Source organism: Apteryx mantelli, chromosome 23 (genome assembly GCF_036417845.1).
Source record: "Apteryx mantelli isolate bAptMan1 chromosome 23, bAptMan1.hap1, whole genome shotgun sequence".
NCBI lineage: Eukaryota > Metazoa > Chordata > Aves > Apterygiformes > Apterygidae > Apteryx > Apteryx mantelli.
Window position 1 is genome coordinate 11,220,801 of NC_090000.1, and position 70,507 is coordinate 11,291,307.

A 70,507-nucleotide genomic window follows, 5' to 3' on the forward strand; every position below is an offset into this window, starting at 1 on the left:
GCTGGCCAGGTAAGCCCCTCCTCCCTTCTCGACCCCCCAGCCTGGCCTGGGGGCCCCACAGGGTCCTGACATGGTGTGCCCGCCCTGCTCAGCCCCCGTGGTGCCTCTCCCTCCCACCAGAATGATGAAAGACATCCCCCTAGCAGAGTGAGCCAAGATCTTCCGGCACTTGGTTGTGGCCCTCAGCATCAAGCACAAGTGCCAGAAGATGATTTCCATGACCTTCTTCATCGAGGTGGGAGCTGGGGCACTGGCATGAGTGGGAAGGGGTGGGCCCTGTGAGCTCCATGTCCTCTGAAAGGTCAGGGGAATCCAGACTGGGAGGGGACAAGGGGATAGGGATGAGGGAATTGGGTTCGAGGGCACAGGGACAGGGAGACAAGGGGCTGCTGATGGGGATGGGAATGAAGGGCTGTGGCCTGGGCTGGGGATGGAGGAATGGGGACAAGGACAATGACCAGGGCAAAGGCAGGAGATGAGGGGCCGTGGAAAAGGTGAGGGGCAGGGACGAGCGGGAGGTGACAGTGAGGATGCCATGCCACATGCCCTGGTCCTGGCCCTGGGGAGCCACCAGGCCCTTTGACACCCCAGCCACATGCCATTGCAGCTCCTGCACTGCCCTGAGCTGTGTGTGGTGGCCAATGAGATGGCACTGAGTCTCTGCCAGGCGTGGCTGGACAGCGAGCACCCAGTCACGCACTGGCTGATGCTCCATGGCCTCCTCGTCCTCTCCAAGAGTCTCACCATGGTGAGCGAGCATCCACCAGCGGTGCTGGCATCCAGAGCAGTGCCTGTCCTAATGGTGCCAGCTCGTAGCCTAGTGGTGCCAATGCCTGTCCTGCATGTGCCAGCTCTGTCCTGGCTGTTCCAGTGCCTGTCCCAGGGAGGGGGATGGGTCTCCCAGGCAGGGGAATGGGCCTGACAGTGCCAAAGCCCTAACTGGGATCCCTGCAGCTGTGAGAGGCCAGACCAGCAGCCAGTGAGTACCTGAGGCACAGCTGCCAGTACCTGGAGGACTCCCAGGACCCCTGCATGAGCAGGCCATGCACTTCATTGGTGAGACACCCCCACCCCCTGCCAATGCCCACCGACTCTCCCCAACACCCATGCTTCCCTTCCCATCCCCTGGGACCAACGCCCCAATGCCACAGAGCCTCTCCCCAATGCCTGGGGCCCTCTGCCCTTTCCCCAGGGCCCTCTCTCCAGTCCCCCTCCCCAATGCCTGCATTTGTCTCCCAAGTCCCTCTACCCAGACCCATCTTTCTGTCCCAAAATCCTGGGTCCCTTTCCCAAATGCCCTTGTCCCTTTCCCCAGGCCTGGGATGCTCTCCACAATCCCAGGCCCCTGTCCCCAGCCTTGGGACCCTCTCCCCAGCCCCAGGTCCCTTCCCCCAATTCCCAGGTCCCACTCGGTGATGGGCTGTGTGTCCCTACAGCTTTCTGGACAGCTCATGGACTTGCATGAGGAGCAGCTGGAGCAGATCTGCAGCCACAGATGGGGCATGCAGGTTATGTGGGGAGGGGGACAGGCCCAGGCAGAGTGTACCTGTGCCCTGTCCTGGGCTGGACAGCTCTGACAAACTTGCCCAGAGGGAATTTTGGGGGTGTTTGCAGCATTAGTGAGCAGGGACCAGTCCCCCTGTGCCTTTCTCCCTCTTGTCCCTCTCTGGAGAGGCTTTCTGAGATCTCTACCGATCTGGGGCTCAATTGTTGCTCTCTCTCCTACCCTTTCAGTCCTTCAGTGCTTGGAGAATGAGAGTAGCCCCACAGTCTGCTTCCTGGGGATGCAGACAATCCTCATTCTCCAAGCACCAAGGAAAACGCCCCCACCAGGCTTCTCCTTCCGAGCTCTGTGTGCCTGCCTGCAGAGAGCCTGGCAGTGGTGGCACCCAGGCCCTGAGACAGTGAGCATCCCCAAATTCGGCTTCTCCAGATTGCTGATCCACCAGCTGTGCAGAGGATGTTTATAAAAGCAGGTGGCTCCAGGCTATGTCGCGCTGGGCTTGCACGAGGATGGAGATGCTGCAGTCTGCCTGGGAACCTTGCTCCCATGTCCACCTACCCCCATAATAATTTTTTTTTCCTCTCTCCAGTTTTACTAGAAGGCTGGGACAGATGGGGCTGGCAATGGTTGCAGGGTGAGCATATGAGTGGGCCAGTTCAGCTTTGCTATACTGTTAGTTTTGCTATAACCTCTTAACTCTAATAAATTCTCACACTTGACAAATGATGATCTCTCAAGTTCAGTACAACTAACCCCAGAATCGGAAAGAATCGTAGACACCCCTCTAGTGGCACGTCACAAGGTCTCAGCTGTGTGGGATAACAGCTCAGTCTCACCAGCTCCAGCTTGGAGCAGCTGCAGGAGGATTTTGTTCCCAATGGTAGTGTTATAGGTAAACGTGACAAATTGACAACCGCTCGGGCCGGGTTGCATAAATTCCAATTTAATAATTGAGCAAGTCACAAGTAAGCAAAACAGCGCTGGGCGGCCGGGGGGGAGTCTCCTGCTCCACCAACGGCGCGCACAACCCCCCCTCACAGTCTCCTTATATGCGATTCCAGTTCCGGGTATACGGGGCACCTCCTGTAACTTCTGCGGTTGCGCCGGCTGTTGCTAGGGGGTCTTCTTCAGCCCTCTGGTGGTCGTGGGGATGAAGGCTGGAGTCTTCCTCTGCATTGTGTGCCATATTAGGCTATCTAAACTAACATTGCCGCTTCGCTAGCTCAACTCAATTTTCTCAGGCGGAGTACATGCCCCCCACCACAGGCTGTAGGATGTTCCCACAGATGTTCCCAAGGCTGTTTCTCGCTGATGTAACAAATTAGTACATACCACAATACAAGATGTTCCCAAGGCTGTTTCTCACTTTGATGCAACAAATTAGCACATATCACAGTAGTGTGACTGGAATCAGCAGCTGCAATGGGAATTGCTGGAAGGAGCCAGGAGTGGAGCTGGCACAAGGGCTGTGATGCTGGCCCAAAGTTCCTGCTCCCCTAAACACCCCGAAACCTGGACCCAAAGGTCCCCCCCGACCACAAACACCCCAAAACCCAGACCTGAAGGTCCCCCGACCCCAAAACTGCCCAAACTTGCTCCAGGGCCCAACAGCCCTGAGCCCTTCCCCAGACCCCACAGAAGCCAGCCTTCTGGGTGGCCATGTTTTCCACAGAGCATGCTGGGAGCTGTAGTCTGCCTGCAGGCAGCTGTTGGGCAGCCATGTTGCCCACAGGGCATGCTGGGAGCTGTAGACCTCTGGTGCGGGGCTGCCAGGCAGCCATGTTCCTGTGGGACATGCTCGGAGCTGTAGTCTGCTGGCAGGGGGCTCCTGGGCGGCCATGTTGCCCGCGGGGTATGCCGGGATGGGGCTGACTGCCCCGGGACTGGGCCGGGCAGCGGCTGCGAGGAGCAGCAGCCCAGGAGAGGACGGTGCGGGGATGTCCTGTCGTGGCAGCACCCAGGACAGTCCCCAGAGAAATGTGAAGGGTGCTGCAGCTGCCCAGGGATCCCCAAAATGGCCCTGAGACCCTGGAACAGCCCTGGGATGGCAGGAAGAGGGCGATGAGGGAGGTGTGTTGTAAGAGGCAGTGCAGTGGAGAGGAGACGTTGCCCCTGTAATGTGATGGGAACAAACTGCGTAGAGGCTGTGCTGAGGGAAGACTTTCACTTTCTTACTCCGTCCACTGCCTACTGCACCCCAGAACCCTGGGTCTGCCTGCTGGCCTTGAGGATCACCCGTTTCCCCCACGCCCTTCAGGACCATCTGTTTCCCCCAGTCCCCTCAGGACCTTCTCTTTCCCCCCAGTCCCCTCAGGACCCATCCGTCTACCCCCAGTCCCTTCATAGAATCACAGAATCACAGAACGGCTGAGGTTGGAAGGGACCTCTGGAGATCATCTAAGTCCAACCCCCCCCCGCTCAAGCAGGGTTACCTACAGCACATTGCACAGGATCACATCCTGGCAGGTTTTGAATATCTCCAGAGAAGGAGACTCCACAACTTCTCTGGGCAACCTGTGCCAGTGCTCTGAAACCCTCACAGTGAAGAAGGTTTTCCTCATATTCCGATGGAACTTCCTGTGTTTCAGTTTGTGCCCGTTGCATCACGTCCTGTCACTGGGCACCACTGAAAAGAGTCTGACCAAATCCTCTCTACCCCCTCCCTTAAGATATTTGTATACATTAATAAGATCTCCTCTCAGTCTTCTCTTCTCCAGGCTGAACAGGCCCACCTCTCTCAGCCTTTCCTCATAGGAGGGATACTCCAGTCCCCTAATCATCTTTGCAGCCCTACGTTGGACTCTCTCCAGTAGTGCCATGTCTCTCTTGTAGTGGGGAGGCCAGAAGTGGACACAGTACTCCAGGTGTGGCCTCACCAGGGCGGAGTAGAGGGGAAGGATCACCTCCCTCGACCTGTTGCCAACACTCTTCCTGATGCAACCCAGGATACCATTGGTCTTCTTGGCCACAAGGGCACATTGCTGGCTCATGCTTAACTTCGTGTCCACCAGCACTCCCAGGTGCTTCTCCGCAGAGCTGCTTTCCAGCAGGTCAGCCCCCAGCCTGTGCTGGTGCATGGGCTTATTCTTCCCTAGGTGCAGGACCCTGCACTTGCCTTTGTTGAACTTCATGAGGTTCCTCTCCGCCCACCTCTCCAGCCTTTCCAGCTCCCTCTGAATGGCAGCACAGCCCTCTGGGGTATCAGCCCCTCCTCCCAGTTTGGTATCATCAGCAAACTTGCTGAGGGTGCACTCTGTCCCTTAATGCAGGTCACTGATGAATACACTGAACAAGACTGGACCCAGTACTGACCCCTGGGGGACACCATTAGTTACAGGCCTCCAACTAGACTCTGCGCCAGTGAGCACAATCCTCTGAGCTCCGCCTTTCAGCCAGTTTTCAATCCACCTCACTCTCCACTCATCTAGCCCATACTTCCTGAGCTTGCCTATGAGGATGTTATGGGAGACAGTGTCAAAAGCCTTGCTGAAGTCAATGGAGACAACATCCACTGCTTTCCCCTCATCTGCGCATATGGTCATCCCATCAGAGGAGCCTTACAGGTTCGGTGAGTATTATTTGCCCTTGGTGAATTCATGCTGACTACTCCTGATCACCTTCTTTTCCTCCACGTGCTTGGAGATGGCATCCTGCATGAGCTGCTCCATCACCTTTCCAGGGATGGAGGTGAGGCTGACTGGCCTGTAGTTTCCTGGGTCCTCCTTCTTGCCCTTTTTGAAGACTGCAGTGACATTGGCTTTCTTCCAGTCTTCAGGCACCTCTCCTGCTCTCCATGACCTTTCAAAGAGGATGGAGAGTGGCCTAGCAATAACATCTGCCATCTCCCTCAGCACTTGTGGGTGCATCCCATTGGGGCCCATGGATTTGTGGGTATCAAGTTTGCCTAAATGATCTCTAACCCAATCCTCCTCAAACAAGGGAAAGTCTTCCTTTCTCCAGACTTTTTCTCTTGCCTCCAGGGTCTGGGATTCCTGAGGGCTGGCCTGAGCAGTAAAGACTGAAGCAAAGGCAGCATTCAGTAACTCTGCCTTCTCTGCGTCCTTCGTCACCAGGGCACCCACCCCATTCAGCACTGGGCCCACATTTTCCTTAGTCTTCCTTTTGCTACTGATGTATTTGAAGAAGCCCTTCTTGTTGTCGTTGACATCTCTCGCCAGATTTAATTCCAAAAGGGCATTAGCCTTCCTTTTCACATCCCTGCATACTCTGACAACGTTCCTATATTCCTCCCACGTGGCCCGTCCCCCTTTCCACATTCTGTATACTTCCTTCTTCTGGTTGAGTTTTGCCAGGAGCTCCCTGTTCATCCATGCAGGTCTCCTGCCTCCTTTGCTTGACTTCTTGCTCATTGGGATGCTCCTATCTTGAGCTTGGAGGAAGTGCTTTTTGAGTATCAACCAGCTCTCTTGAACGCCCCTTCCTTCTAGGGCCCTAACCCATGGGATTCCTCCAGGCAGGTCCCTGAAGACGCCAAAGTTTGCTCTCCTGAAGTCCAGGGTTGCGATCCTACTTAGTGCCCTGCTGCCTCCTCGCAGCATCCTGAACTCCACCATCTCGTGGTCACTGCAGCCAAGGCTGCCCCCGACCTTCACATCTTCAACCAGTCCTTCTTTGTTGTTAGTACGAGGTCCAGCAGCACACCTCTCCTTTTTGGCTCCTCCACCACCTGTGTCAAAAAGTTTTCATCACTGCTCTGCAGGAACCTCCAGGACTGTTTGTGCCTAGCTGTGTTGTCTTTCCAGCAGATATCAGGGTGGTTGAAGTCCCCCATGAGAACCAGGGCCTGGGATGGTGAGGCTACTTCCAGCTGTCTGTAGAAGGCCTCATCCACTTCCTCTTCCTGATCAGATGGCCTGCAGTAAACACCCACAACAGGGTCACCCACCCATGCTAGCCTGCCCTTTAATCCTTACCCATAAGCTCTCGACTTGCTCTTCAGCCACCCCTAGGCAGAGCTCCATACAGTCCAGTTGCTCTCTCACAGAAAGAGCAACTCCACCACCTCGCTTTCCTGGCCTGTCTTTCCTTAAAAGCACATAGCCATGCATGACAGCACTCCAGTCATGCGAGCTATCCCACCATGTCTCTGTAATGGCAATGAGATCATGGCCCTGAGACCGCACACAGATCTCTAGTTCTTCCTGTTTGTTCCCCATGCTGCGTGCATTGTTGTACAGGCATTTGAGAGAGGTGATGGAGCATGCAGGTTTCCCAGGAGGGATACAAGAGGATCCTCCATAGCCATGTCCTGTGCGCACTTCCCTGGCTGCATGCACCTACCTGCTGGAGGCATCCCGACTTGAGCTGTCTTTTGCCAGCTACCCTGGCAGTATAACTCTCCCCTTCCCCCATCTTTCCTAGTTTAGAGCCCTCCTTACCAGGTTGGTCAACCTGTTGGCAAAGAAAGACACGCGTGCCCCGCCTCGTGAGGTGGATCCCATCTCTCCCCATCAGTTGTCGATCTTCCAACAGGGTCCCATAGTCATAAAAACCAAACCCCTGTTGCCAGCACCAGCGGCGCAGCCAGTTGTTAACTTGGAAAGTCCGTCTCCTCCTCCTCCCATCCATCCCCTTCCCTGGCAGGATTGAGAAGATGACCTGGGCTCCCAGACCCTTTACCACCATCCCCAGAGCTCTGAAATCCTGTCTGATGGTTTCCAATTTGCCCTTGGTATCATTAGTGCCCACATGGAAGAGCAGCAGAGGGTAATAGTGTGACGAGTGGACAAGCCTTGGCAGTCTTTCCATGACATCTCCTATTTGAGCCCCTGGCAGGCCACAAACCTCTCTAGACAAGAGGCCAGGTTGGCAGATATGTGCCTCCATCCCCAGCAGCAGGGAGTCTCCCACAACAATCACCCGCTGCTTCTTCCAGGTATTCCCACAAGGCACAGGGTCTGTTGTCTCAGTTACTTCCCTTGCAGCCATGTCCAGCTCCTCCTCATCCTGGAGGGCACTAAACTTGTTCCTTAAGTTCCTTAAGGCCACAAAGATGATTAGGGGACTGGAGCATCTCTCTTATGAGGAAAGGCTGAGAGAGCTTGGCCTGTTTAGCTTGGAGAATAGAAGGCTGAGAGGAGACCTTATCAGTGTGTACAAGTATCTGAAGGGAGGGTGTCGAGAGGATGGGGCCAGACTCTTTCCAGTGGTGCCGAGCGACAGGACGCGAGGCAATGGGCACAAACTGAAACACAGACACTTCCATCTAAACATGAGGAAAAACTTTTTCACTGTGAGGGTGACAGAGCACTGGAACAAGTTGCCCCGAGAGGTGGTGGAGTCTCCTTCTCTGGAGATATTCAAAACGCGCCTAGATGCAATCCTGTGTAATGTGCTCTAGGTGACCCTGCTGAGCAGGGGGGTTAGACTAGATGATCTCCAGAGGTCCCTTCCAACCTCAGTGATTCTGTGATTCTGTGATTCTTAACTGCAAGTCTTCAGGAGGAGTAGGAGCCTTTTTCTTCTTACGAGAAGTGACCAGTTTCCAGCCGCCTTCTACAGTGTTATGATGTACCATTTCACGTGGCACAGAGCCCTCCAGCAACTCCACTGCTGGGAGGGACTGAGACTTCTGGAGCTGTACAGTCTCTGAGAATACCCTGTCTATCTTCTGCTCATCCTCTTGGATGCTACGCAGCCGACTGACTTCCTCTCGTAACTCCCTTACCTGACAACACAACTCGTCAACAGCAGCACACCTCCTGCAGGAGAGCTGACTGTCAGCCCAGGCCTCCTGGAGAGGCCCCAAGCACTCCCTGCAGCCGGAGACCTGTAGAGCTGCATCTGCTGTCAGAGGGTTTGTCTGGGTCCAAGCCTCTGACACAGCCAACGCAGCAACTGCAATGACTACTGGGGAATGTGCTCTGCGGTGTGTCATGACCATACTTGAGGAAGTGTTCACTGGAGGGATCGGAAACGAAGGTGCCTTTTTGCGCCCTTCTGTGTGAACTGCTGCACAAACTGCTGCGTCTTTTCACTGCGTCTGTTTGCTGCGTCTGTTTGCTGCGTCAGGACCATCCGTTTCCCCTAGTTCCCTCAGCACCCATCCGTTTGCCCCCAGTCCCCTCAGGACCCATCTGTTTCCCCTCAGTTCCCTCAGGACCATCCGTCTCCCCCCAGTCCCCTCAGGACTCATCTCTTTGGCTTTGGTTGTGCCCCAGGGTGCTCTGTTTGCACTTCAGTCCCCTCACAACACTGATATTTGTCCCCATGTCTCCTCAGCAGCCTTTGTTTCACTCTGGTTCCTGCAAGGTTACTGTTTGTCTCCTGGTATCTGTGGGCCCTCTGGTAACATTAAGACTCCTGGGTCTGCCCTCTTGTCCCATTAATCCCCTCTGTTTTCCCTCTGGTCCTCTCAAAACACTTCATTTTGCTTTTGTTTCATCCCAGAGCCCTCATCTTTTCCTCTAGTTTCCTCAGGACACCTCTGATTGCTACCCACTCCCCTCAGGACACCTGTGTTTGTCTTTTGAGGCACCCTAGAGCCCCATGTTTTTTTTCCTTCTCTTCAACCCAGAGCCCTCTGTGTGCATTCCAGTCCTCTGAAGATCCCTTTATCTGCTTGTAGTACACCCCAGAGCCCTCTGCTTTTGCTGCGATCCAGAGCCCCCCATGTGCCCTCTACTTGCAGCAGGACTCCTCTGCTTGTCTTTCAATGTACCTTGGAGCCCTCTTTTTGCCCTCGTTGCAGCACAGAGCCCGCGGCACCCCTCTGTGTGCCCTTAACCCCTCAAGTCCATGTTCTTTCCAAACCCCTCAGGATCCCTCTATTTTTTCCCTTTTGTTGTACCCCAGAGCCGTCTGTATGCCCTCTAGTCCACTCAGGATCAATCCGTGTGCCCTGTAGCCTCCTGAAACCTGCTGGCCTTCCCTGTGCTCCAGCACCTCCAGTTGGGAGTTCTCTGCTTCCATCAAATCCCCTTACAGCTGTTTGGTTTTTTTCAAACAAGTAAGCTCACAACCAAACATTTAGGGGAGTCAGGACACCTTTGGGAGAAACTCACAGCAGTGGGGGTGTCAGGGCAATCTTGGGGGAAACTCATGGCAGTGGAGAGACAGAGCACTGTTGGCACAGCAGGGCAGGGGGAGGAGAGCAGCACAGAGTTGCTGTAGTCTGGTTTAATAAAGTAGCTGTTAGACTTTCTTTATAGCTACTTACAGCATAGTTAGTGCAGAGCTGGTTGTATTTTATTTACGGTACATCGACTCTGTAGACAAAATACTTCCTGTATAGTTACTCTGTCGTTAGTTATTGTCGAGTTACTTATTTCCATTCAGCTGGAAAGGAACAGGGACGGGAAAATTTGGTGCAATCACAGAAATTTGTGCCATGCTAAAAAGCTTCCCAGTAGCTGACGCAACACTGCTGGGCCACTGTGCTTGGAAACACATGTCTTCGCTTTCTGGGAATTCAGGAGCCTTGACAAGGTTGAGGAAGTCTTCACTGCAGCGGGCTCTTTTCCAGCTGAGGGAAGACTGTGTTCTCATGGAGATGGGGCCTTTTGCTCTGGAGCAGCCTCAGCTAGAGCACTCTGTTTGGAGCCCATTCTCCCAATGTTTTGACAGTATTTCAGAGCATTTTGGGGGGAAATGAAAGTGACAGAGGTGGTGAACAGATGCAACAGTCGGCACAAAAGGGTGTGCAGAAGGGGCCAGCAGCTCTGCCCAGAGCACCGTACACATCCTTATCAATGATGGTGATGTGCCTAGAGTTGCACCCCAACCTCAGGGCCACTGTCTGGCACCTGCATCCCAGTGCAGTCCCTCTCCCTGCCATGTAACACAGCCGCAGGGGAAAACTCTGCGCAGAGCCTGCAGCGCTTTCCTGAGGGGCAACAGCCATCGCCTGGGAGCTGGGGCATCCAGGAGGGCAGCAATGGCTGTGGGGAGAAGGAGAGCTGTGAGCGAGAACCTGTGCAGGCTTGATCCCTGCCCTTGCTGAAGCCAGAGTGACCGTGGCTGGGGCACAGCAATGCTCTCTAGTGCCTCTGTGGGAGGCAAGGCCGCACACCGCTGGGCTCATTGGGGTTCACATTATCCCCAGGAAATTCTCAGCTCAGCCATGCTGGGGACCTCTGGCATCTCTGTGGAGGACAGGCCTGGACTTCCAGCATCTCTGTACTCAGAAGCAATCTGCATGGAGAAAGAAATCCAGTCTGTCTGTGTGCAGTCAAGCTTGCAACGACTGGAGTAATGCTGCCAAAAGCCTTGTCTCCCAGGGGAGGGGACCTGCAGCTGACATGCCAATGGGCAACACTTGTTTTGTGGCCATCGCAGCGGTGCTGGGCTGCAGGCTATGACAGGCAAATGGAGCCAGCTGGGTGCACGGCACAAGGGTGCTTGCTTGCTGGTTATGTGATGTGGCTGCTGCTGCTAAGGCTGCCCCTTCCCTCCTCACTCTGCACCCGTGCCCAGGGCGGACCCCAGGGCAGGGAATGGAGGGGACGGGGTATAGTCACCTCTGGCAGGCTGAAAGGGAGAGGCCTGGCCGTCTGCTCTGTGGGAGAAAACGCAGGGGGCAAAGGGCTGAGGGTGACAGCTTGGCACCATGGGCAGGCAGGGTTGGTGGCCCATGGGAGGGGGCAGCTCTCTGCACCCACTGCACACACCCCAGGCTCACGCATCTGGCTGTTTGGTCGTCAGTGCTGAATTTGTGCCCCTGGCTCACCTGGTGCCGAGGGCCTCCAGCCAAGGGAGAAGACCCTGGGCTGGCTCCCAGGGGCACTGGTGGGGTGAGAGGCATGCTGCTGGGGTCGCTGGCTACCTCTCCAGCAGCTGCTCTGCAAGTGCTGGGGAGCGAGCAGGGCCTGAACATAAATTAGTATTATTTATATTAAATATGAATTATTGTATGCTTTTATTTGTCCTAGATCAAGGAATTCAACCAACCATGAGAACACTTCCTTGCAAGATTTGGGCAGGAGGAGAATTGTTGCAAAAATGCAAGGAAGAGAGCTGCAGCCTCAGATCCTTGCAGGTGCTCCATGTCTGTTCCTGAGCTCTTTCCAAGAGCACAGTAGAGGGGCTGTTAGCAGCCTGCCACTTTTGGTGTTGATGGGCGAGGGAAGAGTTAACAGGACTGAAGTTTGTCAGTTGATATGCAAAAGAACTGATAGGCACATCTTGTGTGCAAAGCTGTTGAACAGAGGAGTCAACAGGACTAAAGAAGTCTACCAACCGATATGCGCAAGAATTGATGTGTGCAAGGCTGCGGAATGATTAACAAGACTGAAGAAGTCTGCCACCTGGAATCTGCACGGACCCCCGGGGAGGGAGGAAACAATGTGGAGGTGTTGTGGTCTTGCCTCGCTAGCAGGGTCCTCCCAAGCAGACAAACAAACAGTCCTGTGATTGTGAAACTCGCAAAAAGTCAGCAAAAGCAGTGTTTGCCCAGAGCCCCAGCCATATAAAAAGAGACTTGGGAGCTAGGAGAGTTTGAGCAGGGCCGGGAACGTGACCTGATCATCCTCTCCGGCTGGACTGTGAGTATTCCCCCCCCCCTCCCCTTTTCCTGGGACGCTGGGTTAAGGTAACTCCTCGAGGTTGAGAGCCCTCTCACTAGGAGAGTGAACAAGCTAGCTTTCAAGTAGGGATAAGCAGTCCTTCCAATTAATAGTGCAGTAATAGACGGTTTCAGGTTATCCTTTCTAAATTAGTAACTGATGGTTTTGTGTTATCCTTTCTAAATTAGTAATCACATTATTTTAATGGATGTTACTAATCCAAGAACTTGTGTGAGGAAATAAACATTTTATTATTATTATTATTATATTACTGTTTCAGTCATTGCTATCGAACCTTCATAGCGTGACAGGTGTGAATTCAGTGCATCTGTGCCAGACACTCTGAACCATCTGTTGCATAAGTGCAAGCAACAGGAAGGCGGTTTAGGCACCTGGGATAATGATGGTATTTGATAGAAGCTCCCGACTCTTCCTCCTTGCTTGCCACAACATCTCGTTGGCTCCTATAAATGCAGGAGGTCTCCACTTTTAAAACCTCTTCTTCCTGTGTTTCTTCATCGTTCAGGTCCACCTCCTTGCTCTGCATCCCTTCTGAGACTCTCCTCCCTGCTCCCTGCTCCCTGCTCCCTGCTCCCTGCTCCCTGCTCTGGCTCCTTCTTGAGGACATGGGCTATCAGCCGCTCCAGCAGGTCCTTTTCTGTGCTCACGTCCTTGAAGAGCTCAAGGCACGTCATATCAGGTTTTTGCAAGACAGGGAATGAGCCTCTGCTTAAGACCTGCAATGAGAGAGGGAGTGGTGTGAAGGGACAGTCTTTTACAGAGTCATCTGGGGCCACCTTCCTGCAGCCTGGTGCCACACGAGGGAGGGCAGCAGACAGTGAGTTTCGTGCTTGAGTCTCCCACACGGTCTGCCAGTAATGCTGCTCTCCCTCTCCCTGGGGCCTGGGACGGCCACTGGACACCAAGAAGACTTTCAAGCATGTGTGCAGGCTTTAGCAGTCGGCATTGTGCTTCTCCCTTTTGCTCTTGGCACTCTCGCACTATCCCCATTTGCAGGCAGACTCAGCCCCAAAGGCAACACTGTGAATGCAATGATGGCCTGGGCGTGAGAATGCCCATTTGCCAAGGTGCTTGTGCCCAAATTGAAGCAGATGCCTGTGGCTTTGCATGTCCTTCAGGGTTCATGCGCACCATGGGAATCCCCAATAAGCTGCGTGTGTGTTTGGGGCCATTGGTATTCAGGCAGCTGACATGCTCCCATGGTATCTCAGTGCATCCCTGCTCTGGGCTCAGCTACTGTAAGTGCTGCTTTAGTCAAGTCTCACCAGCCATCCCACGCTGGCCTGTCCCCATTCGGGGTGTTGCCCCTGGCCTCTGCAATAGGACCTGTTGGCTCAGGAGCTGAGCAGTGCTGAGCAGAGCTGGGGTGGGAAGGTTGAGCCTGTCGCAGGAGCTGGGAGCTGGGGAGTCATGTAGCACCACTGGGAAATGCCTCCCGGGGACCCTGCAGCAATGGATGCTGGGCACAGGAACATGTGTGACATGGGAGCTACCCCAGCATGGCCCCGGGCACAGGGGAGGTGACAAGGAAAAAGGGCCCCTGAAACCAATGCTGGGAGATGCCACCCTTTCCTCCCCCACCCTGCCCCACACCCTGACCGTCCTTCACACTCACCTCCTTTGGCGTGGCAGTGAGTTGCCCAGATGTGGCAAGGGAGAAACACTTCCTCTTGTTCACACGTCCCTCAGACCTGCTTTCTGATGGGCTGTCCCCCTTCCCCAGAAGAGGGGCTTTTCGGAGCTGGAGGAAGCTCAGCTCAATGTGAACCATCCATCTTTTGCTGAGCTCCTCCAGAGATTCTGTATTTCCCAAGAGAACTCCCAGATGCTCTGAGACAAGATGGGGGTTTATCCACAGAGGCTGGCTTTGAATGTGAAGGATGATGTTCAAACCTAGTGTTTGTGAGCTCTTCCCTACCTGGGGCCCCAGCCCGGCCCTCATGCCTGGGGAAGCTAGGGCAACGGCCCCACTGGCAGTGCTGGGGCCCCCGGGTGTGTCAGGCACTGCTGCAGGGCGGTCACTAGCAGGCCCTGCTCACTGGCACTTGGAGAGCTCCTCAGCGAGCACTGCTGGCTCAGGCACATGTCTCTTGGGGCATGTTTCATCCCTGCCAAGGCCTTGCTGGGATTTACTCTGTGGCCAGACATCCCCATCCGTGGTGTCAGCCACAGGGCATGTGGTTTGGTCCGGCTCTGTAGTCTGCTCCTGGGCTCTGCTTGCTGATGCAGCTGGGCTGACTGTGTGTGCTGACGGCCCCTATGCCACAGCTGCGCTGAACTCCAAAGCAGCTTCACGTGCATCTGGCTGACACAGCCACGCACCAGGTCCTAGGCTCACACCCCCAGCATGGCTCAAGGCTGCCGCCAGCAGCCGCCAGACTGTGTGCTGCAGCAGGCAGTGCGGGGCCATGTGGGACAGACCACTAGCTCTCAGCCCTCCCTGCCATGCCCAGTCTGTGGAGGATGCCCTGAGAAAAGCCCACGCCCATTTCACTGTTGTCCCTTCCAATGTTGGCAATATCTTTCCAATTATATCCCTCACCAAGGGAACAGTCTCAGCATTGAAATCACTGGTGGGAAAAAGGGACACAAATCCAGAAACAAGTTTCTGTGAAAGCATTTTGATGAGGAGGGAGGAGAAGGAGAGGTTGATGGTGTTGGGCAGGGAAGACTTGGAGGGGCTGCAGGGCTCTGCAAGGTCCTGGTGCATTTCCTCCACCACACTGTCTGCTGCAGTGCGCAGCTGGGGTGATGTTTCTGCAAGTGTGCAGGTCTGGAGCCAGGCCCCAGAGATCCCCCTCCACACCAGCCTGGCTGCAGCCTCACAGAGAGTTCTGCACTCCCTTTGTAAGCACAGCTGCTCTGTTAGCTGGGACCCAAACTCTGCCAGGAGCTGGGCACACACCGACTGCACCATGCTCCGAGGAAGAGCATCACTGTCTGCACCCAAGCGCTCCTCACAGTGAGGAGCAGCACCTTGCCCTTGAGACAGCTCCATCATGATGGTGCTTATGAATTTCTCAGTGGGGGACACTTGCCATTCAGGAGGCTGCCGGTCTCTGCTTTGGGATGCTGAGAAGTCGCTTAGCAGAGAGTCATTGCTGTGTGCCCTTGTGTCCAAGGGCTGTGCCTCAGCCTGTTGGGCACAGGTGTCTCTGGAAGCTGGGAGCAACCTGCTCCTTAGCTCATTGCATATTTCCTTGAAAGCTTCATACAAATCAACTCCAGCTGGAGCCTGTGGCAGCCTTGGCACTGTTGGGCAGGTTGCCCAGCATTTGCCCTGCTCCTTGTATGCTGGCCCACCTTGGTTCTCCCCTTTCACACCCTCTGGGCTCCTGGGGAGGAGCAGGAGTGCCCGGAAAGGTGCTGGTTAATCAGGGGAAGAGTTCTCCTCTTTACAGGTCCTTGCAACATCCATGGCCTTCACAGTGCTTGTCTGGAAGACTGAGGCCTGACTGCAGGCGTGGAGCAGACACGCTCCTCAATTCCCCTGGTCAGGGCACAAATGTCCCGCCTGGCTAGTTGAAGGGAAGTTGAGGCAAGAAGAGAGGGCTTTTGTTCTTCCACTTCCAAACCACAAGATGGAATCTCTGCAGCAACTAACCCCCTTTTCCTCAGAGGATCTGCCTGGAATTGCTTAGGGGACCATGCTCTTGAAAAAGCCCTGCAGGACAGTTTCTCCCTGAGCTCTGGAGGATCCTTCTTTATAATGCAGACGGAGGCTCCCAGACCTTCCACCCTCACCAGAAGGTTTCGGACAGCGTCCTCTGCCAACTGGGTGACCACTGCATTGTCAGTGGTGAGGTCATCTGGGAGGCCTTGGTGTTTCAGGGCCTTTAGAGGCACGCCTTCTCTAGGAGCAGGGTTTCTGAAGCGTGGAAAAGCTTTCCTTGCCAGCCAGATGTGGGTTTGATTTGACATCTGCTGTTGATGTGCATTTATAAGAGGCTTGGCTGAAAGGACATGTCTCTGCTCTGGAGTGCTCCATGTGAAAATCTGGCTTGAGTCCTGCATTCACACCTCCCTGCCACAAAATGGGGGCAAAAGTGTCTGTGGGGCAAAAGTGTGGGGCCAGTGCGGCTTCTCCCATGTGCATCCTCCATGTGGGTCACTGGATTGGGGCTGTAAGGATGACCCTGTGGGTACTTTGTGAGGGGAATCTTCCAGGCTCCTCACAGCTGCTGAAGACAGGTGTTGAGCATGCCGATGCTTGTGCACTCGCTCTCAAGATCTCTGTGTACTCACAGGGAACTGGGTGTGTAAGATCCCTATGACCTGCTTCAAAAGCTCTGTCATGATGCGCTCGATTTCCCTGTTCCGTTCTTCCACCCTGTCCTTCTGCAAGAGAAGCAAACAAGAAAGGCCAAGTGAGCCTGATCCTTCCCTCCCTGCGCTCCAATCTCCCACCTGGCAAATGTGCTGTACCCCTGACGCCAGCCCCAATGGCCACACTCTCCCATGAAGGTGGCTGCTGCCCTGCTCTGAACAGCCAGGCAGGGAGAGGGCTCATTATTGCAGGGCAAGCGATGGGCACAGGAGGCTCTCTCGGAGGCCCCAAGGGATACCCTGGCACACTGCTGGGCCTCGCTGTGGTCCCTATGGGCCAAGCGCAGATTTCTGCCCAGGAACCTGGAGGTGCTGCCTGTTGGTTTGCATGGGGCAGGGGAAGAGGTGAATGGGGCTGACAGGACAATCCCAAGGGCATGCAAGTGTGTTTCAGAGGCCAGGACTGGGCCCTGATGCTGGGTGCAGGCTGATGGGAGGAGAGGCAGACCAGGGGTTGTCTGACTGTGGTCTTTGGGGGCCTTCTTTGGGGGAAAGGGACTGCAAAGAAGCAGAAGGATTTGGGGAAGTGGAGAAGCACCTGGGGAGCCTTGGAGAAGCCAAGCAAGAAGCAGCTGTGGGAATACTGTGCTCTTCAAGGCCAGTTCACGCTGGCAGCAGAGCCTGGGGAACAGTCTCCGTATTGCCGAGCCAGAGGCCAGAGATCCAGGAGCCACGGGACTGTCCTGACGGCACTGGGAGCTGCAGGTGCTCCCAGCCGCTGGGAGCTGTTCCTGCTCGTTGCCTGCTGAGGGATGGGAAACCAAACCTGGGCTCAGAGGGTTGCATGCTCTGGTGCCCTTGTGTGTTTGAAGAGGGGGCAAATGATTTTCAGGCGAGTCACACATCTGAGGTGTGAACTCTCTGTGCAGAGCAGGCAGGCAGCCTGCAAGGGTGCAGGGGACATCCTGGTCTCTGCAGGCACCTCCTGTGTTGTTATCGGCAGGTTTGAGGAGGCTGGAGGAAGCTTTGCCACTGTCTGTTCAACCATGTACCTTTTGTCTCCTCTTCTCAGAGGCCCGTGAGCTCCTTGGGCTGGGGAGAAAAGGTAGCCCATCCTGGTGGGATGAAACCCGGGCCTGGCTGTGCTGCATCACTGCAAGCATCTGCCTGTGACCCGCTATGGGGAAAAAGACAGCTGGGATGCAGGCAGGTGTGTTTGCACAAGCAGCCCCTTAAGGGCAGGAATCCTGGCTCTGTTTCTAAGGCAAGTGCATGGCCGGTCATGGCTGGGCTGAGCTCAGCTCAGAGCTGCCCTCTGCTTCTCAGTGCTGAGCTCACCATGTCTGTGGGGCCTGGGAGCATCTGCATGCCCCAGCTCTGCCCTGGGGACCAGGAGTAAAAAAACACTTGCTGCTGGAGGACTTCAGGGTTGGCTGTCCTACCCCAGATCCCCCTCCCCACATCCTCGCCCGCTCCATGTGGGTCCCATCCCCACTGCCAACCTCTCTCTCTAGCCCTGTTGCTCACCCCTCTGTGCTCCTGCGCACCCAGGAGCCTGTCCATGGACTGGGAGCATCTGTCCGCCTCCTGCTCCTTGGCCTTTTCCAGGATCCTCTGCCATAGAACTGCTGTTCTGGCACTGAGGGGAGCTGCTGCCTCCTGCCTCAGCCACTCTGCTCAAAGTGGGGACTCAGTGGCCCTGGCCAGGACAAGGACACGGTCACCGTGACGACCCCAACCATCACAGTGGCCTTCAGGGCATGATGTCACTCCCATCACAAAGCCCTTGCAGTTGCCATGGGGACCCGCATGACCATGTCCTGGCAGAACCCCATTGGGGGAGCTGCAGTCAGCAGTGTGCCTGGGCAGCAAGGCTCACCAGCTGTGTTAACAGAGTGCAGGTGGCAGGGTGAGGGAAGGCATTCCTCCCCTTGGCTCGGCACAGGAGAGACCATGTCTGGGCATGAGGTCCATTTGGGCTCCCCAGCCCCAGACAGAGTTGGATGCACTGGTGCAAGCCCAGTGGAGCTCCCTGAGCTGGTTGGCAGCTGGAGCACAGGATGTATGAGGCAAGGCCAAGGGCGCTGGCTATGTTCAGCCAGGAGAAGAGAAGGCAAGAAGCTTCCCAGACTTTATTCAAAGCAAAGGATTGCTGAGGGCACAGAAGAGAAGAGCCCAGGTTGTTCCCTGTGTTGCATGGGCACGCTGGGGAAGCTGTGACAGAGTCGTCGTCCCAGACCAGCCCCTCACATCACCCCTTTCCAGCGCTGGCTGCTCACCCCATCTGTGGGATGGTAAATGGCCTGCTCTGTCCTCCTGCAGGTCTCTGTATCCCAATGGAGGGGAAAAGGCCAGCCTTGCATGGCCTCTCTTCTGCACCAGACCCTGGCAGATCCTGCAGTACAGCTGTCTGCTAACACTTGTGTGGGGCCCAGCCCGGGCTGGGCAGGTGTCAGGTGCTCGGATCCTCCAGACTCTGCATGTCCACAGCAGAACTCTGGGAAGGCCCAAGGACAAGGGGAGCAGCTCCCTGACAAAGGGGAGGAGGCACCACAATGATGCCAGTCACTCTGTGTCTCCCCTGCTCTTGTGCCCAGGAGATCCCCCTCCCTGTCTGCCTGCAGCCACTCCATGCCCACCCAGCTCCCCAGGACAGCATGAGAGCCCTGGCCCTGCAGCCCCTCCAGCACCTCCTGCTGCCCCAGCCTGACTCAAGCTGATGCTCAGAGAAGCCTGCTTCTCATTCTCATTCTCCCTCTCCGAATGTGGCCCTGCTGTTTTCCTGGGGCATCCCTGCTCCCCAGAGAGCCCTTCCCCAGGTGAGTCTGTCCATGCTGGCCTGCACGGCCATTCCTACACCCCTCCCCCGTGCTCCCCACAAGGCCCCGGGCTGCCAGTGCTGCTCTGCAGAGTGAGTGGGCTGTTGGGCCACATAGTGACTCCTGACTTTGCCCTGGCTGTGCTGGCTGGGGCGGGAAGCAGGCCCAGCCAGGCATGGCGCAACACCACTGATACTGCAGACACTTGTCTGTGCTTATGCGTGGTGCTCAGAGTGACCTCAGGCCATTTACAATGGCAGGAGATGTGTTTTGGTGTGCACTAGCTCCAGCCTGTGGTGTTTCGCAAAGGGTGCATGAATCACTCTGCAGTCTCCCTTCCCCGGGCCTCCTGGGCCCCCACTGCCTCTCCAGGGATTGCAGAGACCTCGTTTTCCTATGCATACATGCAACTAGTCCTTTACCTTCTGGTGACTCCACCACGGATTGTCCCTCACTTTGTGAGGCTCCACTCACTGCCCACTCCCAGGCACATGCTGTCCCCGGAGATCCTCTGAGCTCTCCTGGGGGCTCAGATTCCCCTCCAGCAGGATGGGCATCCGTCATCAGCACTGTCACCTGTGGGACACCCCTGGGGCAGGCATTTCAGAGACCATTCACCATCTCCACTGGCACTGGTCACTGAGAAATGAGCCCTGGATCCAGCCTGTAGTCTCTAACAGATCACACTGGGACTTTGAGCTCATCCTCTGGAGTCCATGGAGTTCACAGGCAGAGCAGCAGGCCTTTTTATGGTGTAATCCCTTGGGCATATTTTTGACTCCATCTTCTGAAGAAAAGCCAGACTTCAGGCATGCCTCTGAGGAGATCCCCTTGTGTTTTAAAGGTGCCCATTACCTGCTCCTGCCTGTACTGTACTCACAGGAATGCACATGGAACCACAACCCTAACACCACCAGGCTGTGAGAACTCTTGGGCTGTATGCACACACCAGAGCACAACAGGACAGTGTGGAAATGAGGAGAACAGCCCTGAAAAGAGAAAGTCCTGCTGCTGTGAGTGGAAGTGTCTCCAGGAAAGCTGCAGCCCCCATGCGAAGGCTGCAGCCAGGAAATGCCTGCTGTAGCAATGAGGGGATGGTCCTGAAGAGCAGAGGGTCTGTCCCCACAGGCTGCATCCAGACTCTCCTCCCCTCCACTCCCACTCCCCTGTGAGCCTGGAGCACTGTAGAGGGAAGGGAGCAGCCCATAGTGACACCTGGCTGCCACCCTCGCAGGAGATGAGTGTGAGATCACAGCCTGACTGTGGCCAGGGGAGCTTAATTTTCCTAGTGGACATGGGACCCATGGTCTCACCCCATCTTTACTCATCTCAGTCTGACTGTGTACCCCTGAACTCCCTTGGTGTCATTGCCAAAAGAGACACTGCAGAGGGAATCTCTCCGCATTGCCCTGAGGGCATCTGAATGAGCTCAGACTAGCAGGTTATGAGGTGCCCCCATCTCTGCTGATGAAGGGAGAAGCCTGCCTTCCTGCTTCAACAAGGTCTCTGGGTCAGATTCAAATGAGAGATTCCTGAGGACAAGTGGCATGAACCAGAACATTTTTTCTTTTAACGCGAATGTAACAGAGAAAAGCAAGCAAGCAAGAAATGAACACCACCTAGCCTTGATGACAGCTACCCTGGGAAGGAGGAGTAGATGCACACAGGACAGTTACTGGTGCTGACATTGTACCCGCTGAACCAGTTTTCTCAGTGCATCCTTGAGCTCCTTGTTCCTCAAGCTGTAGATGAGGGGGTTCGCTGCTGGAGGCACCACTGTGTACAGAACAGCCACCACCAGATCCAGAACTGGGGAGGAGATGGAGGGGGGTTTCAGGTAGGCAGTCATGACAGTGCTGACAGAAAGGGAGACCACAGCCAGGTGAGGGAGGCACATGGAAAAGGCTTTATGCCATCCCTGCTCAGAGGGCATCCTCAGCACAGCAGTGAAGATCTGCACATAGGACAGCACACCAAAAATGAAACACCCAGAGGCTAAACAAAGACCAACTACAATAAGGGCAGCTTCCCTGAGGTAGGCATCTGAGCAGGAGAGCTTGAGGAGCTGGGGAAGTTCACAGAAAAACTGTTCCACAACATTGCCTTTGCAGAATGGTATTGAAAATGTGTTTCCAGTGTTCAGGATAGCATCGAGAAAACCACTGGCCCAGGCAGCTGCTGCCATTTTGACACAAGCTCTGCTGCTCATGAGGGTCTCATAGTGCAGGGGCTTGCAGATGGCAACAAAGCGGTCATAGGCCATGACAGTGAGAAGAGTACATTCTGCTGAAAGAGAGAAAATGAGGAAAAGGACCTGGGCAGCACATCCTGAGTAAGAAATGACCCTGGTGTCCCTCAGGGAATTGGCCATGGATTTGGGGACAGTAGTGGAGATGAAGCCAAGGTCCAGGACAGAGAGATTGAGGAGGAAGAAGTACATGGGGGTGTGGAGGTGGCGGTCGCAGACAACGGCAGTGATGATGAGGCCGTTACCCAGGAGGGCAGCCAGGTAGATGCCCAGGAAGAGCGCAAAGTGCAAGAGCTGCAGATCCCGCGTGTCTGTGAAAGCCAGGAGGAGGAACTCAGTGGGGGAGCTGCTGTTGGACATTTGCTCTCTTGGGGCACGGGGGGACTGTCCAAGGAAGAAGAGATGTAGACAAGTTAGGACACACTGCTGTCAACTAAACTTTCTCATAACCCCCTCTCCCGCAACAAACACTTTCTCTCTCCCCATCTCAGCAGAACGGTCACTGAGCTCCATGACTTGAGCTCTGTTTTGTGCTGGCTGAGCTTGCTGTGAGGAGACAGAAATCCTCAGCATTGCTCCTGCATTCCGAATGAACCACTGTGATTCCTGAGAGGCAAAAGGATTCACTATGGCTTTAGTGCAGAGGGAGGAGAGCTGCCTTGTCCATCCACCCTGTTCACAGCTGCCCTGTGCTCACACCTCTGAGATGCAGGACAATTGCACTCATGTTACCCTAGAAAGAAATGACACCACTGAGAGCAGAGGAATCTAGTTTCAAAGCATAGATCAACACCCATTCTCAGAGCATCTGAGGGGGGGTCTCAGCACTCCCCTTCTAGCCAGGAACACATCGGGCTCATTCCAGCTGCCCACACCCAGCCACCCAGCAGCATTTCCGTGGCCTCAGTATCTAGGTGGCTTCTTCATGGGGCACCCAGATAATGCCGCAAAGCAATGGGAGAGCTGTGCCCTTCTGGAGGACAGCTTGCAGCCCAGCCAGACATCCCAGAGAAATGGTTGAATGTTTTAAGGATGGGATGTCCTGAAGAGAGAGTTGGCTCATTCCCAGTCCCCCCCACTGCATTGCTCAGAGCTGCACAGGTTAGAGGGGGACTTGGGCACCTCAGTATCAAGGACACATTTGCATGGCAGGATCCACAGGGTCAGTGTCTGAACTGCATCTGAACCCCCCCTGCCCAGAGAGTCCCAGGGCAAGAACAAGAGCAGCACGGACAAGTGGGAAACACAGAGCAATACCATGATATTTCTGCTGAAGGAGGAAGGGACAGGGAGAGACAGGGGGCACTGCGGAGTTTCTCCTCTCCTGGAAGTCCAGCTGCCAAGGAAACGACTCATGCCACAGACCCACAGCCTGGAGGGCAGAGGGTTGTGCTGGGTGGGAGAGGAGAGGAGGCATTGGATTTTGTAGTTTCCTCTCACGCTTTGACCATGACTCTGCTGCCTGCAGCTGTCCCTGCAGGGAGCTGTTTCTCTGTCCCCACGTCTCTCCCCTGTCAGTGCTCACAGACCCCATCCCACCCGCTGTCTGTGCAGCTCTGCCCTGCAGAATTCTCCCAGCAGCAGGGCGCTGCCCAGGGACCCCTCTGAGTTTGCAGGGGCTAAGGAGCAGGTGAGACAAACCTTGCTGAGGCTGGGAAGGTGATGCTGCTTCTGTCTGTAGGCTGAAGGGTGATTGAAGGGATTTCCTGAGTTCCAGCCACAACTGTTGCTCTCTCAGTGTTGCTGTTTTGGAGTCTCAGTTCCCTGTCTAAACCTGACCAATCAATAACACTGCACCCCACCCAAAGAGAACAAAACTGAAAGCATAGACTCAATAAAGCTCCATCGCTTTCAGGTATCTCTGGCCTTGACCTTCCTTTTGAAAGGGCCCCTCCAGAAATGTCCTGGAAGTGAGCAGGAGCTGTGACAACCCTGACCCATGCAGCACCCTCTCAAATGGAGAATGAACCTGCCCTGCAGGGGCTCTCTCCTTCCAGCCACAGCTTCTCCTCACAGTGCCAAGGGGAGTTATCCAGGCAGGCTGAGTGCTGACCCTCGCAGGTGGCAGAGTCACTGCCCCAGGCACACAGCACCCTGGGGTGAAGGGACACTGCTCTGAATTACAAGCCTGGGCAGATCTGTATGCAAATGCCAGCCGCACTCCCCTGCAGCATCCCTCTGCCTGTGACGGTGTGGCAGGGAATCACTGCTCTAAAGCACCTCCTGCTCCACACAAGGGAAATGGGGAGAGCCATCCTGACAGATCCTATTGGCCATGGGATGTGGTAGCTTTGGGAGACTCCTCCGGGTACCTCGTGGGCATTGTGCTCTAGGGAGAGACTTACTGTGTTAGGGGCTATGAAGATTTCTCCACCACTGAGCTCTCAGCCATCCTCCCAGCCCTGAACATCTTTAACTTCTTTCTGTCTCACTTGTCTCGCTCATCTTGCTTGTCTCATGTTGGCACCTGTAGGAAGTGCCCGGAGCCCTGCTGCCTTGTGCGGAGGAGCTGCTCCTGCACACAGCTGTCTCTTGGCAGTGCTGCCAGGTTGCCAGGAGCTGCCTCCATCCCAGGAGCCTGGCCCTGCTCGGGAAGAGTGGCACAGCTGGAGGCGTGCCTTTATTTGTCCTTTTGCTCCCTCCTCCTGCGAAATATTCATTGAAGCAGGCTAAAATAATCACCTATGGTCTCTCTCTGAAAAACAAGGACAGCCTGACTGCAGCATTAGAATTTGTCTCATCAGAGGATGGTTATCTAAGAAAGGTGGGAATATCCCACTCTGGCAGCCACTATTCCCATCTCTTAACTGTGTAGGAAACCTAGATGAGGACAAGGAGGGAGTTGGTTTGCCCATTCTTCAGGTATTACTTCAGATGAGTCAATCTGGGCATCTCATGCCAGGTTAGAAGCCCCTGGGGTGGAGGGGGATTCAGATCCCTCTTGTGCACTCCACCAACTCACAGCAAGTAGCATTCCTCTTGCCAAAGCTGAAGTGTGTGCAATAATTGTCTATATGTGACCTCGTTGCCTACGGTCCCATTATAATCACTGGAGATGGAAGGTGGGAGCCAGTTGCCCACACACACACACAGAATCACTCACAGAATGGCAAAATGGTTGAGGTTGGAAGGGACCCCTGGAGATCATCTAGTCCAACACCCATGCTCAAGCAGTGTCACCTACAGCTCATTGCCCAGGACTGTGTCCAGAGGGCTTTTGAATATCTCCAAGGAAGGATACTCCACAATCTCTGTGGGAATCTGTGCCACTGCTCTGTCACCCTCACAGTGAAGAAGTTTTTCCTCGTGTTCAGATGGAACTTCCTGTGTTTCAGTTTGGGCCCATTGCCTCTTGGCCTGTTGCTGGGCACCACTGAAAAAAGTCTGGCCCCATCCTCTCTACACCCTGCCTTCAGATACTTATACAGATTGATAAAATCCCCTCTCAATCATCTCTTCTCCGGGCTAATCATGCCCACCTCTCTCAGCCTTTCCTCATAAGAGAGATGCTACAGGCCCTTAATTATCTTTGTAGCCCTTCGCTGGACTGACTCCGCTAGCTCCATGTCTCTCTTGTAGTGGGGAGCCCAGAAGTGGACACAGTACTCCAGGTGTGGCCTCACCAGGGCTGAGTAGAGGGGAAGGATCACCTCCCTTGACCTGCTGCCAACATTCTGACTAATGCACCCCAGGATACCATTGGCCTTCTTGGCCACAAGGGCACATTGCTGACTCATGGTAAACTTGGTGTCCACCAGTATCCCCAGGTCCTTCTCCGCAGAGCTGCTTTCCAGCAGGTCAACCCCCAGTCTGTCCTGGTGCATGGGGTTATTCCTCCCTAGGTGCAAGACCCTGCACTTGCCTTTTTTGAACTTCATGAGGTTCCTCTCTGCCCACCTCTCCAGACTTTCCAGGTTATTCTGAATGGCAGCACAGCCCTCTGGTGTATCAGCCCCTCCTCCCAGCCTGGTATCATCAGCAAACTTGCTGAGGGTGCACTCTGTCCCTTAATGCAGGTCACTGATGAATACACTGAACAAGACTGGACCCAGTACTGACCCCTGGGGGACACCGCTAGCTACTGGCACCACTGATCAGCACCCTCTGAGCTCTGCCATTCAGCCAGTTCTCAATACACCAATCCACTGTCCACTCATCTAAACCACACTTCCCGAGCTTGCCTTTGAGGATGTTATGGGAGACAGTATCGAAAGCCTTGCTGAAGTCAATGGAGACAACATCCACTGCTCTCCCCTCATCTGCCCAGATGGTCATCCCATCAGAGGAGGCTATCAGGTTCGGTGAGTATTATTTGCCCTTGGTGAATCCATGCTGACTACTCCTGATTACCTTCTTCAGTCCTTCGTGTGCCTTGAAATGGCATCCAGGATTTGCTCTTCCATAAATGTCCATGACGTCCGCTGAGGAGCTAGATCACAGGCTCAGGGACTTTTCAGTGGCAACTTGTCCTTCCAGGAGAGTAGTTCACCTCCATTGCCAGCCCCAAGGTGCTGCAGTGTCAGCTCAGGCAGCAAACACCTCTCCTGTCAGGACTGCACGGGCCAGCTCTGTTTCTCCCTGGCCTTGGGTGCTGCACAGTATGCTCCCTTAGCAGGAACCTCATTTCTCCATTACATTGGCACCTGCTAGCTACACCAGCATCTCTCTGCTCTGAAGCGGGGCCATTGCACACATGGTGTCCTTGGCTTTTGCCAACAGGTTTCACCATGACCAGTCTGCACTCTGCACCACAGCTGATGCTCTGCAGCCCAAATATACACAAGTGCATGCAGCCTGGGGCACAGACAGGAGGTGATGGAGACGCACCAGCTGTCTCAGGACTGCCACATTGTTGGAATACCTGAGAAGTGATGGTATCACTCGCATGATTGCAGGGCTGCAATGGGAGGCTACAAACTCATCAGAAAAAAAGAGCAAGGATGATGCTAGGGAGTAGGGGGATGGCCTTTGTGTGAAGGGGCATCTGGGATGTAAAGAACTCTTCCTTGGGATATACAAGGGGCTGAGTGAGAGCTTGTGGGAGGGCATCAGAGGAAGGGTGACTTTGTGATGGGACTTACAGACCACCCAGTCAGGGTGAGGAGGTTGACACAATCTTCTTTAAGCAACCTGAGGAAGTCTATGCATCACAGTCCCTGGTTCTTATGGGGAGGACTTTAATTTCTTTGGCTTTCAGTGAAATGCAGTAAGGAGGTTTGTGGAGGGCATTGCGGAGAACTTCTTAGTACCCCTGGCAGATGGGACAACAAGGGTGATGCTCATCTGGATCTGGTACTCACAAGCCAGGAAGAACTGATCAGGAATGTGATCATCAGTGGAAACCTTGGCTGCAAAGACCATGAAATAGTGGACTGCCAGACCCCGAATGGATTGAGGAAGGACAGTAGCAGACTACAGACCTTGGCCTTCAGAGGAGCAGACTTGGGCCTCTTCAGGGGACTGGTGGGGGACTGCATGGGAAGGAAGCTCTGAAGGGCAAAGGGGCTCAGGAAAGTCGTCAGGCCTTTAAGGACAGCACCCACCAAGCACAAGAATGCTCCATACCGATACTCAGTAAAACCAGCAGACATCTGGGGAGGCCAGCTTGGCTAAACAGGGAAGTCAGGCTGAGGTCCAATAGAAAAAGTCAGCATACAGGAGGTGCAAGCAGGGGCAGGCTGCAGAGGAGGAATTTAGAAATACTGTGTGGTGAAGCGGGATTGGTGTAAGGGAAGCCAAAGCTCCTCTAGGATCTACACTTGCAGGGGATTTCAAGGGCATGAAGAAGAGCTGCCACGACTCCACTAACAGTGAAAGAATAAAGAAGGAACACATGGGCTCACTGCTGAATGGGGCAGGGGCTCTAGTAAGAGCAGATGCAGATAGGTCTAAGGAATGCAAGTCCTTCTTAGCTTCAGTCTTCACCAGCAAGGTCCCCTGGGCTATTCTGCCTATAGACTCAGGACTCCAGATGAGAAAATACTGCCACCTGTCTGGGGTAACAGGTTCCTTAGTGACCTGGAGGATGCAGTTGTCATCACATTTGTAAATTACACCTAATTGGGCAGAACAGTCATAGACCTGAGGGCTGCCACCCAGACCGAGCTCAGCAGGAGGGAGGAATGGGTTGTCAGGATCCTCATGGAGTTCAACAAGGAAGCAAATGCCAGGTCCTGCACCTGGGACAGACCAAACAAATGCCAGGTCCTGCACCTGGGACAGACCAACACCCAGCAGTGATATGGGCTGGGGAGTGCCTGGCTTGGCAGCAGCTCTGCAGAAAAGGGCCTGGGAGTTTCTGTGGGCAGTGAGCTGAACATGAGGCAGCAGCGTGCCCTGCAATCAATGGATGCCACAGCGTCCTGAGCTGCAGGAACAGGAGCACATTCAGGAGATAGAAGGAAGTGATTATCCCCCTCCACTCAGCACTCATCAGAGCACATCCAGACACTACATCTAGTTTGGGCCCACTGCTCATGAAAGGTGTTGATCCCTCAGAGTGAGTTCAGTGGCAGGCCGCCAGGGTGGCTGGAGCACTTGCCCTGTGAAGAGAGGCTGAGGGAGTGGGGCTTGTCCAGCCCAGAGAAGGAGAGGCATTTGAGGGGACTCCTAGCAGTTTCCCAGCTGAAGGTTACCACCAATACAGAACCAGGCTTTTTACAGAGATTCATGGCAGGAGAATGGGAGGCGATGCTTATGAGCTGACACAAATGCAGTGAAGATTGGAAGAAAGACAGAAAAGTCAGTGAGGATAATGAAGCGTTGGAAGCGGGGTCCAGAGAGGTTATGGACTCTCTGTTCTTGGAGGCTTTCAGGACGCCGTTGGACAAAGCCTTGAAGAACTTGGTGAGAATTCAGTGTTCATCCTGATGTGAGCAGCAGGCTGGACTAGAGACCTCCCAAGGTGCCTGTCAGCCTGAATGGTTGGGTCATTCTGTCATCTCTGGCAATAGCCACTGTGATTCTTGCAGTCATGAATTCCAAACACGGCATCCCCAGAGCCAGCTTCTCCTAGTGGTGTGAGGTTGCCTCTTGGGACTGAAAGGTATTAAGTTCAGGCTTCAATTAGGAATGATTGCTTGTCCAGAAGGGGCTCTCCTCACAGCCTGTAACACCTCTGCATAACTACACGATGCCGAATGAGTGTGATGCATGCAGTAAGTCATGGCAAATCCAGAAGGACTGGAGGAGCCTTAAACATCCTAGGCACACATTTGTGAGCTTGACCTTTTCACTATGGGAGGGCGAAGGAGCTGGGTTCATTCAGCCTGCAGAAGAGAAGGCTTTGGAAAGGCTTAATAACAGCCTTCCCATAGCTACCAGGGGGTCGTCAAGAAGATGGAGGCAGGTTCTTCACTGTTGTGCATGATGGGAGGGTGAGGGCCAATGGGCATTAGCTGAACCTAGAGAGCTTCAGGCTGGTTGCAAGGATAAGCTTTTTGTCCATCCGGAGAGTGCAGCATTGGAGCAGGTTTCCCAAAGAGGCTGGGCCTTCTTCTTCCTCAGAGGTTTTCAAAACCTGGCTGCATCAAGGCCTGATCAACATGGTCAGACCTGATAGCTGACCCTGCTGTGAGAAGGATGTTAGCCTAGAGTCCTCCCAAGGTCCTTTCCAGGCTGAATGATTCTGTTTCCTTCCACCCTTGCTGCTGGTAGGGAAAGTCCTCAGGTGCCCTTTGACTGCAGAACTCAGTCAGACCTAAGTATGCTCGGATCAGTTGCAGCTGTCTTGTCCCACTCCAGGCAGTGTTGCTCAGGCAAAGGACAGCTTCACAGGTACCCCCAAACAGCCCTGGTCGTATCCTTTACTTCACCTTTTATTTTCTGTTTTCCTCTTTCCCCGCTTCCAAGCTCTTCCCTTTTATCATCCCCATGCCCTCCCACACAAACAGCCCACCTTTGTTTACCGAATCCCCATTGGCCCTCATTTTGCTTGTTTTGTGCACTCATCTGGCTTCTCTGAGATTTTTACCATGCTAATTCCTACCTTGGCCAGCAATTCCATTCAACTAGTACCTCCTTTAAATATCCCTAGTGTCCTGCAATACATCATGCTGTTATCTTGTTGGAGTCACCACCAGTCAGGGTGAGTCATCTGCAATGAACATCAACAGCTGACACAGTGGAGCTTCAGTCCAGAGGGACCTTGAGAAACTTGAGGATTTGGCCAACAGAAACTCCATGAAGTTGTACAAGGAGCAATGTCAAGTCCTGCATGGGGGGGGGAGGGGGGGAGTGGAGAGGTGGCAGAACAACCCCATACATCAGGACAAGCTGGGACATGACCAGCAGAGGAGTGACCTGAGGAGAAAGGCATAGACATTACAATGGATGCCAGATGAGTCTGTGGTGCGCGCTCACCACGAATCAGCCTGGCTGCATATGGGCTGCATTAGGAAGAATGTGGCCAGCCAGACAAGAGCAGTTCTTTGGCCCCTCGACTCAGCACTGGTGTGACCATATCCAGAAGAGTGTGTCCCAGCAGGGGATGCCCCATGCTGAAGGAAGGGGCAGGAACTGGAGAGGGTCCCGAGGAGGTCTTCCAAGATGGGGTTAGATGCCTATGACCTGCATGGAGCTGTTGAGGGACCTGGGCTTCTTTAGCCTGGTGGAGGGGAGACTAAGGGCAGTAGAGTAGGAGCCTGTGACTGCTCAAAAGGTGGTTTTCGGAGAAGATGATGGAGCTTTTCTTGGTAGTGGGAAGAGCCTGAGAAGAGGAGGCAGCCACAAAGTGCAGCTTGAGAGGTTCAGAAATGATATTAGGCAATTGAAATGACACTTGAAGGGTAGTGCTCTGGTGCTACAGATCACCCAGGAGGAGTATATGATCACCCTGGCTTTATGTTTCAAGGAAGAGCCAGTGAGAATGGAGAGACATGAGTAGAGGTAGGAAGATCCCAGGGTGAGACATTTCTGTTAAAATTGGGCCTCCACCATTAAAAGGGATATTTTTGTGTCTCGCACAGAGCCCAGTACCCCCCAAACTACTCCCTGTCCATGCCACTCCTCACTCCTTGCAGAGAGCAGGTCGTATTGTGAGGGGTGGAGCTCTCTCAACTGGTAGAGGAAAGCAGGGTGAGCAGCTTCAGGGAAATGCTCTATTTTTGGATGGCCAAATTTGCACAAGTTTCAGCATGCCTGCATTACTGTGACGTCGTAAAGGAGTCCCAATAAATCTAACCGCATCCCCTTTTCATTCCCTGCACAGTAAATGAAGTGCAACTCCATTGGAGGCGACAACAGGGATGAGAATGATCTCACCTGATGGCAGACCCCTTCAGTGCAGATGTCTCTGTCTAATCCAGTTGTCTGGACTTGCCTTTCTTGTCAAGGGAGAGAAATAAAGTGTCTTGCTGGGAGGTCTTGAGAGACTTCTCCTGGTGACCGGCTAATGCTCCAGAAAGGTTTCCGTAGGTCCTGGGTCACATTTCCCAGCACCACATGGGAACACTGCTACCCCGGGCCATCTCAAGCAGCCTCTCTATGTGGGCAAATGAACATAGGCCTGAATGCAAACTTTTTTGCATAAGTTGAAACCTATTCCAAAATCAATTATGTAAAAAGCTAAAGAATTCTTCTTTTCCAGAACTTCAAGGTTTTTCTTTTATCAATTCTAATGAATTTTTTTCTTTCTTTCTTATTGGCAGCACGAGGTACATGCACTACAGTAATTCCTCTCTCAATGTCAGTGTCTGTATGTTTACAGCTATTCATGACATTTCCTACCAGTGCTCTGAATGGAGAAACTTTGTTCTGAGGAACTACTATGTTTAAAATGACATATTTCCTCTCTCTTCTTCTGCCTCTCTGTCCTTTCTTCTTCCTCTGCCTATCCTGTCTCTACTGAGCTCTACAGGGAAACATTCACAGAATCACAGAATCACAGCATGGTTGTGGTTGGCAGGGACCTCTGGAGATCCTCTAGTCCAGCCCCCTTGCTCAAGGAGGCTTGCCTCGAGCACGTTGCCCAGGCTCGTGTCCAGACGGCTTTTGAATATCTCCAAGGATGGAGACTGCACAGCCTTGCTCTTTTACAAGAGAAACAAAAAGGAAAAGGTTGGATTTTGCAGCAGAAGCGGCCAGTGCTGCTGGGAGGACAGAGACAGCGTGAGCATGCGCTGCTGCTGCTGCCACACAGCTCCAGCTGCCCTGGGAGCCTGGGCAGCTGCAAGGGGACTGGGAGAGGACACCAACCCCTCCGTGGGCAGAGCCGGCAGAGGCAGCTGGGGAAATGAGCAGGAGGCTTTAAGGAAGGATAAAACAGTGGAGCTAGGCCAGGCTGTGATACTCACCAGCTGCAACAGGCCAGAAGCAGCCTGGGCTGTAATATCTGCTAGCAACGTTGTGCAGCAGTGGGACTGAGAAAGAGCCATAGGGATGAAGCGCTGTGTGAGAAAGATACTAGGAGTCCCAGGCCTGATGTGAGCCCTGCATATGGAAAAGCAGGGAGAAAAGAGAGAAGCATCTTCTGTGTGGCTCCTTTCACATGCTTTCCTGACAGGTTTGGAAGTAAAAAGAGCCACCTACACAGGAATACCTGTCCTTATCAGAAGTAAAGCAGCTCGATCAAGAGATTCAAGCAAAGCCAATTCTAAAGATATCAACATAAAAGAAGCAGTTTACACTCAGTGTTAATATAGTTAAATGTAGTGCTGTGTTCTCAAGTAAGCCTACAGGAATCTATGCCTGAAAGAAATTTTGGAGGAGTATCAAAAAATGGCAACAAGAGCTTCTGTCCTTTCTATGACTCAGCCATGGTTGCATACTTAAAATGCCGACCAAGAGGCTCTTCAGACATTGACAATACTTTGCCTTGGTTTACACAGTCGTCACCCCCATGGTTAACCCTGCCACCTGTAGCCTCAGGAATAAGAAAGTGAGAATGGCCCTCAAGAGATTCCTATGGAGAAAGCGATACTGAAAACTACGCATAATCGACCCAAATACTACTAAAAGTCCCAGTGAGGTATTTGGTTGCCTGAGCAACCAATTGCCTGAGCAACCTGAACATCCCATTTTAACCTCAGTAAAACCACGTGTGCTGCCTGGCTTTGATCCTCCTCTAGATGGGCACAGGTCTGTTCAGTCATTCCTGCCATGTCTGAGAGCCCCACCAAGGTATCTTCATACCTAGAGCAGCTTCAATGCCCCATGATGCTTGTATGCAGATAGCTAGTTCAAGCTGTGTCTGCCCAAGGTGCCACTACTGTTAAAGGAAGACAGTCACAGAAGTCAATGGGGTCTAGAGGGTGTCACATCCAACAAGAAGGAGGTGACTACCCTGAGGTTTGAGAAATCACTGGTTAGACCCCATTGACCATCCACAGTGTCCTTGGGTGGAAGCAACTTAGAAAAGCTAAAAGACATGAAAGTCACCTTCCCCTGCTCTGAGGTCTTGCACTGAGTTGTGTAACACTTGACTAATTTGACACAAACTAAAAAAAAAAAATCACCAAGGGGACAATCCAGCACTGGGACAGCAGCTCAGAAACCTTGGAAATGGCCAAAGGCCAGAGGCCCAAATAAACCGGCCTGAGTTCAGTGTGCACCCTGCTTCAAGCAGGAAGGTGGACTGCAGACCTCCCAAGGTCCATCTGCATCTGCACAACATCTTTACTAAACTGACTTGCTGATCACTGGCAGAAAAGAGAGGCAGACTGATTTCCCGGGATCATTTCAGTGATCTCATCCTCATCCTCAGAAGGAGATGGATCATCTTCCAGATTCTCCCTGTGTTTCTCTGATGATGGTAAAGTGAGCCTAGGCCACAATCTGAGATGTTTGCTATCTGGTGTGATATGACACTAATTCCACCCTCTGGAGGACCGCTCTACTGTGATTGCAGCACACCACACTGGAGAGTATCCAAAACACCCTCCAGATGACTGGATGCATCTAAAGAGTCCCTAGGCATCCTTCAGATGATGTACAGGAAGATTCTTCAGATGTCTTTAACCTCAGTGTATAATTGTTGCTTGACATGTTTGTTTTGGTTTAAATTCTGAAATGGTGCTATTGTCTGCCTGGCTTGCATTGCTGTCACTTTAATTCCTTTTAAATCCTAGATCTTGAATGTGTGACACATCCTTTTGTGGGGGAAAGACAGACAGGACTGGAGAGAACTTGCTGGGTCATCAAGACAGATGTACGGATGCTATGGCCCATATCTGTTATGATCATTGCAAGGAAATGCTTTGTGGAGTCGATGTCCTCAGAATCTAGTCGTGGCCAGGTGGGATGCACTTGGCCTGCTCTGTTTCACACATACCCAATATAGGCATTTTAATCTGATCTAAAGCCACACACTTCCCTAAGAAAGAAAGTTGAAGAACTGGCGTTTCTGGGACATGAATCACCCTGTTTTCAGAGAAACAATTAAAAACTCCAGGGGAGAAATATTCAATCAGAGACAGGTCCAGCTTATCCATGTGAGAGACTCACCCAGATGGGTCAACGGGAGGGCCTCCCAGGATGGCATTGCACACTGCAGATGGGGTTTACTGCCTCTGGGCATGTAGGACTTATTCTGGGATGCTGGGAAGAACATTTTGGGATTATGCAAGACTTACTATGGGGTGTTTAGAGAAGAAGGAAAGGCGGGAAAAGGGAAGGGTTAAGGTGGTTTGGGGAGATAGATGCATGAGAAAATCGAGGAAAAATGGGATAAAAGGAACTGATGACATGTAAACAGGTTGCTGGTCAGTACACACGTCGGGCCATTTTCCAGGGTGAGGGGGCTCTTTATTCTGTGTGCACGTGTGTGTAAGAAGGTCCCAGTGACAGCCATGGGGGACTGGGAGTCATAGGGCTGATGTGCCTGGGATGCCAGCAGCTGGAGAGACTGGAGTGTGTGCATATTGTGTGGGTGTGTATGTCAGTGCGTGTAAGCACCACTGACCATCAAGCCAGACTAGCCAGTGAGTAGGGTAGGAGGCGTGGGTCAACACAGCACGGCACAAGCAATCCAGGAGGCTTCTGGAGCGCATTGAGGATAACTTCCTGACATAGGTGAAAACAAATCAACGTGAAGGATTCTAGCCCTGTGGCCCTTCTTCCAGGTGGTAGTGTTTAGGATTGCTGTTGCTTCTTGCTTCTAGTGGTCTCCCTATATTTTTAGCAGAAGACTCTTTCAGGCAAAATGCAGTAGTATCTGGAACAGGGATAAAAGCCCAGAACATGTCCTCTTCCTTTACTTTCATTTGCTTACAATGAAAGCACCTGGGTGAAGTGCAGTTCCTGGTCATCTTGCATGCGCATCTACTTTTGGTGTGCCTTTGATGTGCCCCTTCCCAGAGCTGCTCCTGCAGCTGGCTTCCTGGACGGAACACAGACACAATAAGGTGCGTTAAAGGTCTTCTCCACCTGCTGCTCTACCTCACCATCATCACTGTTTTCTACAGCACCCCTAGCATTGTCTACATGGTGCCCAGAGCTCCCAGTCTGAGACATCTCAACAAAGTGGTCTCCTTTTTCCACACCATCCTCACACCCCTGGTCAGTGCTCTCATCTACAGGCTGCGGAACAGGGAGGTCAGGGAGGCCCTGAGGAAAGTGCTCAGGAAAGCCCTGCCCTGCACCCAGAGCTCACAGTATGTCAGGGCTCTGAGTTCATAATTATGCCCTAACGGCCCTGATCAGCCCCACACCCTCTGTCCATGGGCCCAGGAAACCCATCTCAGCTCAGCCCTGGACTTAAGTCCATCTCTGAGCTATGTTGTAGTAGTGCTGGTCTTCAGTGCAGCCCCAGCCACGTCTGTGCTTGGCCATGGACCCCACTGATCTGGACCCAGACTCATGCTGACTTCCTGGCTTCACCCCAGAATTGTCTCATCACTATGGACCTGTCTTGTAATCTGTGTCTGACCCTGCTTACCATCACTGGACCCGATCCTGACCCTGACCTTTGGTTTGACATCCTGGCTTGTCCTTGGACCTGCCTCATCACCACAAATGTGGCTAGTGATCTGGACTCTCGGTTGACCCCAGCTTCCACCCATGTCTGCCCTGATCCCTCGTTCAGGCGCTGTGGGACGGGTCCTGGCTGGCGAGGCCCCTGCCCTGCTGGCCATGATACCCAGCTGGGGTCCTGGCACACCATCCCTTAGGGGGCAGCTGGCCCTCGCTGCTCCATGGCACAGTAGATTTTGACCTGACAGACAAAATTGGTTTTGCTTTTGTTTTGAACTGGCACAGAGGACCTGGACAGGCATATGCCGTACACCTGACATGCCTTGTAGATGTGTGGAATACTGAATTTCTTGAATGGGAAGAGTCAGTGGGGAAACATGTCCTAATACAGAAGAGACATCACTGCCTTACTTCTTTTTTTCCTAAGTAAACAAAACGATGGTCCTGCCTTTGGGGGCTATAAAAATGTCATAGATTTCTTTGGATGGGAACAGAAGAAAGGAATTTCAGGTGAAAAGTGAGCTTGTTCCGTAGGCTGTTATGACCACATTTTTCTGACTGTGGGTTCCTGGGATTGGAGCCCTCTCCCTCAGGTTTGCACATGTCCAAGGTACATTTCTGCATCTTGGCCCATTACCCTGGCTCCTCTGCTTTCCTGTGATTATATCCAGGCGAGCAGAGTGGCCCAAACCTATGCAGGTGCCTCCTGGGGTTGCAGGTGCCTCGGGGTATGCCAGGCATGCATGTATGCTGGGCACACGAAACGGGGACCTTGGGAAGAGGTCAGCTGGGGACTGAGAGAAGAGAGGAAATAGAGGCCATAGGGAAACATGAAGGCATCTGAGAAGGCCTTCATTGCCCATGTGTGGCTAAGAGCACTTACTTACTCCTGCAGGCAGGGACTTCAGTGCCAGCATGTCGGCAATTCAGCCTGCTGAGGCCAATGCCAGCACAGCCCGCAGGCAGTGTGCCTGCAGAGCCCCTCATGGCCTCCAAGCCTTTCCAGGGAGCCTGGGGATGAAAGCAAGTGGGGAAGCCTGGCTCAGCCTGCTGCTATAGGCAAGAGGAGCTGTCCCTGAAGCCCTTCTCCAGGGCTGCCTGGAGCCCTCCTCTCACCTGGCTCTGGCTACCTGGGGTGGCCACTGGAGGAAACATAGCTGTCTCCAGTGGGGACATTTGTCCACGTGAGTTCATCAGCAGAGGCTCCCTTTCCATCCCCTGGCCAGCAGAGTAAGCCAAGCCAGAGCCATATTTCGTCTGGCCTCTCCTCATGACCACTTTGGTAGCCGTTTGCTGGACCCACTCCAATTTGTCCTTGTCTTTCTGGTACTGGCAAGCCCTCAAAAGAATACAGGACTCCACATGTGGTCTCATACCTTCCAAACGGAAGGGTAATAACCCCTTCCTTTGGCCTGCTGGCTGCATTCCTAGGAACACAGCCCCGCAGGCTGTTGCCTTTTGCCACTGATGCACAGGGCTGACTCCTCATCAGCTTCTTCACCAAGATGCCCAGGTCCTCTTCTGCAAAGCTGCTCTCTTACCACTTGGCCCCAGCCAGACTTTTGCAAGGGGCTATTGGGCTCAGTGCACCCCGGGTGCAGGACACTGCACTTGCCTTGGCTGAATTTCAGGAGGCTTCTGTCAGCCCAAATGCTGCAGCATGTTGAGGTCCCTCTGAAGAGCAAGCCAGCCCTCCAGGCTATTGAGTGCTCCCTGCAATTTGGAGTCATCCACAAATGTGCTAACACTGTGCTCTGTTCTATTGTCCCAATGTTCACAAAAATATTACACAGCATTTGTATGGCTATCTGGAAGGTAAGAACATGTGGTCTGTAAGGATAGGTGGTGAATGGCTACTGACGTCAAAGGCAAAGACAAGAGACTGCAAAAGTAAAAAAAAAAAAAAAAACCCCACAAACACAACAAGCAAACACTAATGCAACTCAAACACTAATGAGCAGTGTATAACAGAGACAGTGAGAGAGAGCAGGGCTCTTGGATCACTGCTGAATGGGCACTGCAGGCACCTCCCCGGTGTAACCTTGGAGAAGGTCAAGGAGGACTCTGTGACAAAATTATTCCTGGTTTCTTGGGAAAAGGCAAAACTCTTGTAAAATATTGGAAAGGGTTTTGGAAACTGTGTAGAATGTCTCTTGGGATGTAGTAAGGAGTCTGTGGGAATGTGACAGTTTATTCTGTGATGTTCAGGGGAAGGGCCAAAGGCAGGAAGAGGAGGGATCCCGGTGAATCAGAGAGGAAGAAGCTTGGGAAAATGGAGCGGAAGGGTGATGAAAGGGAGCAGTCCTGGGCCAACAAGCTGCTGGTGGGTATGCCTGTGTGGCTGAGCCCTGCACTCAATTACTGTCCTGCCTAAGAGGGGTGTAAGGTGGGATCCTGCCACACAGAGCCTTGAACAAGCCAAAATCTGCTCTCTGGATGTCCAGGGCTGTAGTGGTGCTCTTTGCCTTTCTCCTTGCTCTCCAGGTTTGGATCTCCACCATCCCACAGCCACTGCAGCCAAGACTCTCTCAACCTTCACATCCCTAGTCCATTTTTCCTGGTTTGCCTGGGAATAACAAGTCAGGCAGAGCATCTCCCCTAGGAGTGTCAGGGCTCTGGATGCACTAATAGGCTTCAATTGCCCTGACCAGCCCCACAGGGGACTTGCCCTCACGCACCCTCTGCCCCTTGCTCCAAGGCCTCCACTTAAGCTCTGGCTGGGGTCCTCAGCCTTGTCCAGGGCTATGTTGTAGGTGTACCTGTCTCCAGTCCTGTCTTTGTCTTTGTTTTATGCTGCTCTGGATGGGCTCCTCTGGATGCACCCTGGACCTGGTTGGTCCCCTCACCACCCCGGAGGCTCTTGATGGAGCCTGTCACCAGTACCCTGTTCTGTTTGCCCAGTTCAGGTGCAGTGGGACTGCACCTGTCTCTGAGGGCAGTGGCTTCCTGGCAGGAGTGCAGAGCACTTCCAGCTGAGAAAATGGGAGTCTTTACTTTTGCCTGAGTTGAATTGCTCGTTGGACACCACAACCTGTGCAGACCATATCTAGGGGTGGATGGAGAGGAACGCTGTTGCCTAATCAGAGGGTGTGGAAATCGCTTTTGATATCAAAGGTACCCCATGCAGCCTCTAGCTGCCACTCCAGAAGAGTGATTTTTTTTCCTATGCCATATCTTGCAGGGCTGAGAAGATGCCTTGGACACATCCCGTCCTTGTGAATGGCCCTAGACATTTGGCAAATGAAACTCCTCATGCCACATCAAAAAAACCTCTTGCAGACCCCTGATGTGATGGGTGTGAAACTTCAGCTTAACTTGACCCACTGACATGTTTTGAGAACAGGGAATTTTTTTCAAGAGTCATGTTCTCTCTGTCTATACATAAATTATCCACTTCTCCAACTGACCTGTGGCTCCCTGGACAATTGGTGCCAAGTGGGTCACATCTGTAGGGCTTTGGGAATGTCTTTGCTGGACCGTTTGGCCCTCTCCACTCCACACACCCTTCATGCCAGGTCTTCTCTGGCCTATTCCTCGCCAGCAAGCAAGCGGGCCTGCGATGATTAGCTGAGACGTGACAGCTGCCCTGAGCACAGGGATGCTCAGGGGAGATTAATCCCACCCATCATGTGGCTGCACCCTAAAAGTCTGCCATCAAGAAGGGAGCAAGGAGAACAAGATTTCCCCTCTTCTTTCTCTAGATTAGCTACATTAGCTTGGCAGGGACCACAAGAAGGGCCTTATTGCTAGCAATCAAACTTAGCAACTAAGAAATCTGACTCCTGCTGCTCACTACCTGTGCCCACGAATGAACAAAAGAGAACAGATAATTTTATCAGTTTGGCAACTCTGGTGGGGCACTGAGGGCTTCCAGTCCGGTGAGTACTGGAACTGCATTTGACACAGCTGGCACAGGGTGAGTTCACCTGACAGTCTTTGTGGTGGCAACGCTCACTACAGAGGTAGTAAAACCAGGCCAGCACGAGTTGTGGGGGGGTTGGTAGCAAAGGTAAAATGGGGTTCACTGCTAGCATAAATTCTGCAAAACTGGAAGATACCTCAGGTCTCAGTAAGGGTAGAACAACTACCCTCTGTCAGGAGGAATGGCCACTACAGACTCGAGAAGGGGACGCCCTCTGAACTATGGTCTCTGGAGGGTTCATTTGACTGCTTGGAGGGCTGGAAACCTCAGCAAATGAACTACTGGTATATTTGGGATAACTGGGCGTTTAAATATCCAGGGAGGTTTGGAGATTCAAGTAAGGTAAGCTGTATGCTTGTGCAACAAATGCTGGGAGACTCAAGGAACGGCCTTGCCCCTCCTCCTCCTTCCTCTGCTTCAGCACCTGAATCCACTTCTGCTCAAACTTCTAACCTATACCCATTGCTTCCCTCAGGAAACTAATCTGTCACTTTGCAAGCTCCTATGGTTGGAGCTGTGATGCCTAACCCAGCTGCGGGGGCAGCAGTGGCACTGGGCCAGCAGCCCCCTCCAGTCGTCTGGCATGTCCATCTTTATCGGCTGTGGGCTCTGGGAGATCTAGTTCAATGGGGACAGCAAATGCCCCGGGTGTGGCGAGAGCCGGAGAAGGCAGCTCGACTGTTTTCTACAATAGTAGAGGGACATTGCCCTTGTTGGGGGGGATGTTCAAGTATTGTTACAACAGATATTTCAGCCAGGGGATAGAGAACGGATACTGGAAAAGGACAGGGAGTTATCAGATCAAATGGAAACCGACAACCTTGGCCACAAGTAAATCTGAACTGGGATTATAATAATAAAAATGATTGGGCAGCATGCGAAATGGCATGCCAAAATCCAGCTTTAAAAACAAGAGCTGCAGAGCAAATAGGCATTAACTGGGAAAGCATCTGGGAAGAAAGGCAAAAGTCTGAGGGACACCCAAGCAATTCTGTTTGCGCAGCAGTTTGCGCAGCAGTTTGCGCAGCAGTTTGTGCAGAAGGGCGCGCGAAGGGACGTGCGAAGGGACCTTCATTTCTGTTCCCTGTGGTGTACACTTCCTCAAGTATGGTCGTGACACGCCGCACAGCGCGTTCCCCAGCGGCTGTTGGAGTTGCTGTGTCAGAGGCTTGGACCCAGACTGGCCCTCTGACAGTAGATGCAGCTCTACAGGTCTCAGGCTGCAGGGAGTGCTTGGGGCCTCTCCGGGAGGCCTGGGCTGGCAGTCAGCTCTCCTGCAGGAGGTGTGCTGCTGTTGACGAGTTGTGTCGTCAGGTAAGGGAGTTACGGGAGGAGGTCAGTAGGCTGCGCAGCATCCGAGAAGCAGAGCAAGAGATAGACAGGGTATTCTCGGAGACTGTACAGCTCCAGGAGTCCCAACCCCCTGCAGCAGTGGAGTTGCCAGAGGGCTCTGTGCCGTGTGAAACGGTACAACATAACATCATAGAAGAAGGCTGGAAACTGGTCACTGCTCGTGGGAGGAGAAAGGCTCCTACTCCTCCTGAAGACCTGAAGCTGAAGAACAGGTTTAGTGCCCTCCAGGATGAGGAGGAGATGGGCATGGCTGCCAGGGAAGTAACCGGGACAACAGACCCTGTGCCCTACCGGAACACCCGGAAAAAGCGGCGGGTGATTGTTGTGGGGGACTCCCTGCTACAGGGGACGGAGGCATCTATCTGCCGACCTGACCTCTTGTCTAGAGAGGTTTGTGGCCTGCCGGGGGCTCGTGTGAGAGATGTCATGCAAAGACTGCCAAGGCTCGTCCATTCTTCGGACTGTTACCCACTGCTGCTCTTCCATGTGGGCGCCAATGACACCAAGGGCAAACTGCAGACCATCAAGCAGGATTTCAGAGCTCTGGGGATGGTGGTAAAGGGTCTGGGAGCCCAGGTCATCTTCTCCTCAATCCTGCCAGTGAGGGGGATGGATGAGAGGAGGAGGAGACGGACTTTCCAGGTTAACGACTGGCTGCGCCACTGGTGTTGGCAACAGGGTTTTGGTTTCTACGACCATGGGACCCTGTTTGAAGATCGACAACTGATGGCGAGAGATGGGATCCACCTCACGAGGCGGGGCATGCGGGTCTTTGCCAACAGGTTGGCCAACCTGGTAAGGAGGGCTTTAAACTAGGAAAGATGGGGGAAGGGGAGAGTTATAGTGACAGGGTAGTTGGCAAAAGACTGCTCAAGTCAGGATGCCTCCAGCAGGTGAATGCAGCCAGGGAAGTGCGCATGGGATGTGGCTATGGAGGATCCTCTTGTATCCCTCCTGGGAAACCTGCATGCTCGATCACCTCCCTGAAATGCCTGTACACCAATGCACGCAGCTTGGGGAACAAACAGGAAGAACTAGAGATGTGTGTGCGGTCGCAGGGCCATGATCTCATTGCCATTACAGAGACATGGTGGGATAGCTCGCATGACTGGAGTGCTGTCATGGATGGCTACGTACTTTTTAGGAAAGACAGGCCAGGAAAGCGAGGTGGTGGAGTTGCTCTTTATGTGAGAGAGCAACTGGAATGTATTGAGCTGTGCCTAGGGGTGGATGAAGAGCGAGTCGAGAGCTTATGGGTAAGGATCAAAGGGCAGGCTAATAGAGGTGACACTGTTGTGGGTGTTTACTACAGGCCACCTGATCAGGAAGAGGAAGTCGATGAGGCCTTCTACAGACAGCTGGAAGTAGCCTCACAATCCCAGGCCCTGGTTCTCATGGGGGACTTCAACCACCCCGATATCTGCTGGAAAGACAACACAGCTAGGCACAAACAGTCCTGGAGATTCCTGCAGAGCATTGGTGACAACTTCTTGACCCAGGTGGTGGAGGAGCCAACAAGGAGAGGTGTGCTGCTGGACCTCGTACTAACAAACAAAGAAGGACTGGTGGAAGATGTGAAGGTTGGGGGCTGCCTTGGCTGCAGTGACCATGAGATGGTGGAGTTCAGGATCCTGCAAGGAGGCAGCAGGGCACCAAGTAGGATCGCAACCCTGGACTTCAGGAGAGCAAACTTTGGCCTCTTCAGGGACCTACTTGGAGGAATCCCATGGGTGAGGGCCCTGGAAGGAAGGAGTGTTCAAGAGAGTTGGTTAATATTCAAACATCACTTCCTCCAGGCTCAAGAGCGGTGCATCCCTATGAGTAGGAAGTCAAGCAAAGGAGGTAGGAGACCTGCATGGATGAGCAAGGAGCTCCTGGCAAAACTCAACCAGAAGAAGGAAGTATACAGAAAGTGGAAAGGGAGACAGGCCACTTGGGAGGAATATAGGAATGTTGTCAGAGTATGCAGGGATGCGACGAGGAAGGCTAAGGCCCTTTTGGAATTAAATCTGGCGAGAGATGTCAAGGACAACAAGAAGGGCTTCTTCAAATACATCAGCAGCAAGAAGAAGACTAGGGAAAATGTGGGCCCTTTGCTGAATGGGGTGGGTGCCCTGGTGACGAAGGATGCAGAGAAGGCAGAGTTACTGAATGCCTTCTTTGCTTCAGTCTTTACTGGTCAGGCCAGCCCTCAGGAACCCCAGACCCTGAAGGCAAGAGAGAAAGTCTGGAGAAAGGAAGACTTTCCCTTGGTGGAGGAGGAGTGGGTTAGAGATCATTTAAGCAAACTTGACACCCACAAATCCATGGGCCCTGATGGGATGCACCCACGAGTGCTGAGGGAGCTGGCGGACATTATTGCTAAGCCACTCTCCATCATCTTTGAAAGGTCATGGAGAACAGGAGAGGTGCCCGAGGACTGGAAGAAAGCCAATGTCACCCCAGTCTTCAAAAAGGGCAAGAAGGAGGACCCAGGGAACTACAGGCCAGTCAGCCTCACCTCCATCCCTGGAAAGGTGATGGAGCAGCTCATCCTGGAAGCCATCTCCACGCATGTGGAGGAAAAGAAGGTGATCAGGAGTAGTCAGCATGGCTTCACCAAGGGGAAATCATGCCTAACCAATCTGATAGCCTTCTATGCTGGAATGACTGGCTGGGTAGATGAGGGGAGAGCAGTGGATGTTGTCTACCTAGACTTCAGCAAGGCTTTTGACACTCTCTCCCATAGCATCCTCATAGACAAGCTCAGGAAGTGTGGGTTAGATGAGTGGACAGTGAGGTGGATTGAGACCTGGCTGAATGGCAGAGCTCAGAGAGTTGTGATCAGTGGCACAGAGTCTAGTTGGAGGCCTGTAGCTAGCGGTGTCCCCCAGGGTTCAGTACTGGGTCCAGTCTTGTTCAACTTCTTCATCAATGACCTGGATGAAGGCACAGAGTGCACACTCAGCAAGTTTGCTGATGATACAAAACTGGGAGGAGTGGCCGATACACCAGAGGGCTGTGCTGCCATTCAAAGAGACTTGGACAGGCTGGAGAGGTGGGCAGAGAGGAACCTCATGAAATTCAACAAAGGGAAGTGCAGGGTCCTGCACCTGGGGAGGAATAACCCCATGCACCAGTACAGGCTGGGGGTTGACCTGCTGGAAAGCAGCTCTGCGGAGAAGGACCTGGGAGTGCTGGTGGACACCAAGTTAAGTATGAGGCAGCAATGTGCCCTTGTGGCCAAGAAGGCCAATGGTATCCTGGGCTGCATCAGGAAGAGTGTTGCCAGCAGGTCGAGGGAAGTGATTCTCCCCCTCTACTCAGCCCTGGTGAGGCCACATCTGGAGTACTGCGTCCAGTTCTGGGCTCCCCAGTACAAGAGGGATGTGGCACTACTGGAGCAAGTCCAGCGAAGGGCCACAAAGATGATTAGGGGACTGGAGCATCTCTCGTATGAGGAAAGGCTGAGAGAGCTGGGCCTGTTTAGCTTGGAGAAGAGAAGGCTGAGAGGAGATCTTATCAATGTGTACAAGTATCTGAAGGGAGGGTGTCGAGAGGATGGGGCCAGACTCTTTCCAGTGGTGCCGAGCGACAGGACGCGAGGCAATGGGCACAAACTGAAACACAGACACTTCCATCTTAACATGAGGAAAAACTTTTTCACTGTGAGGGTGACAGAGCACTGGAACAGGTTGCCCCGAGAGGTGGTGGAGTCTCCTTCTCTGGAGATATTCAAAACGCGCCTGGATGCAATCCTGTGCAATGTGCTCTAGGTGACCCTGCTTGAGCAGGGGGGTTGGACTAGATGATCTCCAGAGGTCCCTTCCAACCTCAGTGATTCTGTGATTCTGTGATTCTTGGAATCACTTGTGGCAAGGCCTATTACACTATGCAGGGATATCTGTGGAAAATTTTAATGAAAGGCTGGCAGTGAGCATATCTGCCCAGCAAGCGGCACCCGATATCCATGAGTATTTTAGAAAACATGCTCCAGGATGGCAGGCAGAGAATTTACAAAGATACTATCATTATCAACTTACATATATGACGGAAAGTCAGAAAGAGAAAGGAAGGAGATGGAAAGACAAAAGCGGAAGTGAGTGTGTTGGCAGCAGCGTTGGGAGGAATTCCAAAGGTGAAAGGAAGGGGAATGAATGCGAGAGGTCAAGGTCAAAAGGGAAGAGGGACCAGAGGAGCAGGAATGGTGGGGGACAGCTGGACCCAAATTGCTGTGCATATTGTATGAAAAGGGGGCATTGGAAAGGAGATAGTCCCATTCGGCCCCAGAGGAGGGGAGATTCGGAAACCCTCCCATTTGGAGATCACAGGATTATAAAGGTGCAGAAGAGATGGAGGAATTTCTGCAGCATGATCCCCAGCAATGGCAGAAGGAAGGGGAACCTGAATCACTAGCAGCATGCAAATTAGTGGTAGGAGACAGAGCTGGGACCCTAATAAGAATTAATGGCCACCACCTTGAGTTTTTAGTAGCTACCAGGGCAACTTACTCCATGTTAACAGCCTATTCAGGAGAATTAAGTCCAGAAGAAACACAAGTACAAGGCACTGAAGAGCACCTTAAAATTCTGAGGACTACTGTCCCTTTATTAGTAGCAATTGGTACCCGTTGTTTATATCATCTATTTGCTGTAATGGAAAGCAGCCCAGTCAAACCATTTGGGAAGAGATATACTGGAAAAATTGCAGGCGAGAATTGTATTTGACGGTGCAAGTATAATAGTAGAACTGCCAGAAATAATAGGCCAGATGATGGCAGTGGTGGAAGCACAGTTAATCCCGAGGGAGCTAAAAGATATTCCTGAACATGTTTGGGCAAAGTCTGGAAACGAAGCAGGGCTGCTGAATGCATCAGTGCCTCTGAAAATTTCGGTAAAACAGTGTGAGTGGCTTGCCATAAAACAGTACCCCCTTTCCCAGGAGGCTGAACAGGGAATTGAGCTTGTGATTGCTGATTTGATGAAGAATGGAACTGTAGTTCAATGTACTTCCCCCTGTAATACCCCTGTATTGCCTGTCAAGAAATCAAAACTGGACCCAAATGGGAAACTGGTATACCGCTTTGTACAAGATTTGCGAGCAATTAATAAAATAGTGGATCTACCACACCCTGTGGTCCATCATCCGATCCAAGTCCTTACAGAAATTCCCGCAGATGCAAGCTGTTTTACTGTTTTGGATCTAACGGCAGCTTTCTGTAGTACACCAGAACATAAAGACTCTCAGTTCCTTTTTGCCTTTACTTGGGAAGGGATAGCAGGATGCATGGAGCAAACTACCACCAGGATATGCAGATTCCCCCTCATTGTTTCCAAGAATATTGAAAAGAGATTTACAAACGATTGCGCTGTGAAAAAGAGCACTAAACTGATACAATATGTAGATGACTTGTTGATTGCAAGTACTGATTGTAATATTTGGTTGCAAGATACTAAAACACTGTTGTGTGCCCTGGCAGAAAAGGGACATAAAGTCTCTCTTGCCAAAATGCACTTGTGCCAGTAGCAAGTTAATTATTTGGGAATGATAATTTGGTCAGGAGAGAGATTGATATCATTGGAGCGAATACAAGCAATCCAAGAAGTACCAGTCCCTCAGGGGAAAAGGCAGGTTAGGGCCTTTTCAGGTGCGATAGGATTTAATAGGTATTGGATACCTGGGTTTAGTGAAAAAGCAAAGGTATTAAAACAGTTAACTGAGGATGGTGAACCAGATTTAGATGTGCGGATTCTGGAGGCAGAAAAAGCATTTAAAGAGTTAAGGCAGGCAGTTATGGAAGCTCCCTCTCTAACTTTACTGGACTATGGAAAGCCCTTTGTGTTATATTTGCATGAATGAAAGGGAATCGCAAGCGGTGTTCTAGGTCAGAAAACTGCCCAGCACTGGCGTGCAATAGTTTATTATTCAGCACAGCTGGCTCTGGTAATTCAAGGAATGATTGCATGGGTAGGACTGTAGCGGCAACAGTAATCTCTGATCTCCAGTCTTTACACGCTGTAGAAATTCTGTCCTATGAAAACATCAGGAGGCTTGTGAGATTTTTCTCTAAGATTTGAACGATCTCTCTGTTCTTTGTTTCCTGGAGGTGGAAAGTGAGCAGGCGCTGGGCTGTGCCTGGCTGTTGAGAGGAAGTGCCTGTTGCAAGGCCTTGGAGGACTAGGAGGGAATGGAAGGGATGGAGAGTTGGCCTTTGTGTGTTTTGTGGCCCTTGGGGGTGCCCTGGCTGCTGCCATGTGTGGTGCTGTGCTTTGTGTATCCCTGATGCACACTGAGTGTTGGCTAGCAACCCTCTGTGAGGGGAGGAGTGGTGGGTGCGGTGTGCCACAGTGCAGGGGTGCCCTGTGGTGGGGCTGGGTGGTGGCCCCAGTGTTTTGCTGCTCGGCATAGAAGGAGGCGGCTGGAGAGAGCAGTACTGTGCATGGGGAGTGTTGCCAGGATGGGGAGCTGGGGAGTGCTGGGATGTGAGGAGGTGACTTTGCTTGCAGGACTCAGGCTGCTGTGGCGGTGTGAGCCAGGGATGCTTGGCACCTGCTGCCTTTTCTGTGCTGTGGTTCAGGCCTTGAGTTTCCGAAGAACTTGCCAGGATCTGCAGCCAGGGTGCTGCCTAAAGGCCAGGGCATATTTCTCGTTGCTCTGAGATGTGAACCAAACCTGCTTTTTGCCTCCATCCTTCCCAGGATCTCCAGCCACATCTGCCATTCCGACTGTGAAATACATATAAATACGCAGCTTGGTGTATTTGCAGTAGAAGAGATCATCTTCCAGAAAGGCTTCCTTTTGGAGATTCTTGAATTTTAGCACTTGTGAGATCTGTCCAACCACAAGTTTTGTTAGGCTAGGGGCATAGTAGTTGCCTCTCTCTCCAATTAGCAAGGGCTAACTGGGGATACTACCCATACACATAATTGATGGAGACACTCATTTCTTCTGATGTGGCAGGACCCTAGAAACGCTTGGCTAATAATGCAGTAGTATCCCCCAATTAGCCCTTTAATGAGCTATCCAGTTAACCCCCCTCCAGTCGGGTGAAAGATAGCAGGGGTGGGGGAGTGTCTTGAGCTCTGTCTGCCAAAAGGCTCGCTTCTTTGGGGCTCTCTCCTGCAACCTGCAACCTGCAACCTGCAGCCTGCACACTGCACACTGCCCTGGACTCTGCAACAAGAAATCCAGGGGCTGACATCCAGGAGGAGGCTGCAGAGAGCAGTTTAGATAACGTGGGTCTTTTTTCACCCACACAATTGACAAGGAAATGGATTTGCCATGACGGAGCGCTCAGGAGTACTCTTTCGAGCAGCAGTGCCACAGTCATTCCCTTTCAAAATGGGCAAATAAGGAGAACTTCCAAAGACAAAGTATTTCCTCAGAAAATAATTGGCCTCTTACAACCACTGCTACCAGATGCGCATACTACAGTGAGTGATGTTTCAAGGGCTCAGAGCTTATTGTTTGTGCTGAAAATGGCACAAATCACAACATTGCTTTTGGACCCTGAAAACTGTAGCCTGATGCTCAAGCACTTTCCGGCAAGTCAGCAGGAACTCCTTCACGGGTCATAGCTGAGAATCAGCTTGCCAAGCTGAAGTTGTTTTATGCAAATAACTTGCAAGCCCCCTCAGAATTATGTTCCTCACCTTTCCACATGCTCCTCTCTCCTCTATGGAAGTCATTTCTGATGTGACAGTTCAGGTGTCCAACCCAGCTGAGCACATTTTGCAACATGGCCCTGAGTTGGTTGAGGCCTGCAGTTTTTGAAGCTCTTGGCATGCTCTCCAGCCAGGATGCTGACTAAATCCCAGTGTTTCTCCTTGCTCTGAGACCCATGCCTCACATGCTCTCAACGTCCTTTCTTCTCATTTGTTTTCCCTGGTTTCAGCTTTCATCTGCAGCAGAGTTTGCAGAGGGAGAGGGAGGGGGATGTGGGAATTGCTCGTTCCAGGATAGACCTTAGCTTGCTTGAAGCTCTTTGGAAGAGTGAAACCCTTCAGACGAGGTGCTCGTTTGAGATGTGTATGCTCTTGGGAGATTAACCTAAAGGGCGGATCTCTTCCTGTGCAATATGTCATTGGAGAAGCAGTCTCTTTCAAGAGGGGACAACAGAATAAGCAGCCCGCCGAAGGCTCGTGGCTGATGAGGTCATTGGGATGTCACGTCTGTCTGAGAAGCTCATAGGCCAGTAGCAGGCCCATGGCTGTAAAGGGGGACTATGACTATTTCTGTCTGAATAACCTGATAGGCCAGCAGGAGGCACGTGGGCTTAGAATTCAATTGTGAGGTCACTTGTATGAGCAGCAGGAATGGCAGCAGCAAGCTTAAGGTTTGCATCCTTACTTGTGAGGTCACTTCTGTCTCAGCCTGATAGACCAGCAGCAGGCACATGGCTTGGATGCTGATTGTGAGGTTACTTATATCTGATCAGCTACTAGGACACTGCAAGGCTGAAGGCTGGGAACATTATTATGGGGTGTCTAAGAAGGTCTTGGAGCAGTAGGCGGCACATGGCTCAGTGAGGTCACTTCTGCCTCTGCAGGCAATGGGCCAGTTACCAGGCATATGGCTGGGAAATGACTTTAAGGTCACTTCTAGCTCATCAGTTGATAGGCCAGCATTTGGCAGATGGCTGGGGTTATTGGTTGTGAGGTAATTTTTGTCCGAGCGCCTGAAAAGACCACAGAAACACGTGGCTTGGATGTTGATTGTGCAGTAACATGTGCCTGGCTCCCTGATTACGCAGCAGCAGGCACATAGCTCAGTCTTGTCCATCAGAGAAGCTGCAAGTCCATCAGCAGGCACAAGGGCTTGGTAGATGGCTGTAAGGTCACTTGTAGCTGAGCAGCTGATCAGGCAGCCCTTGGCTAATGCTTTGGGTAATTGTTTGTGAGGTCACTTCTGCCTGAGGACCTGACAGGCGAGCAGCAGGCCTATGGCTTGGATGGTGATTGTGAGGTCATTTATGACTGAGTAGCTGATAGGCCAGTAACAGTTCCATGGCTTTGTTGAGGACTGCGAGATCACTTCCACCTCAGCGTCCGAGAGGCCAGCAGCAATTCCATGTCTGGGATGTGTGTTTGTGAGGTTAATTCCTTGAGAGTCCCTCACAGGCCAGTAGCTGGTGTGTGGCCTGGCAATGTCCTCATGAGGTTACTTCTTCCTGATGACCTGCTTGGATAAGAGCGGGTAAATGGCTTGGATGTTCATGGTGAGATCACTTCTGCCTGTGTGCCTGACAGGCTACCAACAGGCACAAGGCTAGGTTGTTGATTCTGTGGTCACTCCTGTCTCTGCAGGTGATAGGCCAGCAGCAGGCACATGGCTTGGATAGTGTTTGTGAGGGCATGTGTGTCGGAGTAAATGACAGGCAAGCATCTCGCTCACAGCAGGAGGATGTGCTTCTGAGGTCCCTTCTGCCTGAGGATCTGATTAGATAGCAGGCACAGAGCCTGCCGACACAAAGCCTGCAGGCACAGAGCCCTTGCCCTGCTGTCAGAGCATTGACCTGTTCTTCAGGTGCAAGTCTTCGGGAGGAGTAGGAGCCTTTCTCCTCCCACAAGCAGTGACCAGTTGCCAGCCTTCTTCTACGATGTTATGACGTACTGTTTCACACGGCCCAGAGCCCTCTGGCGGACCATTGGCCGCCTTTGCCTCAGCCCAAGAAACCACTGGCCGCCTTTGCCGCAAGGACACATTGCTGGCTTGTGTTTCTCCATGTTGTCTTCCAGGACCCCCAGGTCCTTGTCTGCAAAGTTGCTTTCCAGCCAGTCGTCACCCAGCATGTCCTGGTTGTCGTCGAAAAACTCTACTTGTCGTAATTTAGTTTCTAGAGAGCCTTTATTCTCTCTCTCTCACACACACACGGGCAGCTGCAGAGGCAGCGAACAGATGCAGCAGTTTGCGCAGCAGTTCGCGCAGAAGGGCGCATGAAGGAACCTTCGTTTCTGTTCCCTGTGGCGTACGTTTCCTCAAGTATGGTTGTGACATGCCGCACAGCGCGTTCCCCAGTGGCTGTTGGAGTTGCTGTGTCAGAGGCTGGGACCCAGACAGACCCTCTGACAGTAGATGCAGCTCTACAGGTCTTGGGCTGCAGGGAGTGCTTGGGGCCTCTCCGGGAGGCCTGGGCTGGCAGTCAGCTCTCCTGCAGGAGGTGTGCTGCTGTTGATGAGTTGTGTCATCAGGTAAGGGAGTTACAGGAGGAAGTCAGTAGGCTGTGCAGCATCCGAGAAGCAGAGCAAGAGATAGACAGGGTATTCTCGGAGGCTGTGCAGCTTCGGGAGTCCCAAACCCCCACAGCAGTGGAGTTGCCAGAGGGCTCTGTGCCGTGTGAAACGGTACATCATAACATGGTAGAAGAAGGCTGGAAACTGGTCACTGCTTGTGGGAGGAGAAAGGCTCCTACTCCTCCCGAAGACTTGCACCTGAAGAACAGGTGTAGTGCCCTCCAGGATGAGGAGGAGGAGATGGGCATAGCTTCAAGGGAAGTAATTGAGACAACAGACCCTGCACCCTGTGGGAACACCCGGAAGAAGTGGCGAGTGATTGTTGTGGGTGACTCCCTGCTGCAGGGGACGGAGGCACATATCTGCCGACCTGACCTCTTATCTAGAGAGGTTTGTTGCCTGCCAGGGGCTCGAATATGAGATGTCATGGAAAGACTGCCAAGGCTTGTCCACTCGTCACACTATTACCCCCTGCTGCTCTTCCATGCGGGCACTAATGATACCAAGGGCAAATTGGAAACCATCAGACAGGATTTCAGAGCTCTGGGGATGGTGGTAAAGGGTCTGGGAGCCCAGGTCATCTTCTCAATCCTGCCAGGGAGGGGAATGGATGAGAGGAGGAGAAGATGGATTTTTCCAGGTTAACGACTGGCTGCGCCGCTGGTGTTGGCAACAGGGTTTTGGTTTCTACAACCATGGGACCCTGTTGGAAGATCGACAACTGATGGGGAGAGATGGGAGCCACCTCACTAAGCGGGGCACGCGTGTCTTTCTTTGCCAACAGGTTGACCAACCTGGTAAGGAGGGCTCTAAACTAGGAAAGATGGGGGAAGGGGAGAGTTATAGTGACAGGGTAGTTGGCAAAATGTGCCTCAAGTCAGGATGCCTCCAGCAGGTGCATGCAGCCGGGGAAGTGTGCATGGGATGTGGCTATGGAGGATCCTCTTGTATCCCTCCTGGGAAACCTGCATGCTCCATCACCTCTCTCAAATGCCTGTACAACAATGCACGCAGCATGGGGAACAAACAGGAAGAACTAGAGATGTGTGTGCGGTCTCAGGGCCATGATCTCATTGCCATTACAGAGACATGGTGGGATAGCTGGCATGACTGGAGTGCTGTCATGCATGGCTATGTGCTTTTAAGGAAAGACAGGCCAGGAAAGCGAGGTGGTGGAGTTGCTCTTTATGTGAGAGAGCAACTGGACTGTATTGAGCTGTGCCTAAGGGGTGGATGAAGAGCGAGTTGAGAGCTTACGGGTAAGGATTAAAGGGCAGGCTAGCATGGGTGACACTGTTGTGGGTGTTTACAACAGGCCACCTGATGAGGAAGAGGAAGTCGATGAGGCCTTCTACAGACAGCTGGAAGTAGCCTCACGATCCCAGGCCCTGGTTCTCATGGGGGACTTCAACCACCCTGATATCTGCTGGAGAGACAACACAGCTAGGCACAAAAAGTCCCGGAGGTTCCTGCAGAGCAGTGATGATAACTTTTTGACACAGGTGGTGGAGGAGCCAAAAAGGAGAGGTGTGCTGGTGGACCTTGTTCTAACAAACAAGGAAGGGCTGGTTGGAGATGGGAAGGTCGAGGGCAGCCTTGGCTGCAGTGACCATGAGATGGTGGAGTTCAGAATCTTGTGAGGAGGAGACAGGGCACTGAGTAGGATCGCAATCCTGGACTTCAGGGAGCAAACTTTGGCGTCTTCAGGGAGCTACTTGGAGGAATCCCATGGGTTAGGGCCCTAGAAGGAAGGGGCGTTCAAGAGAGCTGGTTGATACTCAAGCATCACTTCCTCCAGGCTCAAGAGCGGTGCATCCCTATGAGAAGGAAGTCAAGCAAAGGAGGCAGGAGACCTGCATGGATGAGCAAGGAGCTCCTGGCAAAACTCAACCAGAAGAAGGAAGTATACAGAAAATGGAAAGGGGGACGGGCCACGTGGGAGGAATATAGGAACGTTGTCAGAGTATGCAGGGATGCGATGAGGAAGGCTAAGGTCCGTTTGGAATTAAATCTGGCGAGAGATGTCAAGGACAGCAAGAAGGGCTTCTTCAAATACATCAGTAGCAAAAGGAAGACTAGGGAAAATGTGGGCCCAGTGCTGAATGGGGTGGGTGCCCTGGTGACGAAGGACGCAGAGAAGGCAGAGTTACTGAATGCCTTCTTTGCTTCAGTCTTTACTGCTCAGGCCAGCCCTCAGGAACCCCAGACCCTGGAGGCAAGAGAGAAAGTCTGGAGAAAGGAAGACTTTCCCTTGGTGGAGGAGGATTGGGTTAGAGATCATTAAAGCAAACTTGATACCCACAAATCCATGGCCCCAATGGGATGCACCCACAAGTGCTGAGGGAGATGGCGGATGTCATTGCTAGGCCACTCTCCATCATCTTTGAAAGGTCATGGAGAGCAGGAGAGGTGCCTGAAGACTGGAAGAAAGCCAATGTCACTGCAGTCTTCAAAAAGGGCAAGAAGGAGGGCCCAGGAAACTACAGACCAGTCAGCCTCACCTCCATCCCTGGAAAGGTGATGCAGCAGCTCATGCAGGATGTCATCTCTAAGCATGTGGAGGAAAAGAAGGTGATCAGGAGTAGTCAGCATGGCTTCATCAAGGGCAAATATTACTCAACGAACCTGTAAGGCTCCTCTGATGGGATGACCATCTAGGCAGATGAGGGGAGAGCAGTGGATGTTGTCTCCCTTGACTTCAGCAAGGCTTTTGACACTGTCTCCCATAACATCCTCATAGGGAAGCTCAGGAAGTATGGGCTAGATGAGTGGACAGTGAATTGGTGGATTGAGAACTGGCTGAAAGTCGGAGCTCAGAGGGTTGTGCTCACTGGCGCAGAGTCTAGTTGGAGGCCTGTAACTAATGGTGTCCCCCAGGAGTCAATACTGGGTCCAGTATTGTTCAGCTTATTCATCAGTGACCTGGATGAAGGCACAGAGTGCACCCTCAGCAAGTTTGCTGATGATACAAACCTGGGAGGAGGGGCCAATATACCAGAGAGCTGTGCTGCCATTCAGAGGGAGCTGGACAGGCGGGAGAGGTGGGCAGAGGGGAACCTCGTGAAGTTCAACAAAGGCAAGTGCAGGGTCCTGCACCTAGGGAGGAATAACCCCATGCACCAGCACAGGCCAGGGGCTGACCTGCTGGAAAGCAGCTCTGTGGAGAAGCACCTGGGAGTGCTGGTGGACAACAAGTTAACCATGAGCCAGCACTATGCACTTGTGGCCAAGAAGGCCAATGGTATCCTGGGGTGCGTTAGGAAGAGTGTTGGCAGCAGGTCAAGGGAGGTGATCCTTCACTCTACTCAGCCCTGGTGAGGCCACACCTGGAGTACTGTGTCCACTTCTGGGCTCCCGACTACAAGGAGACATGGCACTACTGGAGTCAGTCCAGCGTAGGGCTGCAAAGATGATTAGGGGACTGGAGCATCTCTCGTATGAGGAAAGGCTGAGAGAGGTGGGCCTGTTTAGCCTGGAGAAGACAAGACTGAGACGGAATCTTATCAATATGTGTAAGTATCTGAAGGGAGGGTGTAGAGAGGATTTGGCCAGACTCTTTTCAGTGGTGCCCAGCGACAGGATGTGATGCAATGGGCACAAACTGAAACACAGACAGTTCCATCTGAATATGAGGAAAAACTTCTTCACTGTGAGGGTGACAGAGCACTGGCACAGGTTGCCCAGAGAGGTTGTGGAGTCTCCTTCTCTGGAGATATTCAAAACCCGCCTGGACGCGATTCTGTGCAATGTGCTGTAGGTGACCCTGCTTGAGCAGGGGGGTTGGACTTAGATGATCTCCAGAGGTCCCTTCCAACCTCAACCATTCTGTGATTCTGTGATTCTGTAATTCTTAATGTTGGACTCAGTCTCTCTTTCCTCTTTAGAGAAGAACAGGGAACAACCTGGGCTCTTCTCTTCTGCACCCTCCATGTCCTGGTGCCTTTCCCAGGAGGCCTGCATTTGCCTGGCAAGCACACTGGTGTGTGCTCCCACACTGCCCATTCTCATACAGTAGCCGAATGGCAGCATTTTTACTCTCCTATGGCTGTACCTTGTGATTTGTGCCTTCATGGACAAACTCCCAGACAGATGTGACCCTCTTCCCCCACTCCCTCCCCCAGCACAGACTCGTATGCTGGCACAATTGCTCGTCCAGCTACAGCCATCTTGTGCTGTGAATAAAGTCTGGGAAGCTTTTTCCCACAGGGTTTCTCTGCATCAGGTCAATCTCAAGAGAAGGACTAGTGCAGGCAATGCTAGTGAAGCCAGGCAGAGTCGGAGAGAAACCCATCCAACTGTTCTCAGAGTTACAGATCTGCCAGGATGGGAAGGGGGTGCTGGAGTTCTCCATTGCAGCCCCTGCTGCAAATGTAGCCATCCAGATCAGGTTTCCCAGGGTCTGGCAAGTGACTGTCTCCAAGGCTGGATACCCCCATGACTCTGGGCCCCTGGCCCAGTGTTGGACCACCCTCAGGTTACAGAGATTTTTTCCTTTCTCTGGTGCATGGGAATTTCCCCAGCTGCAGTTTGAGCTGTTGCCCCTCGTCCTGTCCCCAGGCACCCCTGGGAAGGGTCTAGCTCCATCCTCCCCCCACCCTCCCCTTAGGCAGCTGCAGGCAGCAGCAAGATCCCCCTGCACCTTCTCTTCTTCTGGCTGAACATAGTCTGTGCCCTTGGCCTTGCCTCATACATCCTGTGCTCCAGCTCCCAACCAGCTCAGGGGCCTCCACTGGGCTTGTGCCAATGCATCCAGCTCTGTCTGGGGCTGGGGAGCTCAAACTGGACCTCGTGCCCAGACATGGTCTCTCCTGTGCCAAGCCAAGGGGAGGAATACCTTCCCTCACCCTGCCACCTGCACTCTGTTAACACAACTGGAGTGTGGGGCTGGCCTTGCTGCCCAGGCATGCTGCTGACTCCAGCTCCCCCCATGGGGGACTGCCAGGACATGGTCATGGGGTCCCCATGGCAACCACGAGGGCTTTGTGATGGGAGTGACATCATGCCCTGAAGGCCACTGTGATGGTTGGGGTCGCCATGGTGACCGTGTTCTTGTCCTGGCCAGGACCGCTGAGTTGCCACTTTGAGGAGAGCGGCTGAGGCAGGAGGGAGAAGCTCCCCTAAGTGCCAGAATGGCAGGTCTCCTGCAGAGGATCCTGGGGATGGCCACGGAGCAGGAGGCAAATGGCCACTCTGGATGGAGGGAGCGGCTGGCAGTGGGGATGGATGGGAGTTCTATTTCCTGGCCTCTGGGGCAGAGCTGGGGCATGCAGATGCTCCAAGACCCCCATGGACATGGTGAGCTCAGCACTGAGAAGCAGAGGGCAGCTCTGAGCTGAGCTCAGCCCAGCCATGACCGGCCATGCGCTTGCCTTAGAAACAGAGCCAGGATTCCTGCCCTTCAGGGGCTGCAGGTGCAAACACAGCTGCCTGCATCCCACCCCTCTTTCTCCCCATAGCTGGGCCACAGGCAGATGCTTGCAGTGATGCAGCACAGCCAGGCCCGGGTTTCATCCCACTGGGATGGGCTGCCTTTTCTCCCCAGCCCAAGGAGTTCACGGGCCTCTGGGAAGAGGAGACAAAAGGTACATGGCTGAACAGAGACAGTGGCAAAGCTTCCTCCAGCCTCCTCAAACCTGCCGATAACCAGACAGGCGGGGCCTGCAGAGACCAGGATGTCCCCTGCACCCTTGCAGGCTGCCTGCCTGCTCTGCACAGAGAGTTCACACCTCAGATGTGTGACTCGCCTGAGAATCATTTGCCCCTTCCTCAAAGACACAAGGGCACCAGAGCATGCAACCCTCCAAGCCCAGGTTTGGTTTCCCATCCCTCAGCAGGCAATGAGGAGGCACAGCTCCCAGGGACTGGGAGCACCTGCAGCTCCCAGTGCCGTCAGGACAGTCCCGTGGCTCCTGGATCTCTGGCCTCTGGCTCGGCAATACGGAGACTGTTCCCCAGGCTCTGCTGCCAGCGTGAACTGGCCTTGAAGAGCACAGTATTCCCACAGCTGCTTCTTGCTTGGCTTCTCCAAGGTTCCCCAGGTGCTTCTCCACTTCCCCAAATCCTTCTGCTTCTTTGCAGTCCCTTTCCCCCAAAGAAGGACCCCAAAGACCACAGTCAGCCAGCCCCCTGCCTACCTCTGCTCCACCACTCTGCACCCAGCATCAGGGCCCAGTCCTGGCATCTCAAACACACTTGCATGCCCTTGGGATTGTCCTGTCAGCCCCATTCACCTCCTCCCCTGCCCCATGCAAACCAACAGGCAGCACCTCCAGGTTCCTGGGCAGAAATCTGCGCTTGGCCCATAGGGACCACAGCGAGGCCCAGCAGTGTGCCAGGGCATCCCTTGGAGCCTCCGAGAAAGCCTCCTGTGCCCATCGCTTGCCCTGTGATAATGAGCCCTCTCCCTGCCTGGCTGTTCAGAGCAGGACAGCAGTCACCTTCATGTGAGAGTGTGGCCATTGGGGCTGGCGTCAGGGGTACAGGACTTTTGCCAGGTGGGATGGATGGAGCGCAGGGAGGGAAGGATCAGGCTCACTTGGCCTTTCTTGTTTGCTTCTCTTGCAGAAGGACAGGGTGGAAGAAAGGAACAGGGAAATTGAGCGCATCATGACAGCGCTTTTGAAGCAGGTCATAGGGATCTTACACGCCCATTTCCCTGTGAGTACACAGAGATCTTGAGAGCGAGTGCACAAGCATCGGCATGCTCAACACCTGTCTTCAGCAGCTGTGAGGAGCCTGGAAGATTCCCCTCACAAAGTAAACACAGGGTCATCCTTACAGCCCCAATCCAGTGACCCACATGGAGGATGCACATGGGAGAAGCCACACCGGCCCCACACTTTTGCCCCACAGACACTTTTGCCCCCATTTTGTGGCAGGGAGGTGTGAATGCAGGACTCAGGCCGGATTTTCACATGGAGCACTCCAGAGCAGAGACATGTCCTTTCAGCCAAGCCTCTTATAAACGCACATCAACAGCAGATGTCAAATCAAACCCACATCTGGCTGGCAAGGAAAGCTTTTCCACGCTTCAGAAACCCTGCTCCTAGAGAAGGCGTGCCTCTAAAGGCCCTGAAACACCAAGGCCTCCCAGATGACCTCACCACTGACAATGCAGTGGCCACCCAGTTGGCAGAGGACGCTGTCCAAAACATTCTGGTGAGGGTGGAAGGTCTGGGAGCCTCCGTCTGCATTATAAAGAAGGCTCCTCCAGAGCTCAGGGAGAAACTGTCCTGCAGGGCTTTTTCAAGAGCATGGTCCCCTAAGCAATTGCAGGCAGAGCCTCTGAGGAAAAGAGGGTCAGTTGCTGCAGAGATTCCATCTTGTGGTTTGGAAGTGGAAGAACAAAAGCCCTCTCTTCTTGCTTCAACTTCCCTTCAACTAGCCAGGCGGGACATTTGTGCCCTGACCAGGGAAACTGAAGAGCGTGTCTGCTCCACGCCTGCAGTCAGGCCTCAGTCTTCCAGACAAGCACTGTGAAGGCCATGGATGTTGCAAGGACCTGTAAAGAGGAGAACTCTTCCCCTGATTAACCAGCACCTTTCCGGGCACTCCTGCTCCTCCCCAGGAGCCAAGAGGGTGCCTAAAGGGGAGAACCAAGGTGGGCCAGCATACAAGGAGCAGGGCAAATGCTGGGCAACCTGCCCAACAGTGCCAAGGCTGCCACAGGCACCACCTGGAGTTGATTTGTCTGAAGTTTTCAAGGAAGTATGCAATGAGCTAAGGAGCAGGTTGCTCCCAGCTTCCAGAGACACCTGTGCCCAGCAGGCTGAGGCACAGCCCTTGGACACAAGGGCACACAGCAATGACTCTCTGCTAAGTGACTTCTCAGCATCCCAAAGCAGAGACCGGCAGCCTCCTGAACAGCAAGTGTCCCCCACGGAGAAATTCATAAGCACCATCATGATGGAGCTTTCTCAAGGGCAAGGTGCTGCTCCTCACTGTGAGGAGCGCTTGGGTGCAGACAGTGATGCTCTTCCTCGGAGCATGGTGCAGTCGGTGTGTGCCCAGCTCCTGGCAGAGTTTGGGTCCCAGCTAACAGAGCAGCTGTGCTTACAAAGGGAGTGCAGAACTCTCTGTGAGGCTGCAGCCAGGCTGGTGTGGAGGGGGATCTCTGGGGCCTGGCTCCAGACCTGCACACCTGCAGAAGCATTGCCCCAGCTGCCCACTGCAGCAGACAGTGTGGTGGAGGAAATGCACCAGGACCCTGCAGAGCCCTACAGCCCCTCCAAGCCTTCCCTGCCCAACACCAGCAACCTCTCCCTCTCCTCCCTCCTCATCAAAATGCTTTCACAGAAACTTGTGTCCCTTTTTTCCCACCAGGGACTTCAATGCTGAGACTGCTCCCTTGGTGAGGGATATAACTGGAAAATTATTGCCAACAGTGGAAGGGAGGACAGCAGACGACAGTGAAATGGGCCAGCCCAAGTCCACAACATCTTCCCCCAGTGAGTCTGCAGGACTTTCTCAGGGCATCCTCCATGAACCAGGCATGGCAGGGAGGGCTGAGAGCTGGGCACCTGCCCCACACAGCCCTGCACTGCCTGCCGCAGCCCTGCAGGACACAGTCTGGCGGCTGCTGGTGGCAGCCTTGAGCCGTGCTAGGCTGCAAGCCCAGGACCTGGTGGGCGGCCGTCCCAGCCAGACATGGGTGAAGCTGCATCAGAGCTCAGCATGGCTGTGACGCAGGGGCTGTCTGCACACACAGTCAGCCTGGCTGCGTCAGCAAGCAGAGCCCAGGACCAGAGCACAGAGCCTGACAAAACCATGAACCTTGTGGCTGACACCACAAATAGGGATGTCTTGTCACAGAGCAGATCTCAGCAAGACCTTGGCAGGGATGAAATGCACCCCAAGAGACACGTGCCTGAGGCAGCAGCACTTCCTGAGGAGCTCTCCAGGTGGCAGCAAGCAGGGCCTGCTAGCGACTGCCCCACAGCAGTGATCAGCACCCCTGGGGGCCCCAGCACTACTGGTGGGGCCATTGCCCCAGCTGCCCCAGGCATGGGGGCCAGGCTGGGGCCCCGGGCAAGGAAGGGTTCACGACAGCCAGATTTGAACATCGTCAGAGAGTCAGGGGCTTCTAAGAGTCCCCTGCTCTGCTCGCTCCCCAGCACTTGCAGAGGAGCTGCCGGAGAGGCAGCCAGCGACCCCAGCAGTGTGCTTCTTGCCCCACCAGTGCCCCTGGGAGCCAGCCCAGGGTCTTCTCCCTTGGCTGGAGGCCCTTGGCACCAGGTGAGCCTGGGGCACGAATTCAGCACTGACAGCCAAACAGAGCCGGACACATGAGCCCTGGGGTGTGCGCAGTGGGTGCAGAGAAATGCCCCCTCCCATGGACCACCAACCCTGCCTGCCCGTGGTGCCAAGCCAAGCCAAGCTCTCACCCTCAGCCCTTTGCCCCCTGCATTTTCTCCCATGGGGGAGAGGCCCAGGCCTCTCCCTTTCAGCCTGCTTGAGGTGACTGCACCCTGTGCACAAAGGCCTGATGTCCTCTCCATCCCCTGCCCTGCCATCTGCCCTGCGCATGGGTGCAGAGGGAGGAGGGAAGGGGCAGCCCAGCAGCCACCACATCATACAGCCAGCCAGCAAGGCCCTTTGTGCCATGCACCTGGCCAAATCCATTAGCCCCTGCCTGTCACAGCTTCCAGCCCAGCACCACTGTGAGGGATTCCCCCACGACACAGGGTGCCCGTTCAAGTACTTGCCACGCTAATAATGGCGGGAAGTTTTTTCTTCTCTCGGATGGGAATTCCCCTTGCTGCAGCTGGTGCTGCTGCCTCTTGTTTTGTCCCTGGGCACCTCTGGGAAGGGTCTGGCTCCATCCTCTCAACACCCTCCCTTTAGGCAGCCACAGACAGCAGTAAGATCCCTCTACACTTCCTCTTCTCCCAGCTGAACCGATCCAGTGCCCTTGGCCTCTCATCATGGGTCCTTTGCTCCGGCCATAACGTACTCGGGCACTCCACTGGACTAGCTACTGCATGTCACAGAGTCACAGAATCACAGAATGGCTGAGGTTGGAAGGGACCTCTGGAGATCATCTAAGTCCAACCCCCCTGCTCAAGCAGGGTCACCTACAGCACATTGCACAGAATCGCGTCCAGGCGGGTTTTGAATATCTCCAGAGAAGGAGACTCCACAACCTCTCTGGGCAACCTGTGCCAGTGCTCTGTCACCCTCACAGTGAAGAAGTTTTTCCTCATATTCAGATGGAACTGTCTGTGTTTCAGTTTGTGCCCATTGCATCACATCCTGTCGCTGGGCACCACTGAAAAGAGTCTGGCCAAATCCTCTCTACACCCTCCCTTCAGATACTTACACATATTGATAAGATTCCGTCTCAGTCTTGTCTTCTCCAGGCTAAACAGGCCCACCTCTCTCAGCCTTTCCTCATACGAGAGATGCTCCAGTCCCCTAATCATCTTTGCAGCCCTACGCTGGACTGACTCCAGTAGTGCCATGTCTCCTTGTAGTCGGGAGCCCAGAAGTGGACACAGTACTCCAGGTGTGGCCTCACCAGGGCTGAGTAGAGTGAAGGATCACCTCCCTTGACCTGCTGCCAACACTCTTCCTAACGCACCCCAGGATACCATTGGCCTTCTTGGCCACAAGTGCATAGTGCTGGCTCATGGTTAACTTGTTGTCCACCAGCACTCCCAGGTGCTTCTCCACAGAGCTGCTTTCCAGCAGGTCAGCCCCTGGCCTGTGCTGGTGCATGGGGTTATTCCTCCCTAGGTGCAGGACCCTGCACTTGCCTTTGTTGAACTTCACGAGGTTCCCCTCTGCCCACCTCTCCCGCCTGTCCAGCTCCCTCTGAATGGCAGCACAGCTCTCTGGTATATTGGCCCCTCCTCCCAGGTTTGTATCATCAGCAAACTTGCTGAGGGTGCACTCTGTGCCTTCATCCAGGTCACTGATGAATAAGCTGAACAATACTGGACCCAGTATTGACTCCTGGGGGACACCATTAGTTACAGGCCTCCAACTAGACTCTGCGCCAGTGAGCACAACCCTCTGAGCTCCGACTTTCAGCCAGTTCTCAATCCACCAATTCACTGTCCACTCATCTAGCCCATACTTCCTGAGCTTCCCTATGAGGATGTTATGGGAGACAGTGTCAAAAGCCTTGCTGAAGTCAAGGGAGACAACATCCACTGCTCTCCCCTCATCTGCCTAGATGGTCATCCCATCAGAGGAGCCTTACAGGTTCGTTGAGTAATATTTGCCCTTGATGAAGCCATGCTGACTACTCCTGATCACCTTCTTTTCCTCCACATGCTTAGAGATGACATCCTGCATGAGCTGCTGCATCACCTTTCCAGGGATGGAGGTGAGGCTGACTGGTCTGTAGTTTCCTGGGCCCTCCTTCTTGCCCTTTTTGAAGACTGCAGTGACATTGGCTTTCTTCCAGTCTTCAGGCACCTCTCCTGCTCTCCATGACCTTTCAAAGATGATGGAGAGTGGCCTAGCAATGACATCCGCCATCTCCCTCAGCACTTGTGGGTGCATCCCATTGGGGCCATGGATTTGTGGGTATCAAGTTTGCTTTAATGATCTCTAACCCAATCCTCCTCCACCAAGGGAAAGTCTTCCTTTCTCCAGACTTTCTCTCTTGCCTCCAGGGTCTGGGGTTCCTGAGGGCTGGCCTGAGCAGTAAAGACTGAAGCAAAGAAGGCATTCAGTAACTCTGCCTTCTCTGCGTCCTTCGTCACCAGGGCACCCACCCCATTCAGCACTGGGCCCACATTTTCCCTAGTCTTCCTTTTGCTACTGATGTATTTGAAGAAGCCCTTCTTGCTGTCCTTGACATCTCTCGCCAGATTTAATTCCAAACGGACCTTAGCCTTCCTCATCGCATCCCTGCATACTCTGACAACGTTCCTATATTCCTCCCACGTGGCCCGTCCCCCTTTCCATTTTCTGTATACTTCCTTCTTCTGGTTGAGTTTTGCCAGGAGCTCCTTGCTCATCCATGCAGGTCTCCTGCCTCCTTTGCTTGACTTCCTTCTCATAGGGATGCACCGCTCTTGAGCCTGGAGGAAGTGATGCTTGAGTATCAACCAGCTCTCTTGAACGCCCCTTCCTTCTAGGGCCCTAACCCATGGGATTCCTCCAAGTAGCTCCCTGAAGACGCCAAAGTTTGCTCCCTGAAGTCCAGGATTGCGATCCTACTCAGTGCCCTGTCTCCTCCTCACAAGATTCTGAACTCCACCATCTCATGGTCACTGCAGCCAAGGCTGCCCTCGACCTTCCCATCTCCAACCAGCCCTTCCTTGTTTGTTAGAACAAGGTCCACCAGCACACCTCTCCTTTTTGGCTCCTCCACCACCTGTGTCAAAAAGTTATCATCACTGCTCTGCAGGAACCTCCGGGACTTTTTGTGCCTAGCTGTGTTGTCTCTCCAGCAGATATCAGGGTGGTTGAAGTCCCCCATGAGAACCAGGGCCTGGGATCGTGAGGCTACTTCCAGCTGTCTGTAGAAGGCCTCATCGACTTCCTCTTCCTCATCAGGTGGCCTGTTGTAAACACCCACAACAGTGTCACCCATGCTAGCCTGCCCTTTAATCCTTACCCGTAAGCTCTCAACTCGCTCTTCATCCACCCCTTAGGCACAGCTCAATACAGTCCAGTTGCTCTCTCACATAAAGAGCAACTCCACCACCTCGCTTTCCTGGCCTGTCTTTCCTTAAAAGCACATAGCCATGCATGACAGCACTCCAGTCATGCCAGCTATCCCACCATGTCTCTGTAATGGCAATGAGATCATGGCCCTGAGACCGCACACACATCTCTAGTTCTTCCTGTTTGTTCCCCATGCTGCGTGCATTGTTGTACAGGCATTTGAGAGAGGTGATGGAGCATGCAGGTTTCCCAGGAGGGATACAAGAGGATCCTCCATAGCCACATCCCATGCACACTTCCCCGGCTGCATGCACCTGCTGGAGGCATCCTGACTTGAGGCACATTTTGCCAACTACCCTGTCACTATAACTCTCCCCTTCCCCCATCTTTCCTAGTTTAGAGCCCTCCTTACCAGGTTGGTCAACCTGTTGGCAAAGAAAGACACGCGTGCCCCGCTTAGTGAGGTGGCTCCCATCTCTCCCCATCAGTTGTCGATCTTCCAACAGGGTCCCATGGTTGTAGAAACCAAAACCCTGTTGCCAACACCAGCGGCGCAGCCAGTTGTTAACTTGGAAAAATCCATCTTCTCCTCCTCTCATCCATTCCCCTCCCTGGCAGGATTGAGAAGATGACCTGGGCTCCCAGACCCTTTACCACCATCCCCAGAGCTCTGAAATCCTGTCTGATGGTTTCCAATTTGCCCTTGGTATCATTAGTGCCCGCATGGAAGAGCAGCAGGGGGTAATAGTGTGACGAGTGGACAAGCCTTGGCAGTCTTTCCATGACATGTCCTATTTGAGCCCCTGGCAGGCAACAAACCTCTCTAGATAAGAGGTCAGGTCGGCAGATATGTGCCTCCGTCCCCTGCAGCAGGGAGTCACCCACAACAATCACTCGCCACTTCTTCCGGGTGTTCCCACAGGGTGCAGGGTCTGTTGTCTCAATTACTTCCCTTGAAGCTATGCCCATCTCCTCCTCCTCATCCTGGAGGGCACCACACCTGTTCTTCAGCTGCAAGTCTTCGAAAGGAGTAGGAGCCTTTTTCGTCCTACGAGAAGTGACCAGTTTCCAGATGCCTTCTACAGTGTTAGGTACAGTTTCACACGGCGCAGAGCCCTCCAGCAACTCCACTGTTGTGGGGGGTTGGGACTCCTGGAGCTGTACAGTCTCTGAGAATACCCTGTCTATCTCTTGCTCATTTTCTCGGATGCTATGCAGCCTACTGACCTCCTCCCGTAACTCCCTTACCTGATGACACAGCTCGTCAACAGCAGCACACCTCCTGCAGGAGAGCTGACTGTCAGCCCAGGCCACCTGGAGAGGTCCCAAGCACTCCCTGCAGCCTGAGACCTGTAGAGCTGCATCCACTGTCAGAAGGTTTGTCTGGGTCCAAGCCTCTGACACAGAAGACGCAGCTATTCCAACGGCTACTGGGGAATGTGCTCTGCGGCATGTCATGACCATACTTGAGGAGGCGTACACTGCAGGGATTGGAAACAAAGGTGCCTTCTTGCGAACTGCTGTTTAAATTGGTGCCTGTGTTTGCTGCCTGTGTTCACTGCCTCTGTTTGCTGCACTCTGGCAGTGAACCAACTAAAGGCCAGCCTTGCATGGTCTCTCTTCTGGGCCAGACCCTGGTAGATCCTGCAGTACAGCGCTCTGCTAACACTCGTTGTGGTGCCCAGCCCGGGCTGGGCAGGGGCTGGGTGCTCAGATCCCCCAGACTCTGCATGTCCACAGCAGAACTCTGGGAAGGCCCAAGGACAAGGGGAGCAGCTCCCTGACAAAGGGGAGGAGGCACCACAATGATGCCAGTCACTCTGTGTCTCCCCTGCTCTTGTGCCCAGGAGATCCCCCTCCCTGTCTGCCTGCAGCCACTCCATGCCCACCCAGCTCCCCAGGACAGCATGAGAGCCCTGGCCCTGCAGCCCCTCCAGCACCTCCTGCTGCCCCAGCCAGCCTCAAGCTGATGCTCAGAGAAGCCTGCTTCTCATTCTCATTCTCCCTCTCCGAATGTGGCCCTGCTGTTTTCCTGGGGCGTCCCTGCTCCCCAGAGAGCCCTTCCACAGCTGAGTCTGTCCATGCTAGCCTGCACGGCCATTCCTGCACCCCTCCCCTGTGCTCCCCACAAGGCCCCAGCTTGCCAGTGCTGCTCTGCAGAGTGAGTGGGCTGTTGGGCCACAGAGTGACTCCTGGCTTTGCCCTGGCCGTACCGGTTCAGGCAGGAAGAAGGCCTGGCCAGACATGGCTCAACACCACCAATACAGCAGACACTTGTCTGTGCTCATGCATGGTGCTCAGAGTGACCTCAGGCCATTTACAATGGCAGGAGATGTGTTTTGGTGTGCACTAGCTCCAGCCTGTGGTGTTTCGCAAAGGGTGCATGAATCACTCTGCAGTCTCCCTTCCCCGGGCCTCCACTGCCTCTCCAGGGTTTGCAGAGACCTCATTTTCCTATGCAGATATGCAACTAGTCCTTTACCTTTTGGTTATTCCACCATGGACAGTCCCTCACTTTGTGAGGCTCCACTCACTGCCCACCCCCAGTCACACGCTGTCCCCGGAGATCCTCTGAGCTCTCCTGGGGGCTCAGATTCCCCTCCAGCAGGATGGGCATCTGTCATCAGCACTGTCACCTGTGGGACACCCCTGGGGCAGGCATTTCAGAGACCATTCACCATCTCCGCTGACACTGCTCACCAAGAAATAAGCCCTGGATCCAGACTGTGGTCCCTAACAGATCACACTGGGATTCTGAGCTTATCCTCTGGAGTCCATGGAGTTCACAGGCAGAGCAGCAGGCCCTTTCATGGTGTTATTCCCTGGGCATATTTTTGACTCCCTCTTCTGAAGAAAGGCCAGACTTCAGGCATGCCTCTGAGGAGATCCCCTTGTGTTTTAAAGGTGCCCATTACCTGCTCCTGCCTCTACTGTACTCACAGGAATGCACATGGAACCACAACCCTAACACCACCACGCTGTGAGAACTCTTGGGCTGTATACACACACCAGAGCACAACAGGACAGTGTGGAAATGAGAACAGCCCTGAAAAGAGAAAGTCCTGCTGCTGTGAGGGGAAGTGTCTCCAGGAAAGCTGCAGCCCCCATGCGAAGGCTGCAGCCAGGAAATGCCTGCTGTAGCAATGAGGGGATGGTCCTGAAGAGCAGAGGGTCTGTCCCCACAGGCTGCATCCAGACTCTCCTCCCCTCCACTCCCACTCCCCTGTGAGCCTGGAGCACTGTAGAGGGAAGGGAGCAGCCCATAGTGACACCTGGCTGCCACCCTCGCAGGAGATGAGTGTGAGATCACAGCCTGACTGTGGCCAGGGGAGCTTAATTTTCCTAGTGGACATGGGACCCATGGTCTCACCCCATCTTTACTCATCTCAGTCTGACTGTGTCCCCCGAACTCCCTTGGTATCATTGCCAAAAGAGACACTGCAGAGGGAATCTCTCCGCACTGCCCTGAGAGCATCTGAGTGAGCTCAGACTAGCAGGTTATGAGGTGAAGGTTATGAGGTGAAGGGAGAAGCCTGCCTTCCTGCTTCAACAAGGTCTCTGGGTCAGATTCAAATGAAAGATTCCTGAGGACAAGTGGCATGAGCCAGAACATTTTTTCTTTTAACATGAATGTAACAGAGAAAAGCAAGGAAGCAAGAACTGAACACCACCTAGCCTTGATGCCAGCTACCCTGGGAAGGAGGAGTAGATGCACACAGGACAGTTACTGGTGCTGACATTGTACCCGCTGAACCAATTTTCTCAGCGCATCCTTGAGCTCTTTGTTCCTCAAGCTGTAGATGAGGGGGTTCACTACTGGAGGCACCACCGCATACAGAACAGCCACCACCAGATCCAGAACTGGGGAGGAGATGGAGGGAGGCTTCAGGCAGGTAATCATGACAGTGCTGACAGAAAGGGAGACCACAGCCAGGTGAGGGAGGCACATGGAAAAGGCTTTGTGCCGTCCCTGCTCAGAGGGCATCCTCAACACAGCAGTGAAGATCTGCACATAGGACAGCACAATGAAAACGAAACACCCAAAGGCTAAACAAAGATTAAATACAATAACAGCAACTTCCCTGAGGTAGGCGTCTGAGCAGGAGAGCTTGAGGAGATGGGGAAGTTCACAGAAGAACTGTTCCACAACATTGCCTTGGCAGAGTGGTATTGAAAATGTATTAGCAGTGTGCACGACAGCACTGAGAAAAGCACTGGCCCAGGCAGTTGCTGCCATTTTGACACAAGCTCTGCTGCTCATGAGGGTCTCATAGTGCAGGGGCTTGCAGATGGCAACAAAGCGGTCATAGGCCATGACAGTGAGAAGAGTACATTCTGCTGAAAGAGAGAAAATGAGGAAAAGGACCTGGGCAGCACATCCTGAGTATGAAATGGCCCTGGTGTCCCTCAGGGAATTGGCCACGGATTTGGGGACAGTGGTGGAGATGAAGCCAAGGTCCAGGACAGAGAGATTGAGGAGGAAGAAGTACATGGGGGTGTGGAGGCGGTGGTTGCAGACTACGGCAGTGATGATGAGGCCGTTACCCAGGAGGGCAGCCAGGTAGATGCCCAGGAAGAGCGCAAAGTGCAAGAGCTGCAGCTCCCGTGTGTCTGTGAATGCCAGGAGGAGGAACTCGGTGGGGGAGCTGCTGTTGGACATTTATTCTCTTGGGGCACAGGGGGACTGTTCAAGGAAGAAGACATGTAGACAAGTTAGGACACGCTGCTGTGAGAACAACTTTCTCATAACCCCCTCTCCCGCAACAAACACTTTTTCTCTCCCCATCTCAGCAGAACGGTCACTGAGCTCCATGACTTGAGCTGTTTTGTGCTGGCTGAGTTTGCTGTGAGGAGACAGAAATCCTCAGCATTGCTCCTGTTCGCCAAGTGAACCACTGTGACTCCTGAGAGGCAAAAAGATTCACTAGGGCTTTAGTGCAGAGGGAGGAGAGCTGCCCTGTCTATCCACCTTGTTCACAGCTGCCCTGTGCTCACACCTCTGAGATGCAGGACAATTGTACTCACGTTACCCTAGAAAGAAATGACACCACTGAGAGCAGAGGAATCTAGTTTCAAAGCATAGATCAACACCCATTCCCAGAGCATCTGAGGGGGGTCTCAGCACTCCCCTTCTAGCCAGGAACACATCGGGCTCATTCCAGCTGCCCACATCCAGCCTCCCAGCAGCATTTCCGTGGCCTCAGTAGCTAGGTGGCTTCTTCATGGGGCATGGAGATAATACCACAATGCAATGGGAAAGCTGTGCCCTTCTGGAGGACAGCTTGCAGCCCAGCCAGACATCCCAGAGAAATGGTTGAATGTTTTAAGGATGGGGTGTCCTGAAGAGAGAGTTGGCTCATTCCCAGTCCCCCCCACTGCATTGCTCAGAGCTGCACAGGTTAGAGGGGGACTTGGGCACCTCAGTATCAAGGACACATCTGCATGGCAGGATCCTCAGGGTCAGTGTCTGAACTGCATCTTAACCCTCCCCTGCCCAGAGAGTCCCAGGGCAAGAACAAGAGCAGCATGGACAAGTGGGAAACACAGAGCAATACCATGATATTTCTGCTGAAGGAGGAAGGGACAGGGAGAGACAGGGGACACTGCGGAGTTTCTCCTCTCCTGGAAGTCCAGCTGCCAAGGAAACGACTCATGCCACAGACCCACAGCCTGGAGGGCAGAGGGTTGTGCTGGGTGGGAGAGGAGAGGAGGCATTGGATTTTGTAGTTTCGTCTCACGCTTTGACCATGACTCTGCTGCCTGCAGCTGTTCCTGCAGGGAGCTGTTTCTCTGTCCCCACGTCTCTCCTCTGTCAGTGCTCACAGACCCCATCCCACCTGATGGGCGCTCAGCTCTGCCCTGCAGAATTCTCCCAGCAGCAGGGCACTGCCCAGGGACCCCTGGGCTGAGTTTGCAGGAGCTAAGGAGCAGGTGAGACAAACCTTGCTGAGGCTGGGAAGGTGATGCTGCTTCCATCTGTAGGCTGAGGGGTGGTTGAAGAGATTTGCTGAGTTCCGCCCACAACTGTTGCTCTCTCAGTGTCGCTGTTCTGGAGTCTCAGTCCTCTGTCTCAGCCTGACCAATCAATAACACTGCACCCCACCCAAAGAGAACAAAACTGAAAGCATAGACTCAATAAAGCTCCATCACTTTCAGGTATCTCTGGCCTTGACCTTCCTTTTGAAATGGACCCTCCAGAAATGTCCTGGAAGTGAGCAGGAGCTGTGACAGCCCTGACCCATGCAGCACCCTCTCAAACGGAGAATGAACCTGCCCTGCAGGGGGTCTCTCCTTCCAGCCACAGCTTCTCCCCGCAGTGCTGGGGGGAGTTCCCCAGGCAGGCTGAGTGCTGACCCTCGCAGGTGGCAGAGTCACTGCCCCAGGCACACAGCACCCTGGGGTGCAGGGACATGGCTCTGTATCACAGCCCTGGGCAGATCTGTATGCAAACGCCAGCTGCACTCCCCTGCAGCATCCCTGTGCCTGTGATGGTGTGGCAGGGAATCGCTGCTCTAAAGCACCTCCTGCTCCACACAAGGGAAATGGGGAGAGCCATCCTGACAGATCCTATTGGCCAAGGGATGTGGTAGCTTTGGGGGACTCCTCCGGGTACCTCGTGGGCATTGCCCTGCAGGGAGACACTTACTGTGTTAGGGGCTATGAAGATTTCTCCACCACTGAGCTCTCAGCCATTCTCCCAGCCCTGAACATCTTTAACTTCTTTCTGTCTCACTTGTCTCGCTCATCTTGCTTGTCTCATGTTGGCACCTGTAGGAAGTGCCCGGAACCCTGCTGCTCTTTGCGGAGGAGCTGCTCCTGCACACAGCTGTCTCTTGGCAGTGCTGCCAGGTTGCCAGGAGCTGCCTCCATCCCAGGAGCCTGGCCCTGCTCGGGAAGAGTGGCACAGCTGGAGGCGTGCCTTTATTTGTCCTTTTGCTCCCTCCTCCTGCGAAATATTCATTGAAGCAGGCTAAAATAATCACCTATGGTCTCTCTCTGAAAAACAAGGACAGCCTGACTGCAGCATTAGAATTTGTCTCATCAGAGGATGGTTATCTAAGAAAGGTGGGAATATCCCACTCTGGCAGCCACTATTCCCATCTCTTAACTG

General features: G+C 53.4%; 1 protein-coding gene across 1 annotated transcript; it reads left to right on the forward strand.

Moving 5' to 3' along the window:
* The first annotated feature begins 33,586 nt into the window (after window positions 1-33,586).
* Window positions 33,587-59,112, forward strand: LOC136994013 (uncharacterized). The gene is made up of 6 exons (XM_067310049.1): window positions 33,587-33,613; window positions 34,675-34,911; window positions 42,550-43,875; window positions 57,340-57,432; window positions 57,754-57,946; window positions 58,343-59,112. Exons 1-6 carry the CDS (start codon window positions 33,587-33,589, stop codon window positions 59,110-59,112), a joined length of 2,646 nt encoding a protein of 881 aa, XP_067166150.1.
* Window positions 59,113-70,507: the final 11,395 nt, after the last annotated feature.

Coding starts and splice junctions, on each gene's coding strand:
- LOC136994013 (XM_067310049.1), top strand. CDS start 33,587: ATGTCCTCAGAATCTAGTCGTGGCCAG. Junction 43,876..57,339: donor TCCCCCTCTACTCAGCCCTG/GTGAGGCCACAT, acceptor CTTCTCTTGCAG/AAGGACAGGGTGGAAGAAAG. Junction 57,947..58,342: donor CATTCTGGTGAGGGTGGAAG/GTCTGGGAGCCT, acceptor GCTCCTCCCCAG/GAGCCAAGAGGGTGCCTAAA.